At 46.6% G+C, this 72,089-nt stretch overlaps 1 pseudogene; it reads right to left on the bottom strand.

Moving 5' to 3' along the window:
- Positions 1–8,743: 8,743 nt before the first annotated feature.
- Positions 8,744–36,569, bottom strand: LOC144120328 (uncharacterized; annotated as a pseudogene).
- Positions 36,570–72,089: the final 35,520 nt, after the last annotated feature.

Below are 72,089 nucleotides of genomic sequence, written 5' to 3' on the forward strand. Positions count from 1 at the left end.
TGCTCGTTTCAAAAGAAAATTTATTAGTATGAATGTGTGAGTGAAAAATTTAACGCATGATCACTATTCATACTTTTATTGCTACAGCTATTGGCGACTTTTTTTGCTGTCGTTTCATTCAGACTTGTGTAATATGGATGTATGATGTATTACCGGGATCCTATCTGTGGAACACGACAGCAAAAATGAGGCTTCGCTTTTGAGGCACGAAACTTCGCTCTTAATGATACCACAAGATACCGCCAAATTTTTTCAATTTTTAAATAAATTGGTGAATTTAATTTTGTCCACTTCTGTCCTACGAAAAAGCGCTTTTACATGCACGTCATCAAGGATGCAGTTCATAACTGTATATATATTAATGGTAAATATGGTGGCTTTCGCATTTTGCGACGCTGCCAGTCGCTACGCTGTCAGTCGCTGGTACGCTGCTGCGTCGGCTGATTTTTAATTCTCCCGCACCTCCCAGAGTGGCATCGTAACTGGCCGCCAGGTACAAGAGGATTAACCACGGATTAACAAGGTTAGCCGCGATGTCATATCAATAGGCTGACGACACTGGCTTGAGCGCCTCCTTTGAGGAACGGTTGCATCTGTCCTGTGAAGCTGGGCTGTAATCACTTTAAGGAATTATTTTTTTATTTTGCCAGTATAAGAGATGAGTTGCGTTATCGCAAGCAGCTTGCTTTTAAGATTCATCTTATTCTTCAAAATGCTATGAAAACGTGTAAAAAATTGATTACCAGAAGCAAGATCAAAGGATGTTAACGGATATAAATTAGAGGGGGAAGAAAATTAAAGAACAAATAAGTGTCCTGCCCACGCCAGTACAAATACTACATTGATACTGTTAAAATAATGAAAACTAGAAGTGTTCCCCGTTAAGACGGGCAATAAAAATCAGTGAAACTCCCTCACATATACAGTCAAAGAGAGGGAGAGAGGCGGGGGGTGCGGGGGGGCAAAGTCTTGCGTAGAGTGCTGAGTGATGTAAGGCCGGCTCAGAATCCAGCTATGCCCACATTTCAGCGGACGCGAAATGCAGCAACGCCTCGGCTTTTTATCCCAGAGGGTCGAATTAGTTCGAAGCGCTCCAGTGCGCTGTCCCTCATAGCCCGTAATCGAACGAATTTGTATTTTTTCATTGTAGCTTTTCCCAGTTCTCTGGTTACTCTGGCTGCAGCACCTTTGATCTATGTGGTCGCGTGAAAAACTAATTTTACTGCACTGAACAATACTCTCACATACTTTGACAGCAGCAGCGTTTGGTCAATCAAAGCCAAGACAATTGTAATAGAGAGGTAGAGCGCAACGAAAAGAAATAGACGCTAAAAAGGATATATACCAATAAAAAGAGCCGCCAATAACATTACATGTTATAAAGTTAATGAGAATATCAAATAGGCAGGGAGGTCATTATAGCACGTTAAGGAAAGCACAATGTCAGCAAATTATCATGGATGAAGGGGGAGCCTTCGTAACGATGACACTCAAGTGAAGTGATCTGTTACGTTTACAGTAATATTCGAAGGACTGGAGATTATTTTTTCCCCCTTTACCCCTTCGAGGAGGGAATCGAACAAATGTAATAGGTCTATTTTCATGGCATCGCTGTCAACAAACTTGCACTCGTCACACTATCTGATAACTGATGCGGTAGGGGTTATAACTTCGCCGCAAAAGGGCAATGAGAAGGGCTATAGTGCCCATATAAAATGTTTTGTTATATATTTTTTATACAACAACTGGAAAGAAAATTTGTACAGTCAGAACCACATGGCGTCATTACCTTGTGTTCATGTTACATGTACAACCAGAACGATGCACCCCAAACGTCACGAATATGAATATAACTAAACACACTTCACAGCAAAATGGCATACAAAAGAAGGAAAAGTTTGCGAAAAGAAAAAAACAAGAAGGCATACTTTTAATTGGTTGGCAAAAAAAATCAGTCAGCAAAGACGGACGTACAAATGAACGTAAATGGTGGCACGGAATGTAGTACTGCTGTCGTCACTTTTATCGAGCCTGTTTATCAGATGAGTTTCACATGATTTACGCCCGATACGCCTAATCAGTGTTCTTAAATTCGGTGCAATAATTTTTCCTGCTGCACCGCAGAACTTAAAGGCCTATGTGCATGTTCATTTTCAAAGCCCCCCCCCCCCATCTAGTATTTTTTCTAGCTGTACTGATTGCGTTATGAATCGCTTCCCCATGCTTTGATTAGATAAAAGAATTTTTTTACGCAAAGAAAAGTTTAAAGACCATTTTAAAGGTAACGATGGCAATACTTACAAAACACACATATCATATTTATATTACACCAAAAATTGCTCAGCGCATATATCGCAGGTAAACACTCACATAATACAAATACACTATTTTTACTACATACCGGACACTCCTTCAGGGGCAGGTTACATAAAGAATCGGGAAGAGTACTCTTCATCTTCAAGCAGTGATGAACTTTCTAAACCAGAGGTACAACACAGAACTATAAATAGAGGATAAAACACGCAAAACTTAAAGGCATCTCTCAAAATATAACTTTTATCTCCTTCTATGGCTACAATTATTGCTTTTCTCTATCTTTCCTTACAAGGTTGCGCAGTTTTTCTATTGATTTGACTTTCGTCGACATTCCCATATCCGAAGCTTCGTGCGCAATCCTCCTGCATCCATATCGTCTACATTTTGTGGTGAGTTTCCTTCTCTCACTTTTTCTTCTGCACAGTGTGGCCTCTTCGCCCGTGTCTCTTGAATAAGCCCCTCAAACCAGTACTCTTGGCCCCGCTTTTTATATGCACAGCTGAGTCTGGCATTCTCACTCACTTCAAGCCTTTTCGCCAGCTTGAGGGTGTCAGCGGCTGCATTCCACTTGTTCGAGTTTCCATTGTGCAGATGCTTTAGCACGTCGTTTTTTCCCTCACCCTTGGCTTGAAAACCAACCAAGGCACTTGAACTTTTCGTGCTTTGCGGAAGCGTGGTGCGTGAGTATAAATATACGGCGTAGCTCTGTCGCCACCATAGCATTTGCAACCTTGTGCTCCTAATTCTGAGAACGTGTGAAAGAATTCTGAGGTTTCTCTATGCTGCCACCTTCAACATCATTTTCCAGGTGGCACAAAATTTGTCGCAGATGCTTCCAAAGGAGCAAAGTATTTTCCTCTGTTTGAGGGTGCAATGTTTCGGCCAGTTTTTCAGGAAAAGCCTTCAGCAGGCGCTCACAATTGAAGTTCTGAAAGGCGCAAAAGACACACACACAGGAAAAAAGGGGGATGACACAAAGAGCGTCTTTGCGCCTTTCAGAATTTCAATCATGAACCAACTAGCCCCAAAGCACGTTCTTCGGCTCACAATCGCCCCCCGATAGCGACGTGAATGTTTTTCCCTTTTTTTCTTCATTGGCTTTCCAGACTTGAAATTTAATCCCACAGTTATGGCGTCATCGATGTCCTGGACGTGTATGGTCATACTACGTGGGTTGCGGACATTTTCGCGGTAATCCCTGTGTTCTGCTTCTGAAAGCAATCCGTCTACAAGGCGGTCTACAACTTCATGTGCAATACATCAGGAATTATTAAATCAGAGTCGAAGTTGAACAAAGGCACGTTTTTCATTCTTTCTCCTCTGTGCAGCAATCAGCTTTCATGTTCTCAAGAGTGCGGATAAAAGGAGGTTCATTAAAGATCCTGTTACTTGTCAGAACTGAGCACCTTGTCTGTGGGTTCACTCGACAAGATGGACAAGGATATCGTGATGCAGCAGACTGCAGACCCTGAACAACAAGCAAACATTTCAAATCTTACCCTAGACAGATGCGAATCGGAATCTTTTGGTCCCCTACAGATAGGCTACCCTTTTGTGCGACAACATTAATTTCTTTTATCAAATCCCGAAAAGCTTTTCTTATTTCAAAATAATTCTCCGAAATCTCTGCCACACCGAGAAGACGATGGAGGTTATGGCTTTGTAGCTGCCGCGTTCTGCACATTATGAATGTTAATGTTGTCCAGGTCGTGCGTCTACTCACAACACAGCCATCACCCTCTATTTTTGCAAGGAGTGCTTCGGTGGAGATCTCTGTCATACTCATGCATACATCTTTAGATAGCTCTTGCGCAGCTAACACCAAGTCTTCTTAAAATGGAACCTGAGCGCCAGGTGAGGTACCTGGTGTCTTGAAGACCGTTCTTCTGCTATCTAGGTGCTCTCTGTAAGAATTTATTAGCCTTATGGTCGGAAGATTAGGGACGCTCGCGGAGAGGTGCTCCAAGAAAATGTTAATGACAAAATGTACGTCCAAGAGGACTGCAACTTCTCGCAAGCTTTTTCTGTATGGAGAAGAAAGGGCATTGTAGTTAACTTGACCATTGCTGCAGAAACCTTTTTTTACATCGCAATTACAAATGATTTCTCCATTTTCCTTGAATGTTACTTTATGCTGCAGGCCCTTTAGGTCAATTACGAGAAGCTGGCCTACATCTAGGCCGTAGTTCTCCAGTACAACTTCAAGTGCTTGCGTGATGGAATATCCAGCGGCATTCAGCTTCCTTCGGTCTGTTTTTTGCACCCCTTGCTGACCAATATGCCGTTGTTGAGTAGCATCGTGTCTTATCTTTACAGCGGTCTCATTGGTCAGCGTGACTGTGACACTGCAACTGTCAAAGATAGCAGACAACATTTCATCGTTGTCTGGCGTGGCCATTTCGTGAAACTATAAACACTAAAATAAATAAAAATGAGAAAATTTGACGAGAAGGAAGGCATATCAGTGGAATATTGACAGTAACACTCAGTGAGCTAAACAGGTCACACGTTGTAAAAAACAAATCAGAACAACGAGAAAACGAAACAAATAGAACAGAAATAAAACTTCACGGGAATAAAAATTTGTAATTCTATTACAATGTGCAGCGATGATCTTTGGCACGAAAAAAACCTGCAAGGTCTCACGAGGAAATCCGCAAGGAAACATCTTGCAGGACTTCTGAAGTGTTACACCACTCTTCATTCGGATTGGAAACTCAATCGCCACCGTTTTCCTAAGTTTCGTTTCCCGTATCGACCATGCATACGGAAGTTGGAGCCTGCAGAAGTCTTGATCCTCAAAGAGTAGCCATTTTCTTTTCTAATGGTAGGCCATTCCCGTGAAAAGCCCATCGATAAATCTCCTGGTCAAGGTTCACTTTCAGGAGGCCGCTTGGTCGACGGCAGTTGGACAGCTCTTGTTAAATTTCGTACAGGATCTCTTCAGACTGGAGGCGTCAATTCGATGGTTTCCTTGGGGATGTGAGCTCGTGCAGACAGGCCTCGTTGAGATTGCTTTTAGGCTCCATGGTACAATGCGATTTGGAGTACCCTTTCAATTGGATCAGGTATCCTTTGTGCTAAATTAAAGACAAATGGACACTTTTTGTAAATACTTTAGGAAACGATTTCTGAAAGTCTGAAAATAGAGGGAGGGGGGGAGTGAAATCAAAAGTACAGAAACTCTGAGTTTCGGGATTTCACTTGTTTTGAAATTTATTAGGTTTATAAGATCCACAAGCGCACCTAAGGTTATGCGCCTTATTACGAGGAAAATTTGCGTATTATCTCAATAAAGCAAAAAATAAATGCTGCTGCTAATATGAAGGCGGCACAGCGTCATCAAGACAAACGCTAATAGAAATCGTCCTTGGCAATCGCGAGAAAGGTTAATACTAAATTCTGTATACTAAGGTCGGTGCGACTTACTAGTATGAAATACTAAATTGCGCAAAACTATTTACAGGCACGCAATACTACGCGAAAATGTTGTGACCCATAACAGAAGCGCAACTAACATTTCAGTAATAACATTAAAGAAAACGATAAGTACTTGAACTTGTACATTTTTGTAAATGATACGATGTTGTCTTGCTCGGGACCTGGTCCAGCGCAAAGTGGAGCAAATGCATTTGAATATGTAAATGCAGTTTGCACCTCGTTTCTAAACAGGGTGAAAACAGTCGCAACTATTAGACTAAATGATGCGTTAGCGGAGTAAATATAAGTTATCCGCCATGTTGTTTTATTCCTTACCATACGCATACTCTCCCTAATAAATCTGTGTGTGCAGTGAGAGATGAATAAATGCGTAATTATTTCTTGTTCTTGCGTTGCCGTAATTTTAAATGGAGCGAGTTTTCCAGGGTACCTTTTTGACAAAGTCTGAAACACCCTTACTAATGTTTCAAACTTTGTGCTGGAGATAGAATAAACACACTTTCTTTTTGTGATGAAGTATATGGTATCACATACCAAAATCAAACCAGAGAAAATGACTAAGTGTACCCAGCAGTGCGTTAGAAATATCCAAAGGTTTTAATGTTACAACATTAAACCAAAAAAGTGAAAAAGTTACCGTTTTCGCGATGACTCTCTCGACCGAGTGGTACATCAGTTGCTTCTGGCAGAAAGGTGAGGCTGCAGTTGCTGGGTGTGGACGAATGGTGTTCAGCATCTCGATGCTGCTGAATTTATAGCATGCCAGCCAAATAGCACGCCAGCGAACAAGCTGGCATAAAGACAGCGTTAAGGATCCGGAATCACGTCCAACGCTCACGTTCTTTCCCTCTTGTCACAAGACGCCTCCCGGAAACTAGAAATCGTGACAGAATTGCTTTTTTTTAATCTTGCTTCACCTTGTGGTGAAACCGGTTGTGGTGAAACCTGCTGCCCATCCCTGTCAAAAGGCACATGCTTTGCGACCCAGACCAGAGACAGGTGCGCCGGTGACGTATGCAGGGAGAGGTCTATTGAACGTTGACGTTTCCCGGCTCTGAAATAATCTAAGAAGGTAACTACGGTTGGGTTTTCTATGGCGCAATTGTTACCTCACGGGGCGAACGGTTGCGGGAGGGATGGGAAGAGGCTCTTGAAGGTGCGTCTACACGGTAACCTTTGTAAAGGTGCACATTCTCACATTGAAGTATACCTATATTTTAAAGGTTACATGATGTAACCTTTCCACATTTAACCTTTGTAAAAGTTACAAATGGCAAAGGTTACTTCTTTTTATGCATAGGTTACGCAACTTTTTGGCGCTGTAACCTTTACAAAGGTTTACATCATTGAGTTAGGCATAGGTTACATGCTACCAAATTTGTAACTTTTGTGCGCCACAATGGCTGGCCTAAAAACTGCAAAAATATCCTTGCAACTTGCTGAAGGTGATGAAATACAGAACTCTGCTGGATTTCTCTTCATATGGAACAAAAATTGACCAAACAAGAGAATAGTTTAGAAAGGAGAAAATGACGAACATCGGTATATGACAGTCAAATTCTTCATTGACTCCAACATCTTCAAGACTAAAGGTTATACAAAACAACAAAACTTCCCAAATATTGTCTACATTATAGAAAAACTAAGGAATGTAACAGATGCAGGTATGTTCAAGGTACCATTTGTGCAAAGTTCTCGCAAAAAAAATATCGCAGCAAATGAGCATGCAAGGCACTGAAATCTGGGCCCATATTACACTATTACTGTTGGCATGCCAAGCAGAACCACGTTGAACAAGCAACTCAATTAATCAAGCTCAGATCAAGTCTCGCTTCGGAAAGAGCTTTTCAACAGCATATCACTCTTATTGCAATTTAAATTTAAAAAAATAGGCACTGAGATGGTAGTACAAAAACGAACCGAATAAAAGTCCAATTATTCAAGACCAGGTGCCAAGTCAACTTGACATTTTGTAAGGGATACAACAGACAAAATACAAGTGGTAAAAATATCAGAGAAGGCAATATTGTGATCACATATTTTATCACAATTCTTAAAAGAAAGATTAAAATGACTACAATAAGAAATCAAAAAAGGAGATAAAAGGAGTGTAGATAACATGAGTTTTTTTTAAAGCTTCCGGCTACATACAAACCAAAACAACAATCTATCGATTTAAACATCATTTTTAAACAGCACAGAGACATACCTGTACCTAAGAGCTTTCAGAGGTGCGTAACATCGGTGAATTCCTTCATGAATTCCTTCATGAAAACAAAATCCCTTCATGACACTTCCAGTCACTTTATTAACAAAGAAGAGCAATAACATGACGAATCACTCGTAACATTTTACAGTGATATAAGCCCGACAACACTCGCATAAGTACATGAACTTGTGTACTGCAGTTAAAAAAAAACTCGCTGAGTTTAGCTCTAGAAAACATACCTAAATATATTAGAAAGTGCACAATTGAAAAACATTTCTTTCCAGGAAATTAGAACAAATTATTCTTTTTCAAGAGAATAGAAAGGCTCTTAAGTCGGTTCGTCAACAGTCCACGTGGCACTACAGTGTCTGGGAAGGCAATCTTCTGCAGCAGGGCGGAAAATTACGGCGGATAGTCGAGCATTTATGTAATACGTCACCAGGCAGAAGATGAGGGCACGCTCTAGGTTGCCGCTGCTGATCGAGATCACTTCTTTACTACTTCCAGCGTAAACGCAAGTGTGTGTTCATTGATCGTACATGAGGTGCAGTCACTTGCAACTTCAGGCAGTGGGATCTGTGGAATGTTTAATTAGAGCCAGTGAGCAACCATTCATACTTAAAGCATGGCTGATAGTCTCACTAGACGGAAACATGGTACACAAAGAACACGAAATTTTTAAAGAGGATTTGATTATATTAAAAAAAGTTTTTCATCATGAGAAGTCAGGATGCCGAAGAAACTGTTAGATGAATGAGTAATAAATATTTCTCAAACCTAGTTGATGAGTGCGTGCTTGAAATGGCCTTGTAATTATATACTTTCCAACGGCAAGAAATGTGCATCTGTGTCTTTCTTAGGAAGAAAATACTTGATCTACTGCTTTGAGTTTTCTTTCTATATCCCCAATGCTCCGCTTAAATCGGGGTTCCACTTCAATGCACAGCTCGAAAAAAATTGTTAGGAGGAAGTGTAAATCACTCAATTAAAGCAAGCATTCTTGAAGTAAACAGCATACATTTGAAAGCAGTTGTCAGTATTTTAACAGAAATAAATTTTTTTTTCCTCATGCAAGTAAATCTGAGTGCAATTTATTTTGGTTTTCAATAAATTAATTAATGTTTTAACACATCACAAGACCTCATTTCTTCACCAATCGTAATTTTTTAACCAGCTGCCTGCTCTTTACTGCAGCAGGGTATATGGCAATGCTCAGTTATTATATTCTTGCGATGTTCACTTACAATTTTTTTAGCAAGAATTACTGGGGCAGGGGATCATCATGGCATTTACAACGGTACTCGTACGTTATTTCAAGCAGGCATCGTATTCTTTCTGCGTCGAGTGCCACTGTAGTCAGGTCAACAGATCTCAAGGCCTAAAACACGTCACGATAAGTCGCAAATATGAGGTGCATGTGCCTAATTATATGGCATCAGAATTTTGTATTAGAGCTAACCTCTAGCTCGACAACAGCATTCTCTTTTGTGACCGCTGAAGCAGGCATAGAATAAGTCGCAAGTGCTGCATTTTTCATCCTCCTGTGCTTTTGCACTTTCTCGGCTACTGACAGCTTCCTTATATTTAGGCTCTAAAAATTATATAGACACATTTTTCCTTATGCAGTGGTGTCGACAACCTTGACAGTCATGTATTTTAAACACCTGAATAAACTTGCAAGTAGACAATACATATCAGTATTGTTGACCATTGATGTTGATTGGCTAATGAAGGAAAGTTTTATGTGGTACTAACTGGTTGACAGCATATAAATGTTGGGACAAATATCATTAACTCTGTGTTGAATACAGGAGGATTAATATACGCAAGTAAATATAGAGCATAGCAGACAGCCTCATCAAAGACAGCACCTCCTTTGACATCAAGAGCCTTGTGAAGGCATATTAGCACATGAAATGGCAGTATAAACAGTGGATCTCTTTCAGAAGCAGCATCACCTTGCTTTACAAATCAGGTACGCCAAAGTGTACTTACATAAGCACTAGTTTTTGTATCCGAAAGTTGGCTGTCAGCTGTGCTTTTGCTCATAACACAAAAGAAGTGGATATTTTGAGGCAAGTGCATCACCAAGAGTTTTGTACATTAAGCGCCTTTCACCTTTGTTCCCGCTAGTAAGGAAATTATGTTCACTAGAATGAAAATAATGCGGCCGTTTTAAGCAACGAGACACTTCTTTCTAGCCTTTGCCGTAGGAAACAGCCAATGTTGCAATTATGCAATATCTGCAAAGGTCACTTAAATAAACAAATTTTGATTAAGATTTAGGCTCAGGTTAAATTATACCTGCTGACAAGATGGGTTTTCTTTTTCAGCATGAACTAGAGGGACCGCAAAAAGGGAAAAAGAAATATTGCATGATTGCTTTCCCAGTGCGATGTAACTGCTTAACTCAGCATTTTTAAACAAGTTGTGGATTCTAAATCGCTCACTTGCTCTGCAAATTTGCTACCATGTGTCCTAATTTGCGACTTCTTACAGAGCAGTAGTGCATTTTTAAGCCCTGTATTAAGTTTTGCGGTCCTCTTATAATTCAGGAAAATGTTTCAGCGACTACTTTTGAAAATTGCTAGAAATATTAGTCAAAAAAGAAAAACTATTTTAGGAACATATTCTGAGCCGAGGTGAGTACAACATACTGTAATCTTTCTTCAAAATATATTTATTTCCAGTTACTTCAAATTTACTAGTTAACTAATTAAGCAACCAAATAGGGTGGTTGGTGCCAATGGAGAGTTTGTACTATATAATGACCAAGGTGAAAAGAATTTTTAATACGCTATCGCAAAGTTACTTTTATGCACAAAACCTAAACTGAACGCGACAAATGTACGGAAAAATAGGTGGAAATGCAGTGTTTGCTGATGCCTGGTTGCAGTGACTACAGCACTAAATTTCATCTACTCAGTTGGATTATATCATGCATCTTCTTTTGCTGCTTCGCACAAAATTAACAGCCACGTAGTTAGCTATGAGTGTCGTATTATTTGCACTAAGTAGCAAACCCAAAGAATGCACATGACATTGCAAAATAGCAAATATTGTTAGGATAGATGGCATTGTTATTGCAACACGCAAAAAGGGGGTCACGTTCCCACCGAGCTTATTGCTCAATAAATTAGTGTTTCGTTGCTTCGAAAACTGATGTGACACCACCACTGATCCCTGCAATATAGGCTCATGAGTGAGACTCAGTTAATGCCTATGTGGCCAGAGGAACGTTTTGAGAATAAATTATACTCGCCAAGAGTGAGTTCGTACGGGAAATTAGGTTTGTTATTAAAGAAAATCTTCTTATCATTTACCCCAACACAACCATACGACTACAGCACAAAAACTCAGGTTTCTCGGAGACCTAGTCACTGAAGTAAAAAAAATGATTCCATTATTATAATTGCCTTCTACGGGTCGATTTGTCAATTGCCCTTATCTTTCAATACTTTTTTGTGTTCCAAATGTTTTTCAAGGATATATTGGAAGTGTTCGCTGAAACACTCGGTATATCAGCAAGGTGCACTACATTAAACGAAGAACAAACAAGAAAAACTTACTCCAGGGACAATGCCAGTTGCACCCGAAGCTGCCATGACAGCCTTTTTTGTGACCTGTCCGAAAGAGCATTCCCTCGCATGATTGGTTGAACACACTCAGAGAATTCTGGCATGCTTGCAAGGAGCCAGTCTACGAATTCCTAAAAGGAAACAAACTAAGGTTTATTCAATGAAAACCTGCAATAACACACTCAAGTTTTTTTTTTTATTTCAGTAAGCAAGATCAGGGATAAAACATTTCGAAACCACCGGCATTATAACAAAGGTGACTCATAATGACATTTTGTAATAGAATACAAATAGTCATCTCTTTCATAAGTATACAATGGCCAGGGATACAAAAGGAGTTCAGGTTTGATGACAACATTATGTTGTGTCTTCATAAGTACAAATGCATTCACTCGCTTTCAATAACTCACTTTAGCCAAGACTAGAAGAGTGATGAAAATCTTTCCTTCCGAAGGTAGAAATGTTTCAACTTCACCACACATTGGAAGGTAATTTTGTTACAACACAAGCACATCAGAGTTTGAGATTCTGACACCATAGTCAAAGGCTGAACGCTGTTTGGCCTACAACAGCTGTTTGGCCTACAGCAGCAGGATGCAGTCCACACGGCAAAAACGCAGAAAACACACAGGCCGACCACCTGTGATGGAACCGAGAGCGTTCGGAGTGTGCTCGTTCGAATTCTACCAGCTGATGCACCCCAATCCTCCCACAACCAATACGCTAATTCGCCGAAGAAAATGTAAGCGCTGCTGGCTGCGTTTCTGTGTTTCGCTTTTAGCACTTGTGTATTTGAACTGTTGAGTTAGAAATATACGCAGACGGATGGTGAAATGATACCAGCTTTCGAAGCGCTTCTCTACGGTTCGCAACGAGACTTCGAATGTCCACTAGCGCTCGGTAACGCGAGGCTGGACATCTGCGAAGCAGCTTCGGTTTAACTGACGGCGTGTACTCGCTGATAACTGATACTACATGGTTCGGCCCAAGCTTGCCACAGAGTAGACGCGCCTCTTTTAGAGGCCAAAGAAATACGAAGCTGGTTGTTTTCTGCTCATAGCTTTTCACTTTGCAGTTTTGTTTTAGGCACAAAGTAGAAAGATGGCGGGTTCCTTAGTAAACTGTCAACGTTCAATGAAACAATAAAAGCAGATCTCTCTGGGTCTTCAAACGTCTACAAGGTTTCAAGTGTCCAGGGGCGCGCGATAACACGAAGCCATACAGCTGTGTAGCACATTTGGTAAGGAACCGACGGCGTATATGTTCGCTGATAGTTGATACGAAAAAATATTTTCACCGCATATGCGTGCTTCTGCCAAAGAGGACAAAAGCATCTGTTCCGTATCGATTTTATATAAAGCTTTACCTTTTCTGTGTTTGACGTTTTGTTTTGACCACTATAATGCAGAAGTATGCCGGTTTCCTTTAACGATATCACGAGCCTGCTTAGTGTTTCTCTTTGCTTTTCTTACAATGAAAACAAGAACAGGTGACTAGAAATCTTCTGCTCAGTAAGTTCCAATTAAAACTCAGAACGTGCTTAGAGTGCATAACTTGAAATTGTGCCGAAACGTACGAGACGTGAGAGTTTGCCCACGTTGACAGCTCTGGAGACTCATCTATGTCTCTCGAACTCATCTGGATGCATGGTTCGTGAGCCAACAAGCCAACACTAGTGCTTTCAGTAAATGCTATTATATTGTAACGAAACGTTCGTCCATGATGGCACGGCGGCTCCGCCGCATCGAGGAAGGGGGCCGATGGACGGCATTAGTTAATTTATTAAAGATGAGGCCGAACGTTAGTTAAACCGAACGAACTGATATAGATCAAACAACAAAGCAGTCAGTCATAGTACGCAGCATCTTCTGAGCAAAGGCCCCGAGCAGCACCTCGGATGGTCGCCGTTCCTCTTGGACTTTGCACCAAAACCCCTCTGAAATACGACTGCCCAGGATTTCGGGCACCCTTTTGGTGACCAATCGGTAATGCGCTTGTAGAAGCCAATGAGAAGGATTTCTTTAAAAGCGAAGAACTAATTGCACGCCGGTGCCCACGAAATTCTTTACTCTCGAGCACCACGTAGATTCCAGGAAGACGTGACGCATTTTCACTTGATACACAAACACAAAAACGGCAACCGAAACCCAACGATAGCAAAGACAATCGGTAGAGCACGCAACGCTCCGTCCGTGCTCCCAGCCGTCGCCACCCGTTTAAGGGACATTCGGTCTGTCACGCGGTGCGTTGTCCGGAGCCATAAGTTAACGCGCCCGCAAACCCCCAAGTGACCGTGTATTAAAAGACTTTCGTTTGGCGGCTGGGACGAGAACTTCTGACTCGCTCCTGTGCAGCCAGTTAACCATATTTCTCGTAAACCTTGAATTGGCAGAGAGATGTGGAGTAATACGTTGATAACTCTGCTGCCGCCATCAATTAAACAGCCGCGCATGCGGTTTCGTATCGAATTGTAGTACCGAGATTTAAAGGCAGAGTGTGCGCAGGGTTAGGAAGAGACGTCCCTCATGCCTTTGACGGATCACCACTTATTTCGGGGTCGTTGCGAACTGTGCCTGGTGCAGTGTAGTTGAAAAAATTTTATTCTCGATAAGAGAAAGGGGAGGGGGGATAAGCAGGATGGAGGTGTCCTCACTGGAGGACCCCAGCGGCTCTAACGCATCTGTCAAGAACACTATCTCATGCACTGCATAAAACAGACTGCGCCTGCACATGTTCTGTCAACAGCCGCACAAATACTGCAACCCGAGGCGGAATGAAGCTTCAAGAGCGTGAAGCACCGTCATTAATAAACAAGTTCTATAGAAGTGCCGTTTAATATCGTACCGCAGCCCCACTCAGCAAGCGTCCATTTTCATGAATACAAAAAACATGCCTTATACAAAGCACAAGTGCACATAAAAGCCCGCATCGGCGAACAAGAAAAAACGTTCTCACAAAAAAACAACAAGAACTTGTGGGCAGAAATTACAAATATGTTTCTTGAGCCCACTAACCTTGGAAACCACTAGGCTGCAGAATATGCTGCGGCGCTTATGCAACTCCACTGTCTTGCTCTGGGCCACCTAGGTAAAATACGAAGTAAAACGCGCGACAGAATCATTTGGCAAAAAAAATAAAACGAAATTCACACCGTCTGTACCCCACTGAATCCTCAGCAGGACATGTTGCATAAATTTCTTTGGCGCCAAACTTTCAATATTACTTTTTATCGCCAGTTATATCACCAAAATCTTATGGTGGACCAATCAATCGATAATCAAATAAACGACGTGCAAGTTCCAGCATTCAGATTCAAAACAAAAGTAGCGCCGTGCATTTCAAGCGTTCTCTTTTCTAGGTATGCAATAATGCGCGCACGCATGCAAGCGATCAAGAATTAGCGCTGGATTACCCCCGTATTATCGCACCTAATGACCCCAAAGACATACTGCAACAATAGTCTAAAAATAATATTCTGGATTACCGAACTAATTGACAGGAAACCTCACGCAATAGGTGACTAAGGCATTCGAACTGCTGAACCAGATTTCGCTTCGAAGTGCACTCAACGAGCCTTACAAATGAAGCTGTTCTGGCAAACAAAGAAAATACGCGCTTTAACAAGCATGAAACAAATGACTTCGCAAGTCGTTATTGTGCACATGGTAAAAAGAAAGGCCACTCACCCAAGTCTGTTATTCTTCCATGAATCCCTGGAACGTGATTGAAGCAGACATAACGAATAGCGCAGCGTGCGGAGCCATATGCTGAGCACACGACGACGTAGCGTCTACAGACACAGTGAGGTTCGTTGAAGCTGCCGCGCAGTGTAAGTACCGCACAGGTCCGTGCTGCATAGCGGCATTATACTGACGCGGTGCGCCCCAAACAAACCACTTAAGAAACGACACCAAAAGACGGCGTGGTTCACGAACGGTTCCAAGTCTAGTTTGAAGAACAAAGCAGGCTCCGCAACGTTGCAACGTCCGCGCCTTCCCGTTGTCTAGACTTGGCGGCGTGCAACGATGCCAAGCGTGAAGCAGGAGCTCGCTTTTCATTGGCTGAAGCGCCGGCCGTCTGCGCATGCGCGTCTCACGCATACTGGAGCGGCCGTCGTGTAATATTATGAGTAGTTCTTTGCCAATTACTCGTTTCTTGGGGGCCGCCGTTCGTACCATGGGCGCATTACGTTTTGACTTGCGATATATATTTGCCACCTGAAATGATACATTGGAAGCGTATGTAGAGAGCCGCAAGAAGGGAAGTCGAATCGCGCACTCGGCAGCCCGCAAATGCGGTTACGTACGCTGTCGCCTTGCGCTGCCCTTCCATGTGTCTGCTTTTTGACCATTAATTGCGACCATTGTAATCGCGTATCAGTTCGAGGAAGATGAGAAAGAGGCTGTATCCCAGGCATCTAAAAATTACGTGTAATTGGAAATATTTCTTTATTAACGCTTATTCGTGCAATAAAACCGGAACAAAACATGCTTAGGGAAGTACACGTTGGGTTTATTTGCAAAACTCATGGATAAGAATCGAACATTTCAGATGTGTTCTCTCATATTCAGCAGCAAAATAGTGCATTTACATTGCATTCGCAGCCTCCTTTGGTAAAAGTGAAGACAGATATCTAATAACGCGCGATTCAATGTGACTGCGACCCAAAACAGTAGTATCGGCTTCATGCGATTGCTTACGTTGATGTCTCCGGCATATTAAAGCATCTACCTTGCGGTCGAAACCGCAGCCCCACTGCATCCGAAAAGCACATTCCCGCACATAAAGCAGCATACGTCTTCTATATATGTGCACATCTCCTGGCTTGTCGACGCATATGTTACCTTGCTGCTCAAAGGTTACTGCACGAAGGTTACTTGGTGAATTTTTCATCGTAACCTTTGAAACGGTTGACTTTTGGCCGTTGTAACCTTTGAGCACCACAAAAATAAAGAAAGCATAATGAACACATAAAAAACCTCAATTGTAACCTTTGTGACAAAAGTTGCTCACGTCCAAAAGTTACGTTATAGGTTACTGTGTTTAGAGTGATATAGGTGTGTATGTATTGTTTGAGATAATACGTGACAAAAAACCGGGACAGCTACGAGTTGAGGCCCGAAATATCACTCTGCCTTTAAGTCTGGCATGCACTGCATGCATATACGTGTGTCCTGCACTCACAACATTTCATTGTTATTTATGTTCACTGCTAAATTGAGTAAGCGTGTTGTTGTGTCTGTGTACAAAAACTAATCTTCGCCAACAATAATTAGAAAGCAATGCCGTAGAGTTTACTACGACAATTGCAATAAGTAGTTAGCAGAGAATAGACTCATAACAAAGAAAATTTGCAGGTCGCTTAATTGTGGTTACCCGAAGACATTGCGGTAGCATTGTGTCTTCTGTCTAATCTCCCACCATTTCGCGTGGTTCTGATGACGCCTCCACACGCACGGATGGAGAGGTGATCAACCCCGCTTTCAACCTGCAACGTGAGAGACTGGCAGTTTAACACGCGTTAACGCGGGTAGGTGAGAAAGACGAAGACATTGCAAGTGCAGCTCCATTGTGTGAGGTCCACAACAACAACAACAACAGCTCCAGAGCTTGGCAGTTCATACAGGCAGGATGTTTGGATTTCTCCCAACTGATCGTTCTTTTGAAGGAAGTGTATCAGCCGACTGACTTCAAATCGGAGTGCCATTCCCTCTTAGTGATGCGCTCAGCCTTACCTCGCATCTGGTCACATCTGCTGCTCAGCCTTATTGCGATATGTTTCGTGGCGTGTTTTAGAAGCTTTGTAAATAATTTAGTGGATTTAAATAGAATATATTGTCCATGTAAAAATACCATGCTTAAAAAATCTGTGGCGTTGGCGTAGTGGTTAGAAGCTGCAGCCAGCGGAACTGATTTTTTAGCGCCGCTGCGGGTTCGGATCTAGCTCCTCCAGATGTGAAGTTTTCTTATTTGTTTAGTGTCTTTCCCCAGTGCGATGCCGGCTTTCCGCTGCAGTAAGGCTCTTATGCTGTCGCTTAAAATAAAACATTATTCAGGCCACTTGAACATCAAACAGGAACGTTAAATGCAGCATTAGCGCTGAGTGATGGTAATCACTATCTCACCGAGTCTTGAGTGAACGGTTGCTTTGGTGGCCAATTTAGTACTCTAGCGCTTCCACCCGTGCAAAAGCTTTTGTCTGTCTGTCTAGCACGTGAGCCACCTTCCGCACGTGACGCTATGACGTTATCACTGCTGCCCATCGGATTGAGAGGAAACTGCCCACCGTGCCAGTTCAATTATAAATTAGTAGCGACGGCTTCCTCATGAAGAACATGGGTCTCATAAGCCCCACCGATTGTAGCACCTGTCATCGCAAGGCAGTGGCGCGTACCTTCACCGCTGTACCTCTGCTCCAGGAGCGGAATCAGGACACCCATGGACCTTTCAGTGCAGAGAATTGGCCAGTACAAGTACAGTATAAGTATAAAATGATGCAATATCACTCAAACTTACGTAATGCAATATATCAAACGAACTAAGCCTGTTCAGGTCAAGCAGAAGCATAGAAAGTAAAGTTAAACCATGTAAAACAAGTTTGAATAGTGCTAGCGCACGATAATCTGTGGTTAACCCAAAGCTAAATCGCACGTGATTTTTTCGCTTGAACGTCTACGAATTACCCAAAGGCTGAGTGTCAATTCCCTAGCGTGCCAGCACGAAATTTGGTTCATAAAATCAGGCGCGTGATTACGTCGTCACGCGACCGGGACAGAAATAAACCAAGAAATGTTCCTGTTATATGGAGAGTAGTACAAATTTCTCTTTTTCAGCACCACGTGCAATGCAAGGTGTATCTAGCAATGATTCAGACCAAGGAAATAAAGCTGGTGCTTTATTTCCGCGGTATGACTACGTGGTTGGCTTTGCTCACCACATTGTGGCACCGCTTTCCTATACCGCAATTATAGCAAAAATAGAAAGATACGATTGTTCTGAGCTACTCATAGTGGGAATGAAAACTTCCACACCAACGCCACCAACACGCTTTGATTTGACAGTGGAATTTCGTTGAACTATTTTTGCGGTGCAGCGAATTCTTTTAAACTTCAATAAGCTGAAATCCAACTTCGTTCCGGGAAACAAGGCTTAGAACTTGGAAGTTCAATAGCCTTACTAGGTATAATTTCTACATGCTTTACCCTGCACTCTGATCATCTGACAGACTCAGGGCTGATAATGAAAATTCTAACTGCGCTACCACGGTTCCCGTCGGACCTGCGGCCACCCGCACGGCCCGGCCAGTGCCTCATTGTTAGCGCACTATACAGGTTCTGTCACGTAAAAATTTACGCATTTTTTTAAATAGGCTTCTTTAGTTAATAATAATAATAATAATTGGTTTTTGGGGAAAGGAAATGGCGCAGTATCTGTCTCATATATCTTTGGACACCTGAACCGCGCCGTAGAGGAAGGGATAAAGGAGGGAGTGAAAGAAGAAAGGAAGAATAGGTGCCGTAGTGGAGGGCTCCGGAATAATTTCGACCACCTGGGGATCATTAACGTGCACTGACATCGCACAGCACACGGGCGCCTTAGCGTTTTTCCTCCATAAAAACGCAGCCGCCGCGGTCGGGTTTCTTTAGTTACAAGATGGGTTTTTTCGTCACAGCATTTTCGGCTGTGTAGTAGATCGTGGTGACAGAGAAGGTGTGCGGCTCCCCGCCTTTCGTGTTCGCCTCGTGTACCTCCAAACGGCAGAAACTACGTCTTCCCCGGGAACCCTCACCCTAAGGACAGACTCTCGAAAGCGGAAATTCATAACGGGCTGGTCAGAAAAAAGCGCTAGTCGAGTACGATTCAAGCCGTTTACCTCGACCTCAGGCCGTGCATCTTGCCCTCTCTCGCCCTCACCTGATCATGTCTTCCCCGTTTCGCACTCACTTCACCATGTCTTTCCTCTCTTTCCTCACGAATTTTCATGCGCCTATTCTCCCTCACCCTCATCTCACCGAAAGAAATCCGTATGAGGTGAGGGTGAGGGCGCCCTCATGAGGGTTGGCCCTCGTGAAGACGCCCATCTCTGCACACAACGCCGAGCCGAGCAGACGACAGGCACACATGCACACACGGGAAGCGCGGGACGCCTGGCACGAAGAGGTAACGAGTGCGGACCGCAGCGCCGCAGCGATCACTGCGGTGTTGGCATTAATAGTGGAAACAACCTGGGTCAGAGGGCGCTACGGATGGATAAATGGATGGAAGGTAGGAGCGTCCCCTTTGAAACGTGGTAATGGCAGTTGCCACCATGGTGAGCTTTTTTCTCTTTATTTTTGTTTAACTATGTTGCGTTATTAAAATCCGCCATTTTTTTTTAATGCGTCTTCCTACACTTTTATCTTGGTCACCTCTCTGCTTTTGAGCCACCAATCTTCCAATCGCTTTTTGCTAATTTCCACCGTTGTTTTATTTACATGACTATTGTTATCTCTGTACGCTAAGGCCTCAGGAACAGTGGCTGTGCCTGCATCGATATCGGGATGGAAACCTTCACTTTTTAGTATCAGGTGTTCTTTTGTTTCTACGGATTTATCACACGCAGCACATGTGTCATCTTCTTCGCTAAATTTCTTTTTATAGCTGCGCGTTCTAAGACGTCCTGAGCTAGTTTCAAAGAGTATGGCACTGTTTCTAGAGTTAAAATCAAACGCTTCCTTCCTGATCTGCCTTTTCCAGTATCGATATAGTTCTATACACTATGCTTCTTTTCCATTGAATCTATCCAATTTTTACCTTCCGCGTTTTTAGCCTCTCGTTTTATGCTCTTTCTTTAGCTATGCGTTTCAAATAGCACGAATGGTCCCCAATCATAGTTCTGGATAAAGTAGGCTAAAATAAAGTACTGGTCACGCCGGAAGAAGTCGCGACAACTAGCGACAAGCGCCGGTCGCACGCGATGTCAGCAGCCCGGCTGTCAAGTGTTTTTCAGGCGAGCGGTCGTTATCGGCGCTTCCCACAGATTGTCACGCTGCGTTAACAAGCACGGGCACAACCGGTACAAATAAAAAGAGATTATTTAATAGAACTAAAGCGCAGAATTCGTTTTATGTCATGCAAACGAGCCCTAGCTGTTCGTACGCAGCGATGTAAACAACAGTAGCTTGGTTTGGGCTAGTTGGTAACAGTTCTTAGAAAACATAGCGCAAAAAGGGCACGGACGACACAGAAGTGGACAGGACAGGCGCTAACTTGCAACTTTATATTTCGAAAAGCCACCACGTCTAATATATAGGAGCCGATCACCACCATCACCACCATATGAGTGCAACCAACCGTCCTCGTCGGCGCACTCTTGGGGAAATTTCATCCTCACGCGGTAAATGTTCATTGGTGTACTATTATCTGCAAGCACTTACTTAGACAGAAGAGGGGCAATTTCTAAACAAACAGCAAGAAAAAGCGAGCAGCGAGTATCGAGATGAACAGCCACAGAGCCGAAAGCAGTCGCGCGGCTTTGGGCGGGGCGAAGCGATGACGGCGGCGACGCCTGTTGGTCGGTTCGGGCTGTGTTCGCGTATCGAAGGAATTCCAAATTCTGGAATGTCTCCGCGGAGCACCGTCGACTCGAATGTCATCTGAGCCGAATGCCGTTGAAAAACTTCGTGTAGCAGCGGAAGTTCGGCAGTCGAGCCGAATGACATTCGGTTCGAAGGCATTCGAAACGCCCGTGTAGTAGGGGTATTACTCTTATCAAACTCGTGGACTTTATCGCGGAGGTGTTTCGAAGGAGGGAGGTTGGAGAACGATTTTGCATGTGAGCGGCAGTTATAAAACATGAAACGGAAGGAATTGTCTGTTTGGCCTATGTATCGCATTTGGCAGTCGCCACACTCCAGCATGCAGACAACGTTGCTGGAATCGCAGTTTAAATATTCCCGGATATAATGTTTGAAATTTCAGTGAGTGCTTTAGTCAGTGCTGTGGATTACATGTATTTGCAAACCTGGCAGCGGTTTTTTCCGCATGATGTACAACCCACAGCCCTCGGTTTATTAATTGTGGAATGGGCAACATGGTTTTGTAAATTTTTGATCTTATTTATGTATCTTCGGGGACCACTGACCATATTTTGGAAAGCCAGTCACTCTTTTCTATGATATTGAAGTGAATTCTTTGATTTTATTAATGTTCAGGAGGATGTTTGTGAAGGTTAGTATAAGATTAGAGCGCTGTGATGTTGGCTGGGATTCCTCAGAGACGTGATTATGATTACTTGCTTCCGCCCTTTTAATGGCATCGTTTATTATAAAGTGCGGGTAATATTTTCTTTAGAATGTCTATCATGCGATTAGCGTTTTCGTGAAAATATTTGGATCGTGAGAAAATTCTTTTGAGTGTGATGACCTGCGAATATGGCATTGAGTGTTGCAGTGGCATGAGTGGCAACTGTTGAAATGAAGATACTGTTGCCTGTTTACGGGTTTTTTGTAGCCGTTATTGATTAATTTACTTCCTTCAACTCGAACCGAAATATTCAGGAAGATAATTTTCTTGGTTCAGTAAGTGTGTGTTAAAGAGATATTTGGATGTATGTTGTTGAATGAGGTGATAAACTGGATGAGTTCGTCCTCGCTTTCTGTACAAGTTATGAACATGTCATCCAGAAAGCCTTTGTAAAAAGCTGGTTTGGTTGGATATGAGGAGAGAAAGTCTGATTGGAATTGTGCTCAAAATCAAACTGGCGTAATTTGGCGCCCATTTTTGTGCCCATAGCTGTACCGGTCGTTTGAAGGTAATATGAGGCGTTGAATTCATGTGTTAAGTTTAAGGACCGAATTGGCAAGTGTCTCGATTCAACTATAGGGGAGTCTAAAATTCTGTACTCTTTATATCCTGGGAACGTGGCCTGAATTCTGTCCATATGTGGAATGTTAGTGTAAAGTCCACGTCCACGTCCATAGTAACTAGGTTTTAATTTTGTGCAAAGAGCCTTTAATGAAAGGCACAGCACCCTCACCTCTATTCTGAAGTCACAGACCGACGAAAATACACAAAGCACCACTGACTGGGTCGAATGAAGTCATGCCCTGTTTGCATGCTCCATTAGGTACTTCCACTCCCGTGTCGCTCATCTTATGGTGTCCTAAGACCAGACAGCTTCTTTCTTTCTGTTTTTTCTTCTCCTTTATTTATCGTTTCTCTTTTATGGCTACTTCTTAAGCCGACGCCTTTTTACACTGGCAACATTCACTCGGGCACCTACCCTCCACCTGGTTTTCTTTCTCGCATAGTCCAGCCTCAACGGCTAAATCAGCGGCGCGTGCAATATTGCCGAATGCCGAGAAAAAAAATTGTTTAGGTTTCTTTGCTCTTTCTTCTGTTGCTATATACAACCTTTGTCCGTAAAGTTCCGATAATGAGTCCATTAAAAAAATACGTTTAATATTGAAATAATTTGTGCAGCACCGCTTCGAAATAGTCAGCTTGCAGACTATACGCAGCTTCCAACTATTCTTGAGGCCTTGGAAACAGTTGGAAAACGGTTCTTTTGGCAGGGCTGTCAGCTGCTTCATTGTGGCGTCTTGAATAGCCTCGTCGTTCACCATTTAGCGGCCTTTCACACGAGGAAACAGGAAAACATCGGATGGGGAGAGGTCAGGTGAGCATGGCTGATGGGGAAGTACAGTAATGCTGTGCTTGGCGAGAAATTTTGTTACGCTGAAATCAGTGTGCAGCTTTGCGTTATCGTGGAGAAGGCTCTATTGTCCAGATGCCCATAAGTCAGGGCGACAGCGTCGGAGTGCATCACGCATGTGTTGGAGCACGCGGATATAAAACTCCTGATTCACCGACGGCCATTTGGTGTCTGACACCTCTGGCATCTAAAAAAAATTATCAGCATCGTCTTTGTTTTGGCCTTCTGTCGCTGCACCTTTCTCGGCGCTGGAGAGCTTGTGAACCTCCATTCGGCGATCTGCCTCTTTTTTTGAGGATCGTATTGAAAAACTATGTTTCGTCTTTGCTATGATGCAGTCGACGAATGCAGCATCAATCTCTGTCTCGGAGATCAAATCAGCGCTCACTGACGCCCGAGTGTTCTTCTGGCCCTGTGTGAGGGAGTGCGACACAAGTCTGGCATTCAGCTTTCGTTTCCCAAAGCTCTCATGCAAAATTTGGTGGCGTGTGTTACTAATGTAGAGAGCATCTGATAGCATGCGGACTGTAATGGTGCGGTCCTGCGGTACGATTTCCCAGATCCGAGCCCCGTTGTTTTCATTCCGTGAGGTTGAAGGCGCCCCTGCCTTGTGTCGTCTTCCACCGACGTTCACCCCGAAACGAACCTCTTTTGTCACTCGAAAATTTGCGCCCGCGATAATGTCTCTTTGCCGTAAGCATCACGAAGGGGCTCATACGTCTTTCTGGCTGTCTTGCGAAGCTTCACGCAGAATTTTATGTTTACACGCTGTTCAAGGTGGACGTCCATCTCTCCACATTTATTCACAGTAGAATGCGCACACGAATACTGACAACGTGTGGATGGATGGATGGAAGGTAGGAGCGTCCCCTTTGAAACGGGGCAGTGTAGTTGCCACCGAGCTCAGTTTTTTTCCTTTATATTTGTTTAACTCTGCTGTCATTTGTTAATAAAATTCGCCATTTTCTTTAAAACACGTCTTCCTACTCTTTAAAACTGATGCCACCTCTCTGCTTTTGAGCCACCAATGCTCCAATCGCTTTTTGCTAATTCCCACCGCAGATTTACTTACATGACTATTGTTATCTCTAAACCCTAAGGCCTCAGGAAGAGTAACTGTGCCTGCATCGACATCGGGTTGGATACCATCACATTTTAGAATGAGGTGTTCTATTCATCCACAGATTAACCACACACAGCACATGTGTCATCTTCATGTGTCAGTCAGCGCTCTTTCCTGTCACTTCCTCGTTTCGCCTTCCGGCTTCTTCTTTAGCGCTGTTTTCACTATTGCAAATCTTCCTGGCTATCTGCTAACAGTACAATATCGTCCGCATACATTAAACCCTGTAGTCATTGCTCAACAACCTTTCCGCCTATTGTGTACGACAGATCATAACCTAGATTGCTTCCTTGTAGCCTTCTTTCCATACTTATCATATTGAGCATGATATTTTTTTATATGTAGTGCCATCTGGCGGGCCCCGCAGCAATTAACACAAATAGCTCAGGTGAGCCCGAAAATATTGCGCTACACATAAGAACCAAAATTTGTTTTGGGGAATAAATTCTAGAGAAGAAAATAAATCAGTCTCGCAACTTTATAGACAAAGGTTGCATACATAGTCTCGAGGAAGGACAGGCTCCGTCCGAAACGTCGACTCAAAATAAATCTGTCTAAATGAAGCGCTTCTCAACTTTGCATTCCATCCCTCTCTTTGTCAAAAAAAGAGCTGAGTTTACTGATTGCCGGTTATCGTTACAGCAGCCGTGTTACCGATCCTCTCATGATTTCTGTTTAAGCGTCTTCTCATCAGAATAACATTTCAGTTGTGAGTCATCGTTCGTGTGTGTCATACCTTCTTGTGTCTTTGTTTCATCGTTTCTGCCTTTAAGTTTCCTTACTGAGCACCGGCCAATCCCCCGTCGTGGGTATGTTCCGTGTCACTATGCGAACAAAAACAACAACAATCGCCACGGATGTCTCTCCGCAACCCGGCTGGCCTCGGCCTGTGTCTACTGCTGCTCCCGTTTCCCCTATTCCTTACAATAAGCCCCCGTCTTATAGTTGGTGGACGTGCCAGGTAACAGCCACGGAACTCCGCAGCCGTACTCTCTCGTCACCTGCGATGCCTGACGACGTTCAACTTAGAGCCGTGCAAGTGGGCCCTTCGGTTTTCTGTGCCGGCTCCCTTCGCCAACAGTACCCGGCCATCTTGAGCGGGAGCGATGAGCAGGGTGTCGAAGATTGGCTCACGTCTTACGAGTGGGTGAGCCTTTACAACATGGGACGATGTGGCAAAACTAATTAACATTGTTGTTTATCTCAGCGACGTGGCTAACCTGCGGCATCGGAACCATGAGGTGAACATTCGAACTTGGTCTGCTGTCAGGGCCACCTTTTCCGAAGTGTTCGGTCGTCCTGCTGTCCGGAAACTTCGCGCCTAGTAACGCTTGCGCGAACGGTCTCAGCCGGTTGGCGAAAGCTTCATAAGCTACATCGACGATGTCATTCTATGCAAACGTGTCAACCTGAACATGTCAGGAGTTGACAAGACTAAGCACATCTTGAAGGGTTTTGACGACGACACCTCTCAGTTGGTGTTAGCGCGCAACTTGCGCACCGTTGCTGAAGCCGTAACTCTGCCAAAGTTTCGAAGAGCTGCGCAAGCAGGGGATCCTGACTCGTCAGCACCCGCACCAGGTTGAGTCGTTTGCTGGGCTGACGTCAGCACCTAACACCTTTTCGCTGCTGCAACAAATCAAAGACTTCGTTCGGGAATGTTTGGCGCGTCAGCTTTATCTTCTGCCGAGCCCTACAGAGCGAGGTCCATATTTGGCTCCGGCTCTTCGACGCGCCATCCAAGAGCAGGTTGCCGATGCTCTACCGCCCCACCATCCGCCGTCATCTGTCGCCGCTCTACTGACATACGCCGACCTCGTCGCTATACCACCGCCCCAATGGCCGCTGCGCTGACATACGCAGACGTCGCCACCAGACCTCGATCGCGTACCTATCCTTCGCCTCCAGTGCCTGCGCTAGGGGCGGCTCCTTATCTTCGACCTGCTGCGCCACTGGCCAATCCCTGGCGCACCATCGACAACCGGCATATTTGTTACACTGGCAGCTTGCCTGATCATGTGGCTCTGCTATGTCGTCGTCGTCTCCCAGTCTGCGCGCCACCTTCTAAAGCTCCCGCGTACCGCCCTTCCAGAAGTCACTGCTCCGAGCCTGCTCAGCCGCCGTCTAGTCGTCATTGTTCACCAGAGCATTTGGCCCTTTCTAGGCACCGTTCACCTTCGCCGAGTGCTGCTCCATCTGTCCTATGCTACATCGCCCTAGCACTATACTCCGGAGGAAAACTAGGTGCCGCAGTTCCTGAGGCGAGAACTGCGTCCACGTCGAACTTTCCAAGGCCTCGCATATCACCTGCTAATCTGATCGAAGTTTCTGTCGAGGGTATTTCCGTCATGGCGCTTGTGAACACCGTTGCTGTGATTTCTGTTATGGGCGAAAAGTATTTTCGCTTGTTGAAGAAGGTGAAGACGCCAATTGCTGAACGCTGCGATTGTTGATACGCTGCGCACGGCCAGCACACGTCAAGCCGTCTGCAGTGTGTACCGCTCGAGTGGGGATACAGCGTGAAAGGGTGAAGTGAAGGGTGAAAGGGTGAAGAAGTGAGTAAGTGGCCATATTGCCCAACACTACCAGCAGTCTGGTCGGCTAAATAATGGCCAAATATTGCGGAATGACCACGCATACGAAGTAAAATAAATGGGGCAAGAGAAGACAAACGATATAGATCTTTTTTAATGGAAATAATTGTCAGGTTAAATGAAGTAACTTAAGACAGGGCATAAAGCAGAGATATAGAATCAGTGTATATAAATGAACGGGCATAGAAGCAGGGTTATTAATGCAAACGCAACAGCAGAATGGAATGCTACAAGCTCCGCGGCTTAGGCACTAGAGGGTGGTTCCAAGGATATAATAATAATAACTTGTTTATTTCCATCAGTGATGGGGGAGACTGCGGATAAAAGCCGCTTGACAACAAGCGACTTGACTGAAGCCCGCAGCCTCCCTACAAAGCAGGCAGCGATAGGACAACAACAACAAAAAAATAAAACAAAGAACTCGCAGAAAGCACAATATTCAAAATTAATGCACGCACACTTGATAGTCACAACAGGTAAACATAACAAAAGGCAAGATAACACTTTTAGTTGTTATTGTAAGCAAGGATTGTTAATGAAATGTTGGCGTAGGGTTCGTACACAAATCGTATGCAAATCTATACCTGATTTGTGAAATGAATTTAAAAGGGTTGGCAGTGTGTATGACACTTTTTGCCTGGAATAATTTACCCGCGCAGTGACCACTTTCCACGGTTCTGTGTAACGGGTGGTGTAGGAATGTGTGTTTTTATCGAGATCTGATAATTCATGAAAAAACTTGAGATTTTCTTTCACCTCCCGTTTGAAAGCCAGACTTAACTTATAGTTATAAAGATTAAACGCGCGTATTATGTTTGCTTTCGAAAATAGCTGTGAAGTATGGGAATGATACGGTACATTAAAAAGTGCTCGAACAATTTTTTTTTGAAGTATATGTATTCTTTCAAGATTTGTACGTGTCGTGGTACCCCATACCAATACACAATAATACAAAGAAGAAAAAAAGAGAGTATTGTAAATAAGAAGCTTTATATTGAAAGGTAATATAGCTCTGTGTCGCGCCGTCATACCAACAATACGAGATAGCTTCCCTGACACAGATTCAATGTGCGCATCCCAAAGCATATTTTGTGTGAAGATAACTCCAAGTATTTTAACACTACTATCTATTTCGATTTTTTCGTTCTCGTAAAGAAGGGTGATTAGACTGCTGTTTATTTGCTTCGATTTCGGTCTGAAAATTACGGCTTTTGTCTTTTTTGTATTAATTTGTAGACTGTTTGCTGCGGACCATTTATGAAGGGATCTTAGAGCAGAGTTGGCTTTATTCTGAAGGCTACTAGGTTCAGGTGATGAAAAAAATATACTAGCGTCATCAGCGTATAAAATATATTTTGCATCTCTGTAGATATGAACTAAGTCATTTATATAGACTATAAAAAGGAACGGGCCAAGAATACTGCCTTGAGGAACACCTCTGTTGATTTGTTTCAAATCTGAACGGCAGTTCTCTATTTGTACATATTGATGGCGATGATCTAGGTATGATTTTATGAGATTTTGACTGTGTCCTCGAACGCCGTAAGTCTCAAGCTTTTCAAGTAATATGGAATGATGGATGCAATCAAATGCTTTAGTGAAATCTATGTAAAGGCCGAGCACAAAATTCTTGTTGTCAAACTGCGACAGAATAAATTCTTTTTGCTCAAGTAGTGCTAATTCCGTCGATCCGCGTTTTTTAAATAAGATTATGCTTATCAAAAAAATTAGACATTTGCATATGTATTAGCTTCTCTAATCCCTTGGATAGCACCGGTAAAATGGAAATAGGCCTGTAATTTTTGATATCGTTTACGTCACCTTTCTTAAACAGGACCGAAACTCTTGCAATCTGCATCCTCCTCGGAAAGATAGCGCTCGCCAAAGACATATTAAAGATACAAGTGAGATATGGAGAAAGAATATCGAGCACATATTTGATTGGCCGGACCTGCATGCCTTCTACGTCGCAACTTGAGCTATTTTTGAGTGAAAGGAAAACTGACTGTACCTCAAGTTCCGTAAAAGGGCGAAAAAAAAGTGAAAATTGATTTCTATCAGGCAGTAATGTCGAAATATCAGTCGATGCACAACTATTGGAGTAGCCCACAAAATAATCGTTAAACGTGTTTGCTAGAGCAATTCCCGATATTTCTTTGCCACCAAGAAGTAGCTTTTCTACACGCGGAGATGACCTGCGACGATTCAAGAGGGTATTTAACTTCTGCCATAAAATATCAGGTTTATTCGAGCAGCTGTCAAATTCGGCATGAAAATAGAATTTCCTATGCACTTTTAGTTTTCTGTTCAGTTTGTTTCTAAATGATTTATATTCCTTTAATACGCATGGATCCTTGGTCTTAATAAACTTGTGGTAGAGTGCATTTTTACAATTTATTTGTTTTAACAATTCGGGAGTTATCCATGGCTTTCTTATCTTTTTACCCACTCTAAACTTCGGTTCTGGGAAATGGCGCTTATATATTCGAGAGATCTCATCAATAAGCTTGCTGTACGCGATGTCTACGTTATCTGTTTCCAGAATTTCCTTCATGTCGCAACACTGTAACTCAGCTCTGAAACTATCTAAACCAGTCTGTGTAATGGTCTGGAGGGAAACGTACTGATGCTTTTTGTTTGATATAAGATTATGTTTTCTTAACAGAAAAAATATTGGAAGGTGGTCACTTAGGTCGTATGATATTACACCACTAGCAGCGTTTGTAGAATCGGCATTTGTAATAAACATATCAAGGAGCGTTTCGCTTTCGGTTGTGATCCTAGTTGGCGCACGGATGACATTTTCATATCCGTTTGAGGTTAAAATGGTTAGCATGGCCTTTTGCGGTGCAGAGATGGTCAACATGTCAATATTGAAATCCCCGGCAGACACCAAGTAATTACCAGTTTCTGAAGTAAATGACAGCAGTTGCTCATAAAAAGAAAAGAAGCTAGAAAGGTTTCCATGTGGTGGTCTGTAGCAAACAGAAAACGTATAGTCATTCACGCAAGCTGTTATAATTTCAAAATCATCACAGCAGATACAAAAGTCGGAAAGCAACTCGCAGTTCACATGCTCTCTTAACAACAGCATTACACCACCGCCCCGACGATTTGTTCGATTCACACTGTACGACCGGTAGGACGGAAAATTGGGCAGCTCGCGGTCATCCCTGCACCAAGTTTCACTAAGCATGACTGCATCAAACAAAAAATTAAAACCAGTGATGAAGTCATATATGTCGGTTTCTTTGCTGTACAGCGAGCGAACGTTTAGGTGAAGGCATTTCAGTGAAACAGCATGGTGACTTGAGACAAAGGTGTTTAACTCATGCGGAAGAATTTGACTGTGACTAGCCATTTTTAACAAAAATTAATCTTGACACGGTCTATAGTCAGCAGGCTTAGGTGGGAAGGTCTGACCTGTGACGCACTACTACCACAGAGTCACCGTCGGCTTTGCGCAGCAAGATTTTTCCGTTCCTGTGCCACACGTACTTGCACTCGTTTTGTTTGGCCCAATCCTTAGCCTCTCGAAGCAGTTGCCGGCTTTGACTGGTCATGTTTTCTTGGATGAACAGGTTAGATTTCTCTTCTTTTAGTTTAAATCGGTTATTCAGCCATTGATCTCTGATAGATTGCCTGATATACCGAACGATTATACCTGGTATTTTTCCAGGTTTGCATGGGAGGCGGTGAATAGCGGCGACGTCTGTTTCAGCAAGTGCAGGAACCTCAATCAAACTGGCAACAGAGTTTACTTTTAGAAGCAAATTTTCATTCTCAGAAACACCAACACCGTGAATTTCTAAATTTAGCTTCCGGTTTCTCCACTCTAAGTCGTTCAAATCTGCCTCAAGTCTTCTAGTTGCATCGTCACAAGCGCGAGTGTTCTGTTCAAGGTGTTCTAGCCTTTTCCGTATTTCTTTTGATTCTTTTTCCTGTGCAGCTAGTCGCGTCAACATTTCGTCGTACTTGTCCGACATGAGCTGCACCGACCGTTCGATGCTTGGCACAGTTTCTTTGAGCGGCAACAACTCGTCCAACTTTTGGCTTATAACAGCTAGAATAGACCTGATATCAGTAAGTTCTTCAGCTGTCGGTCTCCCTTCTGTGCTTTCGGCATTTTTTCCATCATCTTTGCAGATAGAGCAGGTCCACTTTTGTTTGGCGGATTCAGATTTCTTTTTATACTGTTTTTCTGATATTCCGGCACATGCTCCAACATGGAAAAAGTGGCTACATTCACCACACGACAGAGACAGTTCATCCGGGCTAATAGGCTCGTTACACGCAGGACATACATTGTGCGCAGGCATAGAAGCAGAAAATGCAGCACAGAGAAACAAAAAAAATTCAATTTTACGTGGCAGCAGCGGAAGAATAGACAACACACTAAGAACGAGAGCAAATTTTTACAGGGCGTGGACTAACCTGCGTAGACAGGCGACAATCAACAGATGTGCCGTGTGCGCTACCGCTGCTGCCAAAAGGTTGCTGTCCTCAGGGGTCGACGGCTTTATAGCGAAGACTGGTGATGGTAGTGGCACCCAGCGGTGAAAATCGTTGGTTTCCTCAGCTGGAGATAGCAGCACAGTCGAGCAATCACCACGTGCAGGTGACACACGGCGCGATGCAGCACGATAGCCGGGAGATGGGCGTCACGTAGGCTACAGCCAGGAAGACAGCGGCCGATGAAGAATCTGCGTAGACAGGCGACAATCAACAGATGTGCCGTGTGCGCTACCGCTGCTGCCAAAAGGTTGCTGTCCTCAGGGGTCGACGGCTTTATAGCGAAGACTGGTGATGGTAGTGGCACCCAGCGGTGAAAATCGTTGGTTTCCTCAGCTGGAGATAGCAGCACAGTCGAGCAATCACCACGTGCAGGTGACACACGGCGCGATGCAGCACGACAGCCGGGAGATGGGCGTCACGTAGGCTACAGCCAGGAAGACAGCGGCCGATGAAGAATCTGCGTAGACAGGCGACAATCAACAGATGTGCCGTGTGCGCTACCGCTGCTGCCATATGCGATGAATATATAAAATATTTTGTGTGGAGGCAAGAACAACAAAAGCAGCACCAGCAGAGTGATTAATGAAAGACCCGTCAGTGTAAATATGCAGTTGGCGTTGACAAGAAAAGGCCAAGGCGCTCCATCGACGCCGATGTTCCTACGCAGCATAGAAAATAGCTTTTATTTATTTACTTTATTTATTGCAAGAACCTGCAGCGCCCATGAGGCATTATTTTAAGGGGGATATAGCTACATACAATAACGCATGCAAAGAAGATATTGGGAAACATGTCAGCAAGGTAACATAACATACTAAAAGAAGAAAAAAGAAGTCACAAGTAGTATGAGTGATACATAACATACATCGACATAGCGCTGGTAAACGCACGAGACCTGGAAGAAATACTTCAGATCATCATTTCAACAGCACTTTGGAAATCAGGCGCACAGACCACATCATTCAGAAGTTATTCTAGTCCAGAATTGTGTTAGAGAAAAACGAATAATTAAATACATTAATGCGGCATTGATAACTCTTAATCATCTTCGTGTTGTCTAGTCTATCCGAAATATAAGCTGGCTGCTTTAGATAAGTGTTTTTATTAATACCGGTACAATCGTTGTAAATGCTGTGCAAGAACTTCAGCCTGCAGATTTAATGTTTCTTTTAGTACCTGGGGAGAGCTTTTGAAATTTCGTTGGAAAAAATACAAAACACGAGAAGCTTTGGCAGCTTTCATGTCAACGTGGGCTGTCCAGTCTAGGGATGCTGTGAGTATAACCCCAAGATATTTAACCTTATCTATAGTGTGGATAGTGTCATGGTTTAAGAGGTACGATCCAAAAATTTCCTTTTTTTGTTTGTAAATTGCACATCGAAACACTTAGATACATTCATTGCCATGCACCACTTCAATCACCAGTCACAATTTCTGTCAAGGTCAGCCTGTAACAAGCACATATCATCAAGGCACGTGACAAGGGAATACAAAACGCAATCGTCAGCATATAGTCTGACAGTGGATCTGAAGCCGACAGGTACGTCACTGATGAATATCAGAAGTAACGGTCCGAGCACAGAACCCTGTGGCACTCCAGATAAAACATCAACACGCGAGGATGACGCACCATTGATTACCACCTGCTGCTGGCGTGCGCTTAAGTAATCTTTTAGCCAACCGATCAGGTAGTAAAGAAGACCAAGGCATGATATTTTTTGTAGAAGAAGGTGGTGCGGCACAACATAAAAAGCCTTCTTAAAATTTAGAAAAATAGCGTCTACCTGAAAACAGTTGTTTATCCTGGATGCAATGTCATGAATGAACTCAGCTGCGTTGCACATGACAGCCCTGAGCGAAAACCGTGCTGCGCTGATGTGAAAAAAACTGTTACTTTGAAGGTGTTTTGCAAGTCAAGAATATATTATGTGCTCCAGGGTTTTGCAGCATTCAAGGTGTTTTGCAAGTCAATAATAGATTATGTGCTCCAGGGTTTTGCAGCAAACAGCTGTCAAAGATATGGGGCGGTAATTGGAGACCTGGTTGCGAACACCTTTTTTCGTGAACTGGTGTGACATTGGCTATTATCCAATCTTTAGGTAGTTTCGCGCTCTGCAGTGCCTTGTTGAATAAAGTATCCAAAAATGGACTACTATGCTCTGCGCAGTACTGTAGAATATAGTTAAGAATGCCGTCAGGACCAGTTGCGGACTGCGCATTTAGGTTTTGTAGCAATGATTCGACACCTTGTTCGGTTAAAACCTTATTTGTCATTGCATTCAGCTGTTCCTGCTGTTCCGTAATTGCGTCTGAGCACCAAACTGAGAAGACGGAATGAAAATATACATTGAAACATTCGGCTCGTGCTCTGTCATCTTTCAATAAATTGTCGCCATCCTTAATGGCCGGAATACCAACAACATTCTTTTTGTTGCATTTGATAAAGCGCCACACTTCTTTCGGGTTCGTTTTTAGTTGGTCTGCCTATGAGGAGAGGTACAATTGCTTTGCTGCCTTTAGAAGCTGTTATATACATTGATGCCACTGCGCTATTTTTTACAGGAGATACATTAGAGGATCTGGAGGGCAAAATTAACGAAGAACTTAGTAAAATTTCCCAGTGGTTCGTAAACAATCGGCTGACACTTAACACCGAGAAAACAGAGTATACTTTATTTCACTCAAGGAAAAAGAATATTAGCTGTGATAACTTATTTCTAACCTTAAACGGTACGTATTTGCTTAATGTCTCCCAAACCAAGTACCTGGGCGTAGTTTTTGAATCGGACATGCATTGGAAGCAGCAAATTAAGAATGTTTGCTCTAAGTTAGCTTATGGCTGTCATATTTTATTAAGGGCGAGGGAATGTTTTCGTTCACCGATTTTACGCATATTGTACTTCGCGTTTGTCCATAGTCACTTATGTTACTACCTAGAGACATGGGGCGGTGCTGTTCGTACCATAACCTTTGCAAAGACAATTGACCCTAGCCGACAACTCTTTCAAGAACTGCGAATATTACCGGTATCAGTTGCATACAAACTAAATATAGCTCAAATAATAAACACAGTAATAAGAACTAATGTTTCAATTCCTCTTAGACTGTATAGATCGCCGCTGAGACAAAAAAGAGCCGCCACTAATAATAAATTTAACCTACCGCCTTGTCATAACACTTACGGTCAAAGGTTATTAGAGTACAATGGTGCCCAGATATGAAATGAGATTCCCGATGACATCACACTCGAACATAATTTTTCGGCCTTATTGAAAAAATTTTGTCTGCCCAGAACTGTGGGACTCAATGCGTTTGTGCTTAGTTTTGTACATTTAAAAACCATTTTTTGTTGTTTTTCAGAATATGTATAAGATTAACATATTTGCAATGCCGCTATTGTAGCATCTCACGTCGTTTTGTACATGCATTTTGAATGTCTGCCATTCTTTAGTTAATATTATGTATTTGGACCTTTCACTAGCCGAGCTGGCTATGTATCCAATTAAGTTTTGATGTATTGATTTTATAAAATAAAATGATGATGATGATGAAAAAAAATTAACTCTTAATGTTTCCCGTCAGAATTTTCAGTCGTGCGTAAACAGATGAGTTCTTTGTTTTAAAAAAAAAAAAACTTTTATAAATCTGAGCTTTCTTTCTAGTTGATGCACGCATTCTTTTATTGATCCATGGTTTATCCGCTCGTTTATTAGGTGACATCAGCCTTCCGGGAATAAACTGAACAACGAGAGACAGCCGCTTATTCTTGAATGTTGTCCACAGTTCGTCTACATCACAGGATATAGAACTGTCTATGAAAACCATAAAAAATGATTAAAGTTTCCTAATTATGGCTTCATAGGAACCTGTTTCATACATATAAATTTTCTATGACATTGCTCCGGCATTCCTACTCGTTTGCATACGGCTGTAGCCGCCACCACTTCATGATCGCTAATTCCAAGTGTGGCTACTACGTCTTTTACCAGATCTCTTAGTAGAAAAGAGCAAATCTAAAGTATTGCCACCCTTCGATAAAACACGCGCAGGAAAGTCCACAAATTGACGCATCCCATAAACAGTTACAATTTCATATAGTGCGCAGTGATGTTCCGAACGACTCCCTTCAGGATATTGGTTGTTCCATGTGATGTCTGGCAAGTTAAAGTCGGTCCCTAGCAGGTTAGGTTCAGAAGCTACAATGGACAGCGAGCGGGAGAGGCTAAGTAAATGATCATTACTAGTGGAAGTAGGCGGCCTGTAGAAGGAGCCCCCGGTAAGACTGTTTCCGACCGAAAGGATTAATTTGCACCAAACAGATTCTGAGCGGTCATCACCACAGTCCAGAGGCACACTCTGTATTCGGTTATGCACGCGAACAAAGACGCCCCCGCCATGTGCATTACGGTCCTTGCGATAAGCTGTGTACCCAGACGGGAAAACTTCAGTGCTTGAAATATCGGAGTTGAGCCACGACTCCGTGCCAAGGACAGCATCAGGCTGCGAAATGTGAACTAGGCAGGAGAATTTCACAGTCTTATTCTTTTTACTTCTGCAGTTAACAATAATGACGGACAGTTGATCATAAGTAACTGAGCAATGACTTGGAGCGGCATGGTTTTGTTGCTATTGCACAAGTTCCCGAATTGAACCAGTAGTATCAGCATACACATAGGTTTTCCCTGCATTGTTAATCGGTCGAGCTTAAGAGTGTATTTGAAATCGTGCTCCTTTGCATAGGCAATTAGCTTCACCCTCCTTTCTTCGATTCCGCTCTTCCTTCGGCGCTCACCAATGTTCCTTGGGCCGAACTTCCACCGCCACCCATTGTATCCACACTGCTGCCCACGCGCCGCAGCGGCAGCGCCCCTACACATGTATCGAGACGGCGGGCCACGGATTGGTCCGTGCATTGGTCACGGGTGGTCGACTGCACGTGGCCCGGCCCGGGCCTGGCCGGCGACAGCATCCACACGACGGACCAAAATCGTAGGCGACAAGGCGGGCCAAAGCTCTGTGATCCGCTTGCAGCAGCACTCTTCTCACCGTTCGCCATTCGGCGCCGAGACCAAGCGGAATCCGCAGCCGTAGCAGACATTCCGCCAAAATACCCAGCGGAAATCTTGATCGGTCCGGGACAGATTTCTGCCGCGACGAGGAGAAAGTTGCATTCCCACGACGACAAACATGGCTGCGCGTTTCGAAGCAGGACCACTCGCTTCGGGCTCAATTGGTCGTTGCTACTGCCTTTTTTGCTGCGTTCACTGGCTATAAATGGGGCACCCATCTTTCGCTTGGTAACACCTCGCCTATAAGAATACATATGAGTGAAATATTTTCTTTATTTTTATTTAGAGCCACAATTCTGCCCCTTCTAGGCTTAAGAAAAGAAATAGTTCCTGTCTTAACAACCATATGGCACCACTAGGCTGGCATTACCGTCGCCTCTGTGTTAGCATACGATGAGAAAAAAAGAGCGAAATGTGAGAAATGCTGTAACGTCCCGAAAAATACCAGCGTTTAGCGTAAATAAGCGGGCATATGCTTATGGTACTTAGACACCGTAAATGTGTTCTTTTCGAACCGCATCTCTGTACGCTGCGCGTGCCGACGTTGCGACGAATTTCGTTCGCTCTCGCCGCCGAATGCCCAAATGTAAACGAGCCATAAGGCTGTGCTAAGGCTAAAAAGGAAAACGCAGCGTTGTCCAACCACGTAGACATGTTAACAGTGGACGCAAAATTACTTTCGCTGGTGTCATCTTAACTGCTGCGAGCACCGTAGCCGGGAAAGACCAGTGTGGTGTAGTTGCCATACTTAATGTGGGCGAGTAGGCTCAAAAGTCTGTGGTTTGCCGCCAGAAAAAGAATGTCCTCGCATTTCTTGCGCGATTTGGTCCGCGGACTGTGCACGGACCGCGTAAACCGGAAGCGAAACAGCACGCGACCGCTAGTCTGCGGCCCAAAACTTTTCCGTCGTCTCGATGCACCTCATCGTGTGACTGCAACCGAGCGCCAGGCTATTGAAGAACAACTCGACCAAATGCTTCAAAACGGTTTCATTCAGCCCTCAAGGAGCCCTAGTTTAGCTTAGTTTATAGGGCTTTAACGTCCCAAGGCGACTGAGGCTATGCGGGACGCCGTAGTGAAGGGCTCCGGAAATTTCGACCACCTGGGGTTCTTTAACGTGCACTGACATCGCACAGTATACGGGCCTCTGGAATTTCGCCTCCATCGAAATTCGACTGCCGCGGCCGGGATCGAACCCGCGTTTTTCGGGCCAGCAGCCGAGCGCCGTAACCACTCAGCCACCGCGGCGGCTCACTAAGGAGCCCTAGGGCATCGCCTATTTTCCTTTTAAAAAAGAAAGATGGCTTCGTACGCTTCTGTCTGGATTACCGCCGCCTTAAGAACTTTATGCGCAAGGACGAATATCCTCTCCCACACAAGGACGACGCTCTAGATGACTTTCAAGGAACGGAGCTCTTTTCGTCCCTCAATTTACATTCTGGGTACTGGCAGCTGGTCCCCATGGAAGCGGCCGACCGCCCCAAAATGGCTTTTGTGAGCGCCGACGGATTCTATGAATTTGCTCTGATCCCATTCAGCCTTTTTAATGCCCCTGAAACCTCCGAAAGGATGATGGACACCATTTTGCTTGAACTCAAGTGGAAGATGTGCCTATGCTACCTCGACGACATTGTCGTCTTTTCGCCCGACTTTGACACCCATCCATCCCGCCTTAAGCACATTTTGACCTGCCTCTCTGGCGCCGGCCTGGAGCTCAACTTGAAGAAATGCCGTTTTTCTGCACGTCAACTGACTATTTAAGGCCATTTTGTCCCCAAAGAAGCGTTTGTCCCGACCCGGCGAAACTTTTTGCTGTAGCTGCCTCCCCCAAGCCAACTCTCATCAAAGACCTGCGCAGCTTCCTAGGTTAGTGCTCTTACTTTCGCCGGTTTATTCTCAGCTTTGCTTCGATTACTCAGCCTTTAACACAACCGTCCAGCAGTCCCGGTTTATCGCTGTGGTCACCGGTGTGCGACTTTGATTATAACGCTTTGCGGCGCCTCCTCAGAGGGCCGCCCATACTGCGCCATTTCGACTCGACCGCTCCGACTGAGGTCCCCACGGACGCCAGGGGTGTTGGCCTCGGCGCCGTACTCGCCTAGCGCATCTCTGCTTTCGATCAATACGCCGTTGTCCATGCAGGCCGCACACTTATGAACGCTGAATCCAATTACTTCGTCAGCGAAAAAGAGATTTTGGTCATCAAACGGGTAATTGCCAAATTCCGCCCTTGCCTTAATGGCGCTCTTTTGAACTTGTGCTTTTGACCTCGATCACTTCTATTTTCGACTTCCTCTCCAACCCCATGGATCCTTCTCCGTCACGTGCTCTCCGCCGCAAGGCTTCCCACTTCGCGATTCGTGATAATCTCCCATACAGCCAGAACTACAGCTCTGACGGCCGCAAGTGGTTGCTCGTTATTCCTCGCCACTTGCACACGCAAATATCCACCCATTTCCACTCTAACGCACAATGTGGTCACGCGGGAGTTTTCAAGATATGCATCCTCGGGGACATGCTCTCTATGTACTACGTCGCCTCCATCCACTGGAATTGGAATCTCGCCCTTCCTTATGTGACTATATATACAATATCGCTCAGCAGTCCCCTACCAGCTTCTCTCCTTTCTTTCTTCTTTGCGGCCGTCATTCGTCTGCTACAATAGACACCATTCTGCCTTGCCAACCTGACGCCTCCGAATATACCCCGTTTTGCGAATCCGCCGAACACGCAAAACATTGTCTCCAAATCGCCCGCTCATTCACGACTGACACCCAGTATAGCCAGAAATTCCGCCACGACAACGCTCACACCACATCGTACTTCTCGGCTGGCACCCTTGGGTGGCTATGGATGGCGTCCAGTACTCCTGGACTCTCCTCGAAATTTGTCGCTAAGTATCACGGCGCCTACCGCGTCCTGGAGCGCACATCTCCTGTTATTTACACCGCCGAACCCCTCACGTCGTCTCCCGATCTTCGCCACAGCGGCTGCGAGACAGCTCACACTCATTTCTGGAGGCTGTGCGCTAAAAAAAAACGTTCATAGGAAAAAGGAGACAACAGGAAAGAAGCGCAACGTTCAACTTTAATGACGACAAAAGAAGCCAGGCGCGCTTATATATCACCTGTTATCCAGAGATAAGCTGCATGAGAGAGCGTCAACCTAATCACCAAACACGAGAAAGAGCAAAGGAGCAAAGGGGCATTTTTCAGTGGAATTAAAAACCTATTAAGGTGAACATATAAACACGTGCTGAAGTATGGGCTAATAACAATGCATTACAACATGAGAATACAAATCTGCATGAAAGATGTTAATGAAAAAGAAGAAGTGCGTAACAACATGAATATATGAAATAACAAAAAATTCTGACAAACAAAGGAAACAAGGGAGACGGGGAAAAAATCCGTGGAAAGGGCGGCAGAAAAAGTTAAAGGCACTTTAAACATTCTAAAACCAACTAAAATACATAGGAGCGAATTGTTTTGAGAGATTAGATATACCCATCCAAATAGGATAGTTCATTCCTAGAAAGGTTAATAGATGGACTGCTAGCGCACTTGTCTTTTCATAGGTCAATGAAAAAAGCCTCAATTACTTCTCTCTCAGTCTTGTCTGTGGCCTTAGCTAGAAACTTTGTTTCATTAAACTTGGGGTGGCAGTTTTTGCAATTGTTACAGTGTAACGAAAGGTTATCTCCAGATCTGTTCTTCAGGGTGACGTTGTGCTTGCGGGCGCGCTCATTAAAACATTTCCCGGTTTGCCCCACATACACTTTGCCGCACGTCAGGGGGATCTCGTACACAACACTGGCAGTGCATTGGGTGTATACAGTTTGATGTTTGATATTAGAGACCTTCTTAACAAGCTTCTTGGTCACCATCGGACATAATTTTGCAAGATTGCAGGGAGCCGAAAAAACCAACTTAACCCCGTGACGAGACGCAACCTTCTTCAAATTGTGCGAGAGACTGTGCAGGTAAGGCATTACCTGCACATGTTTCTGTTCTGTGTCGTGTTCAACTTGGTCTGAATTTTTTATCTTTTTGAAAACATTTTCAGACATGCCGGAGACCAGGTGGGCTGGATAACCGGCAGGTAAAATCCGGTTAATCTGGGACTGGAAGCTTTCCCCTGTATTGTGGGCGCATGATTTTTCTAATGCGGATTTCATGCAAAGGGATACTATGCCACGCTTGACCAGCTTGGAGTGGGCACTATCATAATTCAAAAATGGTTTCTTTGAGCGCGGCTGATAAACCCAACACATATGCGCATTTGTAAATATAAGTTGAAGGTCCAGAAACTAGAGTCGATTACTTTCTGCCCGTTCATGCGTGAATTTTAGGCCCCTCGATAAAGAACCAAACGCCGTCAGAGTTTGATTTATAAGTGTATCTGCGGCCCAGTGTGTAGGCACAATAAGAAGGTTAAGATAGTCGTCGACGTATCGGAAAATACGTGCTATCCCTGTTTCCTTCAAACTGGCTTCAATGCGACGGTCAAATGACGCCAGAAAGATTTCACATAGGACCGGAGCAACTGACGAACCTATACATATTCCCGCCTTTTGTAAGGAAAACTCTTCCCGGAAGCAAATAACAGTAGAATCGAAATAAAACTCTAGGAGGTCCAGAAATTTATCAGTTGTGACACCAGTGGAATTCTGAAACCTGACTTCGCCATATTCTTCCAAACGTTCTCGGACAGCATCAAACAAAGCGTCGTGAGGAACAGAGTAAAATAAGTCCTCAACGTCAATAGAAAAACCGGTGGAGGCTGACAACTTGCCTCCTTCTAGGACCTGCACGACTTCCGTTGAGCTTCGAACGCGGTAAGGGTCACCACCAGCTATCCTGTCCAGCTGGCGCCGAAGGAATTCGCTCACCACTTTTTGCCACATATCCTTTTCAGACACAATGGCACGAAGTGGGCATGCAGGCTGTGCGTTTTTCCTGAGAAAAAAATTTCGAGGTATCCGGTCTCAGCTGCTTTGACTGCCTTTCGTATTGATTCCAGGTTCATTCCTGCAAGCAGTTTTAGTGCGGACCGTTTTTGTCTGGAAGGGTTAAAGTCGACTGGTCTAAAGTTCTTCTCGATGGCTTCAGTGGCTTTTTTGTTGAAGGTATCATTCGGCATGACAACAAAACCACCTTCTTTGTCTGCCTCCAGAACAGCGAGGTCAGACGACTTCATGAATTTGGCAAGGCTATTGAGAGGAGGGTTCTTGCTCGGATGCGATTTAATGAGGCATGCGACACCTTCCCCGATGATCCGGTCTCTATCTTTGTCATTGACTTTGCAGCCGATTTTTCGTACCATCGCTACCAGAGCCGGGCGGGTCGTCTGAGGCTCAAAACAGTACTTGGGTCCATTTTGCAAGATGTTCTTGACTCCGCATGGAAGATCGACGTCACCGAGGGTGGTAGCGGTGTTGGCACACTCACTTGGTCAGGCTTTTGGTGGCAGTGATAGCCTCGTTGTCTGCCACAGAAACGCGATGGATCCGGCTGCCAGCTTCCTGTATCCACTGAAGAGGGAGTTGGCCAGCAAAGGATCAGTTCCTTCATAGAGAAGAATGCGGAGCCAGTCATAGTAGTAACGCACCTGTCGCCAGGGTTCGGATTTCAGAACCTTGCAAATCCTTCGGGAATGGCCCCACGAGGGTTCCAGGCCACCGAAGAGTAATCGAATTTCCCAGGGCACGCACAATTCTCCGCTTCATGCGGTAGGAAAAAAACCGAGAGCGGCAAGTTGCGACGGCGATTAGGTTCCCACACAGAGCAGCAGCAGCTTGCCTGGGCTGGTGACAGAGTAAAGTGCCCGTAGTAGGGGAAATGTTATTTCGTAAGACTTTCTGACGAGCTAGTTGGTCCATATTCATTTCTGATGGCTGTGCACAGCCTCTAGAAATGAAAAAGTACCAACTAGCCCGTCAGAAAGTCTTACTAAATAACTCACATTCAACGCCGGAAGAGCTAAGAACCCCGTCATCTTACCGTCGCCGTAAGTCCCCGCGATGGCCCCTCTTCTACCTTGGGGCGATTGTAAAGAAGATGGCGCAAACACGTGATAATGACTAAGATGGCCCTACGCTTCAGCCGTATTGCTATCGCCACGGGTGTATGTGCTCAACCCGGCTGACCTCGGAATGTTCGCCGCTGCTCCCATCTTCCCTGTTCCTTTCAACAAACCCTCATCTCACAATATAGACATATAGTTGGCGAGAACACGACGTGTCTCACTGCTTAAAAGAGTATATATAGCGAAGTATACGGTTCGTTAAAGAAAACACTTTGATTTGTCTCATCTATCTATCTATCTATCTATCTATCTATCTATCTATCTATCTATCTATCTATCTATCTATCTATCTATCTATCTATCTATCTATCTATCTATCTATCTATCTATCTATCTATCTATCTATCTATCTATCTATCTATCTATCTATCTATCTATCTATCTATCTATCTATCTATCTATCTATCTATCTATCTATCTATCTATCTATCTATCTATCTATCTATCTATCTATCTATCTATCTATCTATCTATCTATCTATCTATCTATCTATCTATCTATCTATCTATCTATCTATCTATCTATCTATCTATCTATCTATCTATCTATCTATCTATCTATCTATCTATCTATCTATCTATCTATCTATCTATCTATCTATCTATCTATCTATCTATCTATCTATCTATCTATCTATCTATCTATCTATCTATCTATCTATCTATCTATCTATCTATCTATCTATCTATCTATCTATCTATCTATCTATCTATCTATCTATCTATCTATCTATCTATCTATCTATCTATCTATCTATCTATCTATCTATCTATCTATCTATCTATCTATCTATCTATCTATCTATCTATCTATCTATCTATCTATCTATCTACCTATCTATCTATCTATCTATCTATCTATCTATCTATCTATCTATCTATCTATCTATCTATCTATCTATCTATCTATCTATCTATCTATCTATCTATCTATCTATCTATCTATCTATCTATCTATCTATCTATCTATCTATCTATCTATCTATCTATCTATCTGCCGCCCGCCCGCCCGCTTGCCTGCCTGTCTGTCTGTCTGTCTGTCATCACGAAGTGGTGACAGCAGTCTGGAGAGCAGAAAGGCTGCGAAAATGGTGTCTAAAAAAACTCTATTTGGGCTGACTTGCGCCCACCATGGAGTGAACACTCGGTGGCGGCGTAGCAACAGGCGTGCTCGACCCTCGTCGAACGGAATGCCCGCCGCTGTCGGCCGTGTTAAATTTAAAGCTGATAGCGAACTTTCGAGATAAAGAGTGAAAAGTTTTAGAACATTCTGGAACAACGTAGAATCAGCTCTGCCAGGATGCGATCAATCGAGATAAATCTGGTTGCGTCTTGCATCGCAAACAACGCGATAAAGCGGCGTGCCGGCAGCTTTGAAGAATGACCAAAAACTGCAAAGATTCGCCCCTTTACTCCCCTCTCAAAGAAGCATCGACTCGATGCATTAAAACAAATAAGGCGACTATCAACAAATAAAAAAATCGCGCAAAAAGAAACACAGAGTGTGGAAACAGAGCGTCCTTTAGCGCGCATAATAGGGCTTTAGACGGACGACATGGACAACTTTTGGTCGTACGCGGCGTCGCTGGGATGCAGTCGTTGCGTCAGGGATGACTTGAGAACCCAGTTCACCCAGCCGAGGAAGAACCTTGTACGGGCCGAAATTGCGGTGCAAAAGCTTTTCACTCAATTCAGGGCGGCGAATGGGCGCCCAAAAACAGACTTGGTCTCCTCGCTTGTATTCCGCGTTTCGCCTTCGTAGGTTATCGGGTGTTGCAAAAGGGTTGCAAGCCCCAAGGGTAGCGTTGGCCTGGCGGCCTGGGGCACAGCTGGAAACATCCGAAGGTCCCGGCAAAGGATGAGTCGACTGGCAACAGAACAACTTATTTATTCTGGCATAGCAAAAGAGCAGCCGGTCAGGGCGACCACGTTACTCGAAGGAAGAAATGAAGTCCCTCGTTGGCGTCCGGGGCAGCTCCCTTTATACCCACGGAGTCGAGGGCAAGAAGGAACGGCTTGGGAAGAGGCGTCCGATACGGCGACGCTTGAACATGTTCAGGCGTGACGTGCGCGTCCGCCGGGCCGGCGCCGGTCAGACCTCCTCGCCTCCCAGTTGGGGAGCTCCTCTCCCCGGCTGCCGCGCTTTGACAAGTGTGGGCACCAACATGCACACACACACACACGCACACACGCACACACGACGACACGTGGCATTGAAACCTGCCTGGACGCGCTTGGCGGGAGGCGTTACGGCAGCACTGAACGGGTCCAAATGACCGCCGCTTTGAACGAAGCCGCGGCGTCCGTTGCATCCGCGCCGGCTATACCGCGCGTCGTAGGCGAGACGTAACAGACCGCCCCGCCGGGAGAAGGAGATCCCGATGGTCAGGGGACTGCATCCGCTGTCCAGAGGGATGTCGCTCGATGATGCTCGTAATAGAAACCGGTCGTCCCTCGACGTTGCTTGAGCGCAGCGCACAGAGAAGGCCTCGTTCTCGGGTTCAGGATCACATAGGACACTGCAAAGTCACTTCGGGAGAGTTGCCATTTTTGTGCTCGTTCCCAGCAAGCGTTAGAACTACGCCGAAACGCAACCGCTCAGTCAGCAAGCACGAGACAACCCTCACTAAGCTCTGCCAGGCTCTTTCCCCTTTTATACTACTGCCTAGTTCCTTACAGTAGTCAAGCAGCACTCAGAACGCGTCCACAAATTGGAAAATTGCACTAGAAAGCACATAATCACTTTGAAACACTAAACAAAAGCAATATGTTAAAAATCCTGCCTCAGGAAGAAAACATCAGTAACAAACAACTTTGAGGCGGATTCCTACGTTAGGGGCTTCGACTTAAGCCATCGGCGTTACCGTTGAGACTCCCCTTTTTGTAACGCACCTCAAAGGAATATTGTTGCAAAGCGAGGCTCCAGCGCAGGAGGCGGCCATTTTTGGGAGATATGGTCTGCAGCAATTGGAGAGGGCAGTGATCCGTCTCAATGATAAACCTCGAGCCGGCTAGGTAGCATGACAATTTCTGAACGGCCCACACGAGACACGCACACTCTTTCTCAGTGGCGCTGTACGCCTGCTCACGACAGGTCAGCTTACGACTAGCATACAGGACGGGGTGTTCCACTTCTCCATTGTCCCTTTGGCACAGTACAACGCCCATGCCTCGCTCACTAGCATCGCACTGAACAACGAACCCTTTTGTGTAGTCTGGCGATCGTAGCACAGGCTGGCTTGTTAGGGCGCTCTTTAGGGCGCTAAAAGCTCTTTCCTTTGTCTCGCCCCAGACGACTGTTTGGGGCTCTGTTTTACTTAGAGCATCCGTCAGGGGAGCCGCGATATCGGAGTACCTGGGGATGTACCTCTGATAGTAGCCGGCGACACCTAAGAACGACCGAATATCGGTCTTCGTGCGCGGTTGCGGGAAGTCTCGCACAGCGGCCACCTTTATTTCAGAGGGGCGGCGACGACCCTGTCCAATCACGTGACCGAGGTAGACAACCTCGGCCTGTGCTAATTGGCACTTGGGAGCCTTGACTGTCAAGCCCGCTTCGCGCAGGCGGGTTAGCACTGCCCGCAAGTGTGCCATATGCTCAGACCAGGATGCGGAGAATATCGCTACGTCGTCTAAATACGGTAAAGCGAATTCTTCCTGTCCCCGCAACACTTTGTCCATGAGGCTTGAAAAGCAGTATGGCGCGTTCTTCAAACCAAAACTCAAAACTTTAGGACGGAATGTTCCCATTGGTGAAATGAACGCCGCATACCTACTAGCCTCTTCTGTAAGTGGAACCTGCCAATAACCCCTGCCAAGATCTAGGGTGGAAATAAACTGAGCGCTACTAACTTTCTCAAGGCGCTCCTTGATGTTAGGGATCGGATAAATTTGATCCTTAGTGATGGAATTAAGCCTGCGGTAGTCGACGCAAGGACGAGGTTCCTTGCCCGGTACCTCAACTAAAATCAAAGGGGAGGTATAATCACTCTCACCCGCCTCAATAACACCGAGCTGTAGCATTTTCTTTACCTCGGCCTCCATAATATCGCGCTGGCGGGGTGACACCCGGTACGCCTTGGATCGTACTGGCTCTGGGGAGGTAAGTTCTATATCATGAGTAAGGACAGAAGTCCTACCAGGCCTCTCAGAGAACTGACCTTGAAACTCTTGTAAGAGTTGGTGTAGTTCGGTTTTCTGCTCAGCCGACAGCGGTGCTTTAATGATTAAGTCACTAATGACCTGATCAGTGTCTTCCCTGTTCGTCACTGAGCTTAGTCCCGGAAGCTCGACCGGAAGCTCTTCGGGAACATTTACCATCATACACACCACTGCTTCCCGTTGTCTATAGGGTTTGAGCAGATTACAGTGGTAAACTTGCTGTGCTTTCCGCTTTCCTGGCAGACTCACCACGTAGTTAACATCCGACAGTTTTTGAACAATCCGTGCTGGGCCCTCCCACTGCACGTCGAGTTTGTTTTTTAGCGATGTGCGCAATACCATTACCTGATCGCCCACCTCAAAACGACGGGCCCTGGCTGTCCGATCATAATAAACCTTGGCCCTCTGCTGGGCCTTTGCCATTGCTTCACCTGACAACTCCTGTGCCCTTCTTAAGCGTTCGAGGAGACTAAGCACGTACTCGACCACGACTGGGTCGTCGCCCCTGCCTTCCCACGAGTCTCGAAGCATGCGAAGCGGAGACCGCAGCGAGCGACCGTACACCAGCTCAGCTGGCGAAAACCCCGTAGCCGCATGCGGCGCGGTCCTTAATGCAAACATCACCCCAGGCAGACACAGCTCCCAATCACTTTGTTGCTCAAAACACAATGCTCTCAACACGCGCTTCATGACGGAGTGGAGCTTCTCAACGGAATTCGACTGTGGGTGGTACACTGAGCTGTGTAACAACTTTACCCCACACCTTTCGAGAAAGGCTGTCGTCAAAGCGCTAGTAAACACTGTGCCCTGATCTGACTGGATTTCCGCAGGAAAACCAACTCGCGCAAATATGGACAGTAGTGCATTGACTATCTCAACTGAGCTGAGTTCTTTAAGCGGCACTGCTTCAGGGAACTTTGTCGCTGGGCAGATCACAGTCAAAATGTGTCTGTACCCCGTGGCTGTTACCGGCAGAGGTCCCACTGTATCAATAACGAGCCGTCTAAAAGGCTCCGTAATGATAGGTACCAACTTCAACGGCGCCCTCGATTTGTCCCCTGGTTTGCCAACCCGCTGACAGGTGTCACATGTCCTCACAAAGTGTTCTACGTCACGAAAACACCCTGGCCAATAGTACTCTTGCAAGAGACGGTCCTTAGTCTTCTTAACTCCTAGGTGTCCGGACCACGAACCGCCATGCGACAAGCGCAACAGATCCTGACGGTAGCACTGATGCACGATCAGCTGATCGAACTCGACTCCTCTGCGGTCTAGATACTTCCGGTACAGGACCCCACCTCTTTCCACAAAACGAGCATTTTTCTTGGCGATACCTTCTTTGACATTGCAGCGCATGTTTTCTAGGCTGCCATCCTTTTTTTGCTCGGCTATCAAAGCCGACCGGCTGACTTTTAGCAACCTATTAGGTCCATCGGACGTAGGCGCGATGAGCAAATCTGCAGATAGCTCTTCTAACTTTCCCGTGTCGGGCATTTCCTCTCCAGTACCTGGTGCCTTCAACGCTACAGGCTCAATTTTATTCAGTTCGGACGTGCTCTGAGTATCAGCTTGCTGCGCCTCCGACCCTTTCTCATTGTTCGACAACGTCGGCCCCGCAACTACCGCCTTTGCAGCGAGCTCCCGAACTCTCGATCTGGTTAAGGCCTGAACGCTAGCCTCACCAAACAAAAGCCCCTTCTCGCGCAGGAGGTGATCGGACCTGTTCGAAAATAGGTACGGGTACTGGGGGGGCAGCATAGATGACACTGCGGCCTCCGTCTCAATTGCTCCGAAAGGTCCTTCAATAAGCACTTTTGCTACGGGCAGACACACGCTGTGAGCTTCCACGGCTTGCTTGATCCATGCGCACTCGCCCGTGAACATATCGGGTTCTACGTAAGAGGGGTGAACTACATCCATTGTAGCTGCGGAGTCACGAAGCACTCGGCACTCTTTCCCGTTCACGAGGAAGTCTCGCATGTAAGGCTCGAGAAGCTTCATGTTCTCGTCAGTGCTACATAATGACAAACACACGACTTCTCTTTTTGTTTCTGGACACTGCGCCGAAAAGTGACCCGGCTTCTGGCACGTATAACACACGCGCGCTTGCCTCCTCTCGAACCGCGTTCTGCGTTCGGCTTCGGCTGCCGCCGTCTCCTTACGTTCGGTCGGACTGCTTTCACTCGCATCCGCACTACGTGTGTCCCCCCTTGCTCTCATGGGTGTGAACTTCGGCCTCTCAGACTTGGAGCCAAATTCACCCTTTTGACCGTCCTTAGCTCCGCGAGCCCGACGCGTCACAAACTCCTCGGCTAGCTCGGCGGCTTTAGCCACTGTACTAACGTCTGGCCTATCCAAGACCCAGTACCGCACGTTCTCAGGTAACCGACTATAAAACTGTTCCAGCCCGAAACATTGCAGAATTTTCTCGTGGTCACCAAACGCTTTCTCTTCTTTGAGCCACTCCTGCATGTTTGACATAAGCCTGTAGGCAAACTCTGTATATGACTCACTTCTGCCTTTTTCATTATCCCGAAATTTCCGACGGAACGCCTCCGCTGACAGCCTGTATTTTTTTAGCAGACTCGATTTCACTTGGTCGAAATCCTCTGCCTCCTCTCTCTTCAAGCGAGCGACTACGTCGGCCGCCTCGCCGGGTAACAAAGTGAGCAAGCGCTGTGGCCACGTTTCCCGAGAGAACCCCTGCTTCTCGCACGTTCGCTCAAAGTTAACCAGGAACAAACCAATGTCCTCTCCAAGCTTAAACGGCCGCATCAGGTCAGTCATTTTGAACGATACCCGTTCTCCTGCACCGTGTGCCTGACTTCCAATACGAGCGCGTTCCATCTACCTCGAGACGCTTCATTTCCAAAACGTGTTGACGGTCGCGCTCTTCTTTTTCTTTTTGTTCTTTACGTTCGCGCTCGTCTTTCTCTTTTTGTTCTTTACGGTCGCGCTCGTCTTTCTCTTTTTCTTTTTGTTCCCTCTCATCAATGGTCTCAAGGCATTCCGACAGCTCGTCATCCTCAGCCTCCAACTCAAGAATCGCCCTTCGCAGTTCTGGTTTTCTGAGTTTGTCTGAGACATCCAGACCCAGCTCTCTTGCAAGCTCCAGCAATTTCGGTTTGCGCAACGACTTCAAATCCATGGCTGCTCCGAATGCTGCTTTCTCTACTGCCTACTATTGTCTTGCCGCAAACTAACCCGGCAGCAACGACAACCACAATTACCAGCTCTGTTTCTGACACTAACAAAAGCCTGGCAAAACACAGAAGAAGAAAGTCCCGCACTCACCAAACCTCGCAGCCAAGAATTCAGCGCAGTCGTTCCGCTGCAGGCAACCAGTCATCACACAGGGCTCGTTGCACTGCTCCCGGATGGTCGTTGTGCTGCTCAGCATACAGTTGACCGCATATCTTCGCTGCTGGCCTCCGTTGTCGCGATCTCACCGCTGGCAACCAGTTGTTGCAAAAGGGTTGCAAGCCCCAAGGGTAGCGTTGGCCTGGCGGCCTGGGGCACAGCTGGAAACATCCGAAGGTCCCGGCAAAGGATGAGTCGACTGGCAACAGAACAACTTATTTATTCTGGCATAGCAAAAGAGCAGCCGGTCAGGGAGACCACGTTACTCGAAGGAAGAAATGAAGTCCCTCGTTGGCGTCCGGGGCAGCTCCCTTTATACCCACGGAGTCGAGGGCAAGAAGGAACGGCTTGGGAAGAGGCGTCCGATACGGCGACGCTTGAACATGTTCAGGCGTGACGTGCGCGTCCGCCGGGCCGGCGCCGGTCAGACCTCCTCGCCTCCCAGTTGGGGAGCTCCTCTCCCCGGCTGCGCGCTTTGACAAGCGTGGGCACCAACACGCACACACACACACACGCACACACGACGACACGTGGCATTGAAACCTGCCTGGACGCGCTTGGCGGGAGGCGTTACGGCAGCACTGAACGGGTCCAAATGACCGCCGCTTTGAACGAAGCCGCGGCGTCCGTTGCATCCGCGCCGGCTATACCGCGCGTCGTAGGCGAGACGTAACACGGGCAAGTCTTCGGGCTTCTTCTGCGCATTGAAGGTAGGCGGGCGACGTCGACGTTCTCTTCTTCGGTAACGTGGGGCAGCGTGGCGTCTAGCGTTGTCGTGGCCTCCCTGCCATGGACGAGCCTGAAAGGCGTCATCTGAGTGGTCTCCTGCACTGCGGTGTTGTAGGCGAAGACGACGTAAGGCAGGATGACATCCAAGGTTTTGTGTTCGGCATCGACATACATGGCGAGCATATCGGCGATGGTTTTTTCAGGCGCTCGGTCAGTCGGTTGGTCTGCGGATGGTATGCAGTTTTCCTCCGGTGGCTGGTTTGGCTGTAACGCAGGATGGCTTGCGTTAGTTCCGCCATGATGTTCCTCTGTCTGTGATGGGCACATCGGGGGAGCCGTGTCGCAGAAGAATGCACTCCACGAAAAAAATGGTGACTCCTGCTGCGGTTTCTTTCGGTAGGGCTTTTGCATGGGCGTAGCGGGTCAGGTTCTCGGTCGCTATGGTGATCAACATATTTCCAGACGTTGACTTTGGGAAAGGGCTCAGCAAGTCTATGCCGATCTGCTGAAAGGGCCTTGAGGGTGTTCACTGGTGTTCGGAAATCCTGCTGGTCTGCTGGGAGGGGTGTTTCTTCACGGACAATATCGGCAGGTTTTCCCATAATGTGCGACATCGGCAGACAGTCGCGGCCAATAATACTTGTCTTGAAAGGGACGGAGGGTACGAGTAAACCCGAGATGTCCACCTCTCGGCTCGTCGTGTGAAGCCTGTAGTACTTCTTCGCGGAGACAAGCAGGCAGAACAAGAAGGTAGGCTGTTTTATTCGCTGCGAAGTTCTTCACGAGGACCTCAGTCTGTACACAAAAAGAAGTCACTCCTCGCTTGAATGAGGCGGGGGAGGGGAGAGAAACCTTTTTTTTTTGAAGCGATGTTTATTGCCTCAGGGCATAAAAACTATGAAGTGAAAGATGAGTAAGATGCTTAAATAAATGAAAAACGTTGAGCTGATCTGATGAAATCAAGAAGTGAACGATGATATGAACCCTGTGTCCATGCAATATATAAATCGGGATTGTCCGGTGAGAGTCCCACTGACGCCAGGTGCCGAATTCTCGTCGGCTTCAGCGCCTGGCAGTCCCACAACATGTGGTGGATATCCGCCTCACAGCCTCTGTTCTTGCAGAGTGGACACTCGGGGCGGGGATATAAATCTTTGAAATGCGGCCACTTGCGTGTGACAGCTGGAGTTAGGGCAACCCCGACCCGTATCCACCGAAGCGCAACCTCCTCTGCACGGGTAAGACCACGGGGGAGGGTTAGCGCACACGGAGGGATTAGAGCACGTGTGCGGCGCCGGAGGTGTTCCTTTATTGTTAAAAGGAGGGTGCTGTCATCTAGAGTGAGGACTCGAGGCAAAGACGAGTTTGGGGTCGAAAGGCGGGTCGCAGAATATGCGCGGCTTTATGCGCTCAGGAGGTCACGCGGGGCCCACTCAATACGGCTTTGTTGCGGGATGCGTGCCGCTAGACGATGGATGTCTTGGCAGATTTCTGGAGTGCGACTCACTAGTCGTAGTAGGCGTGTGACGTGAAATGCGTCGGTGCGAATGACAATGCGGGCCGTGGGTAGCATGGGAACGGCGGCCACAGAGCAAAGTGCCTCTTGAACCGCAAGCATCTCCGCACAGAAGGAGGAAGAAAGTTCTGAGAGGCGAAACCTGGACGTTTTGTTCAGAGCAGGCTTGCCTGGACAGTAAACTGCTGTTGGCGTTTCGCAGGCCTGAATGCTTGCGTCAACTTACATAGCGATGGAGACGTGCGGCAGATTGGCGTCTTGCTCTATAATTCGGTCGCGAAACGACGATGCCGCGCGAGTAGATGGTGGCCGACGTAGATCAGTTGGCTTGTTGTCGCTTAGCTGCACAAAACGCCAGGGACGATGAACTGGCGGGGGCGGCTGTAGAATGGAGTGCGATGAAGCATATGCCCTGAGTGCACACGTGATGTGTTTAAGGCTTGACTTTAGGCGGCGAGCATCGCGTCGTTGCTGCACCAGCTCATCCAGTGTATTCAGCTGCCCATGTTCATGGAGCGCCACGATCGGAGTAATGCGGGGAAGGCAAGTGATGGCCCTCATTGCCTCTCAATTAACAGCTTCTGGACGATCCCATTGAGCCCTCGTCAAATGCTGGAATTGGGCTTGGTAAACGAGGCGCGGTTGCACAACCGCCCGCACCAACTGTCGTGCAACATGAGAGCCGGCTCCGCCTGTTTTAGGAGCAATGCGTCTAATCAGACTCAACGCCAGAGTTGCTTGCTTTTTAGCCCGAGAAAGCCAAGCAGTACCTGTTCCTGACTCGTGTACTGTCAAGCCCAATATTTTTACGGTCGAACTTTCTTGAATTAGAGTTCCGGATAGATGGAGACGACTTGGTGTTGCAGCCAGTTTACGGCGCCCCCAGCGGTTGGCGAACGAACGTGGTTTTGCTCACTGAAAGCTGCAAACCAATGGAAGAAGCAAAAGTCGACGTAATATCTATGGCTGATTGTAGGCCTGCTGCTTGAGTCATCAGGTCGTTGTGAGTGCTCCACACCTTTGTCATCAGCATACAATAAGAACTTAATCTCGGAGACATCATGCAAGCGCCAAGCAAGGGGGATAAAAGCAATATTAAATAATGTTGGTGATAACACCGATCCCTGAGGAACGCCGCGAAGAGGCACAAATGATCCGATGGCCTCACCACTGAGGCGTATGGCAAAGTGTCGGCCTTCAAGGAAGGCTTTAACAAAATTGCGCACTCTAACGGGGAAATGCAGCATGTCAAGCGATTCCAGGATGGCAGCATGACTATTATTGTACGCCTTTTCAACGTCCATGGCCAGTACAGTACGTACATTGTGGCTTTGAGTTGAGGCCAGAGGTGCTGATGCCAAGACAGCCAGTCCATCTTCTCTACATTTGTACGTACGAAAACCAATTTGGGCGTGATGGCAGAAACCATGGTGCTCAAGCCACCACGACAGTCGTGTGGCAAGCATTTTTTCGGAAAGCTTGCATAATGTTGGCGTAAGCGATATAGGCCGGAAATTTTCGATGTCTGTCGGCGGCTTCCCCGGCTTTGGTATGGGGATCACAATAGCCGATTTCCAAGTTTCTGGTACGACACCTTCTATCCATACCTTGTTAATGGTGGCGAGGAGTTGAGGCAGTACAGCGGAACTTAAGTTCTTGTAAACCTCGTACGAAATGGAGTCCACACCGGGCACAGTCTTCGACGGGCCTCGTCTATTGCTGCAAGCAACTCTGGCATTGCAAATGGGCTTTCAATTCCCTCGGCGTCGGCTGTAGATGGGAGCATATCGACACATGCTTGAATGGCAGCCAAGGGGTCTCCTATGACCCTTGGAGAGAACACATCATACTTGGGGAAAAACTTCCGCGCTGCCTCTCTGGCGAAATCATCCGGAGCTAAGTTAGCTGCGAAGAATGCTGTGGCCGCTGCGTCGGGACGACGGGAACCATGTTTCATTGCACAAAACGTTCGCCAGAGAGCAGCATTCGATGACTGTCGAGAACTGCTCACACCACGCATGCCACTGCAGTCGTTAGAGATCGCGTTCATATCTGCGAGCCTTGGCAGTAAGGTAATTCAGCCTTGTCCGTGCTTGCGCAGAAGTCGGGTCTCGGGAAGCTGCCATCTCCACTTGTCGGCGAGCAGCCCCCAGGTTAAGAGACCAACATCCGGCACCGGTGATTCACGTCCGTCCAGGTGACAGTAGTAGCCTTGTTCAGCGCAGTTTGTAAGCAGTCCACAAGTAGTGTAGAAGATTGCAGAGAGAGATCTTCGACGGTGGTGCGAAACGTGTCCCAATTGACCACAGAACACATACGGCGTTATCGGCGGACCCTTGATGGATGAAGACCGATGATGATAGGATGGTGGTCACTACCCCAGCAGTCTGGCTCCAGGTGCCACGATAGAGTCCCGGGTCCTGACCGCCACATAAGGTCCGGAGGATATGTTGGACTGCGAACATGGAGCACAGTCCGCGTTGCTTAATCTGGATGGTTGAGTAAAACAAACAGCGCATCTGCGAATGCGTCCCGCACGCGCTTACCACGGGGGCTTGAAGTGGGGTGCCCCCAGTCCATATGAGGGGCGTTAAAGTCACCACCGACTAAAACAGGCCACGCTGGGTGCTGTCGTCGTAGAGTTAATAACCACCCCAGATTATTGCTGGAGGGAGCTCCGCCGGCGGGTCTTACATAGTATGACACGACCACGACAGTTGCTTTGGGAAGCTTCTCAGCCAGTGCGACTAACTCTTGATATGAGGTTCACCAGTTTTCTAGAGAGAGGTGAACTTGAGGAAAACGCGCATCAACGTACACCGCCGCCTTTCCCGGAGAGGCAACAGTGTGCACACGACGGTCGTTCATTGAAGGTGACATGTATCCATTACACCCCTGAATTGATGGCAAGGCATTGGTCTCCTGCAGTAGCAGGGCCGAGACCTGGAGCTTGTTCATGCGAAGTCGAGATTTGAGCCCTCCCAGCTTTGTGGAGAGGACTCTGCAGTTCCATTGGAGCACACCACAACAACGTGTACTCGCCATTTTCAATTAGGCTTCCAAGCGTTGTAATAGAACTGATGTCAAGTTAGAAAACTGGTTTACCATAAATCGGAGGATGGATGTTGTTGAGTTATCCTGCAGTGCTGCAGAAGACCTGGTAGAGTCTGCGAAAAACGTATGAGGGCTGGACGTAGTCGAAGGCGCTGCAGCATTGATTGGCGTGGAGTAGGATTCCGCTGGTTGTCTACGGCGAGCAAGCAGTTCACGGCGTTGTCGTAGCTTAGAGACCTCGGCTAAAAGGCGTTCAATTTGGTCGTCAACTGCTGCCATGTCCTCACGCAGAGGTTCCAGTATGCTGTGATTTTGTGTATCTTGAAGGCGACGGCTATCCTTGCGAACTTTATCGCTGTACGACGGTTGGGCAGGGGCTGCAGGTGGATTGGGTACAGAAAGCTCCGGCCAGTCGTCTTCATCCCACTTAAGAGCCGCAAACCTGTTGGATGTCTGTATCGGTGCTCTGTTTTCAATCGAAGGCACTTGCTTACGGATTCCACGCAGAACCTTCTCAGTTGCTTTCTGTTTTGTTGGGCAAGTTGGAGAGGTGATCTTGTGGTCGTCAGTCTTGCAAAGTCCGCACCTGTAAGACGGCGTGCCTTGTGGCCGAACCTCATCTTGCGTTGCAAAAGGGCATGATCGGCGCATGTGGCCAGGTCTGAAACAGCTATAGCAAAGACAGCACTAGGTTTGTAAGGGCGAGGCCGCAGAATACAGCCATAGCAGTAAAGTCGTTCTGGGAGAGTTGGTGGGCCCTGTAGTGGGACGATGCACGAGCGCCACTTTCTCATATACCGCGCTTGGATGACACGGTGGGTTGGACAGTACAGCTCACGCTGGAGGGTCATCTGGTCTTCGGCAACGTCGACGTTGTAAACAACACAGCCTTGTAGGTCCGAACCTTCTACTAGGTACACCTGGATTGGCACTGAGACCTCGCTTATAATCGATATGCACTTGAGCGTTTGCAGACGCTCGACAGCAGCCAAAGTCGGGAGCCATACAGCGATGGTATTAGATTTTGTTCTAGACGTGAAGCCACGAAAACCTTTGGTCCCAAGACACTCGTCCAGGTTCGCCTGAAAAATCCTGTTCGGAATGTCTGTCAGGCTTTTGGCTGCCAGAGTTTTAATGGCCACTTTATACGATACCGATCCCGATGTCGGCATAGCCACCTGGTTGGCATACGCTGGGCAGGAACGCTTGCCTTGTGAGCTGGAGTTGGCAGAAGACGAATCCTACGCGGTGTCTCCTGATGGGCGCTTTTGAGAACTGCGGGAAGCCGGTGGCACGAATGGAGGTGCTGAAGACAGGTCCATTGGAGAGCTCTCCTCCTCACGCTGCACGGTTGAAGCCCCATCCAGCAGTGGAGGCTGGGAAGCCATTGCCGAGTTCCGCCCAGAGGGCAGATCGCTCACGGCTGAGGTGCATTTGAAGAAGGCGGGATGTGCGCTGCCGCTGATGGACCGGGAGTAGGGACCGACGCCAGCGAAGCCACCTCTGCCAGCGCGTCACCAGCGGCTCTAGGCCTAGCCTCGGAGCCCAGTCCAGCTGCCGGGATGACTGAAGAAAATTTGCTTACTGCCACCCAGTCAGACAGCGCATGAGCTTCGGGAGCTTCTGCAGATGGTGCGGAGTCAGTTCTCTTGATATAAGGAACGTATTTATGCGGATGGCGAGATTTTTCACAGGAGCGATGTGCAGCAACCTTAGCAGGGACACTTCGTCTTAGGGAGAAACCTTTTCTTCCAAGTACTCGATGAGACATCACATTAAACACCAGCGCTAAAAAACACACGCACACAGAGGACGAGACGAGACACACGAAGGCGCTGAACTTAGCTGTGGTCCAAAAGTAGGGAAGTTGGCGGTTATCCGTACATCCACGCCCTGTCTCACCGGCTTAAATGAGTAGGAGCCCGATATGGTGTAAGCATGGTTTTTTCTGCTCCCAATAAACTGGGGAAAGTAGGGGCTGTAGTACAGAGGAAATGTGAGGGGAAGGTTAGTAGGAAACAATGCAATATCAAGCATGGGAACAAGTTTTTTGCCTGTAAGAAGGGCGTGGTTTATCTTATTCTTTTGGGCGTATATACATCGGCCAGACCGGGTGGTGTATCAATGTTCGCCTCACAGAGCATGCTAATTCCGTCAGCAGGAAAGAAAATAGAAGTGTATCACAACACTGCATTGCGTGTAATTGTACTCCTTTTTTTTGTGGATACGACCGTACTGTTCGTACATGATGACCAATGCACAAGAGATATAGCTGAGGCATTCCACATTCTCAGAAAGGGCGATGAATGTGTGAGCAAAACATCGATTAGCTAGTCAAGCAGGGAAATGAGCTTGCTTCATTGTGGGTAGCGGGGTTGATAGCGCACGTGCCTTGGAAATTTGTTTAATGTGTTTTTTTTTCGGAGGGGGGGGGGGGTTTCGCATGCGGGTGATTACAGTGCATCTGTGTTTGACTGGACAACCTTACACGTCTGTGCGTATTGTATAAATTGACTTCTTACTATTGAATAAAATTCAGTTGTAAAAAATCAGCGCCATCCTGTGTCTCGTCTCGTCCTCTGTGTGTGTGTTTTTTAGCACTGGTTCTTAATGTGATGAATCACAACCAACTCGCCAAATCCTCACTTCTTCTCGATGAGACGTTTTAGGCCAGGGTCCGAGCGCTGCTACTGTGCAAAAGAGCTGGGGCTGATGCACCCTTGGAAGGCTTCCTCATCGTCGTCCGGCGGCGGTTCATCTACAGGGCCTCGAGCGAGGCAATCGGCGTCAGAGTGCTTGCGTCTGGACTTGTAAACGACGGTGACGTCAAACTCCTGAAGGCGCAGATTTCATCGAGCGAGGCGGCCCGAGGGGTCCTTCAAATCGGCAAGCCAGCACAACGCGTGCTGATCCCCGACCACCTTGAACGGTCGTCCGTACAGGTAGGGAGGTATTTCGATGTAGCCAAGATTTTGGCGGGGGAACGGCTAGCGTATACGCTGAATTTCTCCAAGCCGTCGTTTTCTTGAATGAGGGCGGCACCTAGGCCCACTCTGCTTTCGTCGATATGAACTTCAGTACCGGCGTTTTTATCAAAATGCGCGAGAATCGGTGGGGACTGTGAACGACACTGAAGTTATTTGAAGGCTTCTGCTTGCGGCGCTTCCCATTTAAGTGGCACGTCTACCTTCGTCAGTTGGGTCAGGGGCTCGGCGATGCGTGAAAACGTTTTTGTAAATCGTCGTTAATACGCGCACACTCCGAGGAATCTGCGCACAGCTTTCTTATTGACCGGCGTTGGAAACAGTGCGATAGCAGGTGTTTTCTGCGGGTCTAGGCATACTTCCTCCTTGCTAACGATGTGGCCTAGAAACAGCACCTCTTCATAGGCAAAGTGGCACTTCTTTGCTGTCTAGTAATCTTCGAAGTCTTCTCAAGTGCTCTTCAAAGTTCGAGGCGAGGACAACGACGTCATCTAAATATACCAGACAAAGTTGCCTCTACTTCCTCCTTGCTAACGATGTGGCCTAGAAACAGCACCTCTTCATAGGCAAAGTGGCACTTCTTTGCTGTCTAGTAATCTTCGAAGTCTTCTCAAGTGCTCTTCAAAGTTCGAGGCGAGGACAACGACGTCATCTAAATATACCAGACAAAGTTGCCTCTTCAGGCCTGCCAGCACTGTACCCATTACTCGCTGAAATGTCGATGGTGCGGAACAGAGACAAAATGGCATCACCTTGAATTCAAAGAACCCATTCGTAGCGATGAATGCGGTCTTTTTACCTCCTCCCGAAAATTCCCAAACCAAACCGTCTCAGCCGTCCCATTGTCTCAAGTAATGGCACTCTCACCAAAAAAAATTCTGGCGTTCTCGACTTTCTATTCAAGGACATTACACCATCCGCGCCTACGTTCAAGACACTAATCACTTCCTCAAAGTGGTGTCTAACATTGAAATTCCCGATGAGAGCTTATTAGTCACAATGGACGTGACGTCTTTTATTAACAAATATCCCCCAATCAGACGGCATACGCGCGGCGGTGGATGCATACCTGTGGACGGATCCTCCAGTTCTCCTGTATGGAGAAACTCTCGCAACTTTTCTGGGTTTAGTACTCAATTACAACCGCTTTCAATTTGAGGGAAGGCACTTTCTTCAGGTGGAGGGTACGGCGATGGGGACCAAGAGGGCACCTGCCTATGCCAATGTATTCATGTCGGCACTCGAAACAATTTCTGGACCCTCAGCCTTCGAAGCCACTCCTCTACAGACGCTTTCTGGACGATATCTTTCTCATCTGGCTTCACGACGAAGCTAGCCTATTAACATTTAGAGGAAACTTTAACTAATATCACCCATCGATATCGTTCACCCATAGCATGTCCAAAACATCTATAAACTTCTTGGACGTAACAATACAGAAAAAAAGTAAACTTAAGCCACGCTCTAAAAAAACCCACCGACCGCCCGCAGTATCTAAATTTTAAGAGCAGCCACCCACACCACTGCAAGACGAGCATACGTTACTCTCAGGCTCATAGATAATGACGAATATGCTCTGAGCTCGATGACATTGACCGCCATGCTGAACAACTAAAGACCAATCTTTTCCTGAAAGAATATCCCGCTTCCAACGTGGAAGACGCTATTCTGAAAGCTCGCGGTCTAGACAGAAATAAAATACTGAGTCCCCAAAACTTCCAGCAAGGTGAAAGGGAAACCAACCTCGTTCTCACACATTCATCAAACGTACCACGCGGGAACAATATTCGCTCAAAACATTTTAACATTATCCAGCAAAGCAGTCGCCTGTCCCGCATTTTTAAGCAGCCACCAAGAGCGGTATATACCGGCGCAGCAGGAACCTCAAGGATATTTTAGTTAATCCCAGAACATCGCCAAATGCTAACCCGAACCCCGAATGTCAACCCTGCCGAAAACCACGCTGCAAGGCTTGCTGTCACATGCTGACAACAAACATTGCAAAAGGTACCTTTTCTGACTTTACTTTCAGAATCATAGAAACTCTAAATTGCGAGAGTGCAAATGTGGTCTACATGCTTCACTGCGGTGCGTGCGGCATGCAATACATCGGCCAGACAGAAACTCCGCACTGTTTGTGATTCAACAACCTCAAGGCCCACATTCACACGCTGCCAAACCTACCCTTTTCTAAGCACATATGTCTGCCACAACATACATTCGAAAGCATCCGGGTCAACTTCCTACAGTCGGGTTTTCAAACAGGCCGCCAAAAAGAACAAAGGGAATCGTATTTCATACACAAATTTCGGACATTAACCCACGGCATCTATGAGAACTTCGGCAATTTTGCCTTCCTCAAAAACCATTCCAACTGAGCAAGAAGCTCCCGTTTGTTGTTTTCCATTTGTTTTCCTTTTATCCGGCTCACCATGCGCCCCCCTCCATTTTCTCCTTTTCTCCATGCCGGTTCTCCTTTTTACTCCTTGTCCTCGTAGCCCCCTTCTCGGGATTGTTAGCGGTGGGACGCGCGGCGCAGGCGTCCTCTGACGAACGACCAGTGGTTGCTGTCTGCAGCGCCTGGTTACGGGATCGGGTTTCCGCACGGCGTCTGGACGACCGCTTCTCCGCCGCTGAGGCGACACGCCGCCGTCGTAACGGTCACTGGTTTCTCTTGTGCAGGGCGAAATAACGCCTTTTTGACAGCTAACCGTAAATTACATTCCAAGAGTCCTTAACACCTGCACCGCCGGGGAGCGAGTCATGCAGTGTGCGCTGTTCTGTCTTGTTTCAGTCTGTTCTGGTGTTTTCTTCTTTTTGTTCTTCTCTTGTTTTTCCGTGTTTTCGCATTTTTAACTCTCGTTCTCGAACTTCTCGCTTCCGCAGAAGAAACCTTTCTTGCTTAAGTCTTCTCGGCGAAAATACAACCCTCTCCGCCTCGGCTACATGTCTGCCACCTCTGTATTTTAACTTGTTTCTTTAACGTGCTTCACAACCCTGCACCTTTCCCCTTAGTGAATGCCGACACTCTTGTCTTGTACTCCGTGATGTGTGTGTATGTTTTCTCCTCAATGAAAAGAAAGACAGAGAGTGTTCCTCCTCTTCCTCTGCATTTATGTCCGTAAATACGCACATCTCTATTCAGTCAACTTAAAACCCTCAGTCAACTTAATTCAGTCAACTTAAAACTAAGATAATCGTACCAGATGTGACCTTTTCATTGATATGTATATATATATATATATATATATATATATATATATATATATATATATATATATATATATATATATATATATATATATTAAGGAAGCCAACAGTCAACGAAACCAAGGTGCATAGGGGAATGTTTTCTATTTTATTATTAATTTTAATGCCAATCAATTGGTTTTTTTTAAAGAAAATTACTTATAAACCAGCAGAAAAAACAACCATGCCGCCGGTGGGATCCGAACCCACGACCTCCGAATATCGCGTCCGGTGCTCTTACCAACTAAGCTACGGCGACGGCTGTCCAATCTGCTGCTTTCGTGGGTATTTATGTTTTGCGTGTAAGCGAACCTTGAGAGTGTTCACCAGCGCCACCCTCGTCCATAGCGGTGGACGTAGCACGTCCTGTAATACCACAACTGTGACGTAGAACGTCATCTAACGGTGAGGGCGGAAACTGTGCGAGAGCCCTCTTATACTACCTATGGCATCAAGACTGCCAGAACCGAGACCCCCGTTAAGCTATTAGCAGACAAGGCAAGTGAAATAAGGGGCTCGCTTATCAAACATATTAAGGAAGCCAACAGTCAACGAAACCAAGGTGCATAGGGGAATGTTTTCTATTTTATTATTAATTTTAATGCCAGTCAATTGTTGTTTTTTTTTAAGAAAATTACTTATAAACCAGCAGAAAAAACAACCATGCCGCCGGTGGGATCCGAACCCACGACCTCCGAATATCGCGTCCGGTGCTCTTACCAACTGAGCTACGGCGACGGCTGTCCAATCTGCTGCTTTCGTGGGTATTTATGTTTTGCGTGTAAGCGAACCTTGAGAGTGTTCACCAGCGCCACCCTCGTCCATAGCGGTGGACGTAGCACGTCCTGTAATACCGCAACTGTGACGTAGAACGTCATCTAACGGTGAGGGCGGAAACTGTGCGAGAGCCCTCTTATACTACCTATGGCATCAAGACTGCCAGAACCGAGACCCCCGTTAAGCTATTAGCAGACAAGGCAAGTGAAATAAGGGGCTCGTTTATCAAACATATTAAGGAAGCCAACAGTCAACGAAACCAAGGTGCATAGGGGAATGTTTTCTATTTTATTATTAATTTTAATGCCAATCAATTGGTTTTTTTTAAGAAAATTACTTATAAACCAGCAGAAAAAACAACCATGCCGCAGGTGGGATCCGAACCCACGACCTCCGAATATCGCGTCCGGTGCTCTTACCAACTGAGCTACGGCGACGGCTGTCCAATCTGCTGCTTTCGTGGGTATTTATGTTTTGCGTGTAAGCGAACCTTGAGAGTGTTCACCAGCGCCACCCTCGTCCATAGCGGTGGACGTAGCACGTCCATAGGTAGTATAAGAGGGCTCTCGCACAGTTTCCGCCCTCACCGTTAGATGACGTTCTACGTCACAGTTGCGGTATTACAGGACGTGCTACGTCCACCGCTATGGACGAGGGTGGCGCTGGTGAACACTCTCAAGGTTCGCTTACACGCAAAACATAATTATCCACGAAAGCAGCAGATTGGACAGCCGTCGCCGTAGCTCAGTTGGTAAGAGCACCGGACGCGATATTCGGAGGTCGTGGGTTCGGATCCCACCGGCGGCATGGTTGTTTTTTCTGCTGGTTTATAAGTAATTTTCTTAAAAAAAAACAATTGATTGGCAATAAAATTAATAATAAAATAGAAAACATTCCCCTATGCACCTTGGTTTCGTTGACTGTTGGCTTCCTTAATATGTTTGATAAACGAGCCCCTTATTTCACTTGCCTTGTCTGCTAATAGCTTAAAGGGGGTCTCGGTTCTGGCAGTCTTGATGCCATAGGTAGTATAAGAGGGCTCTCGCACAGTTTCCGCCCTCACCGTTAGATGACGTTCTACGTCACAGTTGCGGTATTACAGGACGTGCTACGTCCACCGCTATGGACGAGGGTGGCGCTGGTGAACACTCTCAAGGTTCGCTTACACGCAAAACATAAATACCCACGAAAGCAGCAGATTGGACAGCCGTCGCCGCAGCTCAGTTGGTAAGAGCACCGGACGCGATATTCGGAGGTCGTGGGTTCGGATCCCACCGGCGGCATGGTTGTTTTTTTCTGCTGGTTTATAAGTAATTTAAAAAAAAAACCAATTGATTGGCATTAAAATTAATAATAAAATAGAAAACATTCCCCTATGCACCTTGGTTTCGTTGACTGTTGGCTTCCTTAATATGTTTGATAAACGAGCCCCTTATTTCACTTGCCTTGTCTGCTAATAGCTTAACGGGGGTCTCGGTTCTGGCAGTCTTGATGCCATAGGTAGTATAAGAGGGCTCTCGCACAGTTTCCGCCCTCACCGTTAGATGACGTTCTACGTCACAGTTGCGGTATTACAGGACGTGCTACGTCCACCGCTATGGACGAGGGTGGCGCTGGTGAACACTCTCAAGGTTCGCTTACACGCAAAACATAAATACCCACGAAAGCAGCAGATTGGACAGCCGTCGCCGTAGCTCAGTTGATAAGAGCACCGGACGCGATATTCGGAGGTCGTGGGTTCGGATCCCACCGGCGGCATGGTTGTTTTTTCTGCTGGTTTAGAAGTAATTTTCTTAAAAAAAACCAATTGATTGGCATTAAAATTAATAATAAATTAGAAAACATTCCCCTATGCACCTTGGTTTCGTTGACTGTTGGCTTCCTTAATATGTTTGATAAACGAGCCCCTTATTTCACTTGCCTTGTTTGCTAATATATATATATATATATATATATATATATATATATATATATATATATAGATATAATAGGGAATGTTTTTTTAATTTATAGTGTGGATTAGTGGGAGAAAAATACTTCAATTAAGCTTTTATTTTAAAGAAAACTACTTACAAAGCAGCAGAAAAAACTACCATGCCGCCGGCGGGATCCGAACCCACGACCTCCGAATATCGCGTCCGGTGCTCTTACCAACTGAGCTACTGCGACGGCTGTCCAATCTGCTGCTCTCGTGTGTATTTATGTTTATTGCGTGTAAGCGAACCTTTGAGAGTGTTCACCAGCGCCACCCTCGTCCATAGCGGCGGACGTAGCACGTCCTGTTATACCGCGAGTGTGACGTAGAACGTCATCTAACGGCGAGGGCGGACACTGTGCGAGAGCCCTCTTATGCTACCTAGGGCATCAAGACTGCCAGAACCGAGACCCTCGTTAAGCTATTAGCAGACAAGTTAAGGGAAATGAGGGGCTCGTTTGACAAATACATGAAGGAAGCCAAGTCACCGAAACCAAGGTGCAATGGGGAATGTTTTCTCTTGTTTTTTTTAATTTATAGTGTGGATTAGTGGGAGAAAAATACTTAAATTAAGCTTTGATTTTAAAGAAAACTACTTATAAAGCAGCAGAAAAACAACCCTGCCGCCGGTGGGATCCGAACCCACGACCTCCGAATATCGCGTCCGGTGCTCTTACCAACTGAGCTACGGCGATGGCTGTCCAATCTGCTGCTCTCGTGTGAATTTTTGTTTATTGCGTGTAAGCGAACCTTTGAGAGTGTTCGCCAGCGCCACCCTCGTCCATAGCGGTGGACGTACCACGTCCTGTTATACCGCTAGTGTGACGTAGAACGTCATCTAACGGCGAGGGAGGACACTGTGCGAGAGCCCTCTTATGCTACCTATGGCATCAAGACCGCCAGAACCGAGACCCTCGTTAAGCTATTAGCAGACAAGTTAAGGCAAATGAGGGGCTCGTTTGACAAATACATGAAGGAAGCCAACAGTCACCGAAACCAAGGTGCTATGGGATATGTTTTTTTTTAATTTACAGTGTGGATTAGAGGGAGAAAAATACTTCAATTAAGCTTCGATTTTAAAGAAAACTACTTATAAAGCAGCAGAAAAAACAACCATGCCGCCGGTGGGATCCGAACCCACGACCTCCGAATATCGCTTCCGGTGCTCTTACCAACTAAGCTACGGCGATGGCTGTCCAATCTGCTGCTCTCGTGTGTATTTATGTTTATTGCGTGTAAGCGAACCATTGAGAGTGTTCACCAGCGCCACCTTCGTCCATAGCGGCGGACGTAGCACGTCCTGTTATACCGCGAGTGTGACGTAGAACGTCACCTAATGGCGACGGCGGACAGTGTGCGCGAGCCTTCTTAGCTACCTATGGCATCAAGACTGCTAGAGCCGAGACCCTCGTTAAGCTATTAGCAGACAAGTTAAGGAAAATGAGGGGCTCGTTTGACAAATACGTGAAGGAAGACAGCAGTGACCGGAACCAAGGTGCAATGGTGAATGTTTTCTGTTTTTTTTTTAATTTATGGTGTGGATTAGTGGGAGAAAAATACTTCAACTAAGCTTTGATTTTAAGGATAACTACTTATAAAGCAGCAGAAAAAACAACCATGCCGCCGGTGTGATCCGAACCCACGACCTCCGAATATCGCGTCCGGTGCTCTTACCAACTGAGCTACGGCGACGGCTGTCCAATCTGCTGCTCTCGTGTGTATTTATGTTTATTGCGTGTAAGCGAACCTTTGAGAGTGTTCACCAGCGCCACCCTCGTCCATAGCGGCGGACGTAGCACATCCTGTTATACCGCGAGTGTGACGTAGAGCGTCATCTAACGGTGAGGGCGGACACTATGCGAGAGCCCTCTTATGTTACCTATGGCATCAAGACTACCAGAACCGAGACCCTCGTTAAGCTATTAGCAGACAAGTTAAGGGAAATGAGGGGCTCGTTTGACAAATACATGAAGGAAGCCAAGTCACCGAAACCAAGGTGCAATGGGGAATGTTTTCTCTTGTTTTTTTAATTTATAGTGTGGGTTAGTCGGAGAAAAATACTTGAATTAAGCTTTGATTTTAAAGAAAACTACTTATAAAGCAGCAGAAAAACAACCCTGCCGCCGGTGGGATCCGAACCCACGACCTCCGAATATCGCGTCCGGTGCTCTTAACAACTGAGCTACGGCGATGGCGGTCCAATCTGCTGCTCTCGTGTGTATTTATGTTTATTGCGTGTAAGCGAACCTTTGAGAGTGTTCACCAGCGCCACCCTCGTCCATAACGGCGGACGTAGCACGCCCTGTTATACCGCTAGTGTGACGTAGAACGTCATCTAACGGCGAGGGCGGACACTGCGAGAGCTCTGTTATGCTATCTATGGCATCAAGACTGCCAGAACCGAGACCCTCGTTGAGCTATTAGCAGATAAGTTAAGGGAAATGAGGGGCTCGTTTCACAAATACATGAAGGAAGCCAACAGTCACCGAAACCAAGGTGCAATGGGATATGTTTTTTTTTCAATTTACAGTGTGGATTAGAGGGAGAAAAATACTTCAATTAAGCTTCGATTTTAAAGAAAACTACTTATAAAGCAGCAGAAAAAACAACCATGCCGGCGGTGTGATCCGAACCCACGACCTCCGAATATCGCGTCCGGTGCTCTTACCAAGTGAGCTACGGCGACGGCTGTCCAATCTGCTGCTCTCGTGTGTATTTATATTTATTGCGTGTAAGCGAACCTTTGAGAGTGTTCACCAGCGCCACCCTCGTCTATAGCGGCGGATATAGCACGTCCTGGTATACCGCCAGTGTGACGTAGAACGTCATCTAACGGCGGGGGCGGAAACTGCGAGGACGCTCTTATGCTATCTATGGCATCAAGACTGCCAGAACCGAGACCCCCGTTAAGCTATTAGCAGAGAAGGTATATGAAATGAGGGGCTCATTTGACAAACATATTAAGGAAGCCAACAGTCACCGAAAAAAAAGGTGCCTAGGGGATTGTTTCTAATTTGTCTAATTTCAAATATATATATATACATATAATGTAAGGGAAGACTTCAAGGGAGTCGTTTATTCCAGCCCGCTGGCAAAGACGTGCTCCCACCAGCGAACAGCACCAAGCGATGACGATGGGAATGTACAGTGCATGAAAAGAGAAAGTCGCAGCCAGAGAGGCGACGACGACGAAAGCGAATAAAGTGTGCACACTAACTACCCGCGCGTCCAGAAGCGGCCAGCCTGGCCGCGATTAGTCCGATGCAAAGCGCCGAATGAAAGGCTTCATGCGGGAAGCGTGGACAATTTCAGTCCCGCGGTATTGGCGGTCCGGGGGAGGATCAACAGGGGTGACGCGGTAGTTCACTGGTGAAGTTTGGTTGAGCACCAAGTAGGGACCAATGAAACGAGGCTGAAACTTGTCACAAAGGCCAGGCGTCCGAAGAGGGGTAGAAAGCAAGAATTCGTCTCCAGGGTTAAACGACCCAACGCGGTGCGTCATGTCGTAGTGACTCTTGCGATCCTCCTGGCAGGCGTGAGTGTTCAGGCGAGCAAGGTGGCGGCATCGGGCCACGCGGGAGAGAAATTGTTCGGGGAGAGACGGTGATGAGCTCGCAGGCGTCGAGAAGAAAGAGGCGTCGAGAAGGGTAGAGGGAGAACGGCCGTACACGAGGAAAAACGGGGAGTAACCAGTAGTTCGTTGCAACGCGGAATTGTAGGCAAAAGTGACGAAAGGAAGGACTGCGTCCCAATTCAAGTGGTCAGGTTCGACGTACATACCAATCATATCTGAGAGGGTGCGATGGAACCGCTCTGTAAGACCATTGGTCTGGGGTTGGGGTCTGACGTCAGAGGTCTGTGACGACCGTGAGGTGGCGACCGTATAGGTAGGGGCAAAATTTATGCACTGCCCAAACGACGGCATGACATTCCTGCTCAATGATAGTGTAGTTACGTTAGGCAGGTGTCAGAGTGCGGCTGGCGAACGCAATAACTCTTTCGCGAGAAGTAGTATCACGCTGCAGAAGAACCGCACCAAGGCCGTGGCCGCTAGAGTCAGTGTGTAGAATGGTTGGAGCAGCATCGTCGAAATGGCTAAGGACAGGGTCGGATGTGAGAGCTTGCTTTAAGGCTTGAAAAGCACTTTCGCATTGCTCAGTACAAACGAAAGCACTGTGAGCAGTGAGGAGCTGATGCAATGGCGCGGCAATGGTCGCAAAATTTCGTATTAAGCGCCGAAAATAAGAGGGCAGATCGAGGCAACTACGCAGTTCTTTAGTGTGCTGGGGACGGGCAAAGTTCAGGACAGTGGCAAGCTTGTCAGGGTCGGGTCGAATGCCGTCCCGGCTGACGAGGTGGCCTAAAATTGTGATTTCCTTCCTGGCGAAATGGCACTTTTTCGTATTTAGCTGAAGGCCAGCAGAAGCGAGGCAAGTGAGCACTTCATCGAGGCGGCCTAAGTGTTCACGAAAAGTTGAAGAGAAGATAATATCGTCCAGATATCATAAGCAGGTTTTCCATTTCAGGCCGCGAAGGACTGTATCAATCATGCGTTCAAAAGTAGCAGGAGCGTTTAACAGTCCAAAAGGCATAACATTAAATTCGTAAAGGCCGTCAGGAGTAGCGAACGTGGTTTCTTCCTTGTCGCCTTCATGCATGGGGATCTGCCAATAACCAGAACGGAGATCTAGGGTCGAAAAGTATTCAGCTCCTTGAAGAGAGTCGAGGGAGTCATCAATCCGGGGCATAGGGTAAACTTCTTTACGAGTGATTTTGTTGAGGGCACGGTTATCAGCACAAAAGCGCACCGACCCATCCTTCTACTTCACCAAAACCACCGGGGAAGACCAGCGACTGGCGGAAGGGCGAATAATGTCTCGGCGGAGCATATCACTCACATTGTCCTCGATGAATTTGCGTTCAGATAAGGAAACGCGGTACGGTCGGCGGCGAACAACCGAGGTACCCTCGGTCACGATGCGGTGCTCAGCCACAGAAGTCTTGCCCAGGGTAGAGGAAGCCACATCAAAAGATCCCTGGTGCTTGAGAAGCAAGTCTAGTAACTCTTGCCGTTGCGACGCTGGGAGATCTGGATTGATGGTGGCAGAGAGGACGGAGAGAGAAACATCCGCGGAAGGAGGCGACGAGGAGGAGGGTGCAGTAAGCACGACGAGGGAAACTGGGTGCAAGTCCAATGTGCAGGAAAAAGAAGTGCCTTTGGGTAATACTAGAGGTCCACGAGAAGTGTTCAAGGCAGCGACGACGGCTGACCCATTTTCAAACCGAATAAGGCTAGGCGGCAAGGCAAGGCCCCTGATCAGATGTCGAGCAGAAGGCGCGATGAAGACATCCCCATGGACGATGGTATCAGAAGTAAGTCGTACAAGATCTTGACCCCCGGCGGGCGAAACCGTATCAGCAGCGGCAATGAGGCGATGACAGGGCTCGAGGACTTCAGATGATGGGTCGCTCTCGGTCATATGCATGATGCGGTCACGGCATGAAATAAAAGCACTGACAGAAGACAAGAAATCCCCAACCAAAAATTATAAGGTAAGCGCACGGAGAAAGCACAGCAAATTGTACGTGGTGACGGACACCGTCAATATAAGCCCGAACAGTGCACTTAGCAGATGGGCGAATGATGACGTCGTTAGCGCCACGCAGGGAAGGCCCATCGTACGGCGTTTTCACCTTCCTTAAGCTAGAACAAAAGTCTGCGTGAATAACAGAAACTGCAGCATCCGTGTCAATCAATGCCTCTATCTGTAAACCTTCAACCCATACTGAAACCATATTGGACGGGCGCTCCGGAGGTATTTGTCGGTGTCCGAAGCATGCAGCTTTCCCTCCAAAAACTGGAGCTGCTTGTTTTCCGAGCGCAGGTCAGGCGCCGCAGAAGCCGGCCGAAGCCGAGAAGAAGAGCGGCGGAACGGCGAAGGGGATCGAGCTCTGGTGGGCCGATAACCACGAGGGCGAGCAGAGGTGGGGGGAGGTGAAGAAGAACGTCCCAAAGAGTCAGGGAAGGCATGGCGTTGAGGAGAGGGCGCACGAGTAGAGTAGTCGCTTTCGAAGGCCGCAAACCCGCGACGTTCGTCTTGAAGGCGCCGGCGGCAGAAGCGGGAAATATGGCCCCGGAAGCCGCAATAATAACAAATCGGGCGGCTGGGGCGCCAGGGCGAGGAGAGCGCTGGCGGTGAGGCTTGATGTGCTAAAGCGGTGACATAGTCGCGGGGCGGCGCTGGCATTAGAGGCGGACCAAAGACAGGTGACATGGCAGCGACCTGAGCGTACGTGGGTGGAGGGCGAACAGCAGCGGTGCCAGAGAGGAGGCTACTGAGGCCAACTCTTCTTTGATGATGCTGCGAAGGCCAGCACCAATAGAGGACGGAGCAAGAGGCGCAGGTACGGTGAGGCACGGAGAACCGTGAGCGAGAAGCTCCTAACGAATGAGCGCACTAATGAGGGCACGCAGGTCGGAGTCGGCCGGCACAAAGGAGGCAGCCGGGTCAGGTTGTAATCGGATAGATTGCAGCTGATCGAGGCGTTGACAGGTCGCGATGACAGCATCGACGGTAGTAGGGTTTTGGACGGGAAGGGCATTGAACGCCAGAGAGCAGATACCCTTCAGGGCTTGGCGAACACGGTCAGCCTCGGTCATGGTGTCATTGACACGGCGGCAGAGAGCAAGTACATCCTCAATATAGGAAATGTACGGCTCGGCAGGGCGCTGGATGCGGTCAGCAAGCTTCTTCTTAGCGACTTCAGATCGAACAGCCGGAGAGCCAAAAATCTGTCGCAACTGCTGCTTGAAACTTGTACAGTCGGGAATATCCGTCTCATGATTTAAGAACCATGTCCGTGCAACGCCAGTAAAATAAAAGGAAACATTCAGGAGTTTAAGGGAAACGTCCCAGCGGCTGAACGAACTCACGCGGTCGTAGTGGTCAAGCCAGTCATCCACGTCGTCGCCGCGGAGGCCGGCAAACATCTGCGGGTCGCGTTGACGGCTGCTCACGGTCCAAGTTGCGGGGGCAGCAGAGGGCGAGCAGGAGGAACCCGGGCCGTCGGCGTTCTCCTCTTGAGACACGACGGCGAGAGTACACAAGCGGCGACCGGAACGCAGCTCCAGCGAGAAGCGGGGAAAGAGGATTCGGGGGATCCAAGGAGCACCTCCACCACGTGTAAGGGAAGACTTGAAGGGAGACGTTTATTCCAGCCCGCTGGCAAAGACGTGCTCCCAGCGAACAGGACCAAGCGAGGACGATGGGAATGAACAGTGCATGAAAAGAGGATGAAGTCGCAGCCAGAGAGGCGACGACGACGAAAGCGAATAAAGTGCGCACAATATTATATATATATATATACACGCACGAAGGCCAGTCCCCGGCCGAAACGTCAGGAAAAGTACAGTGTTTCTTTACTATGTTTTCTTTTAAGTGTATTGCCATCCAATGCTTATGCCTACGGCGCTGCAACTGATAGCGTCTGCGAATTTTATCCTACTGCTGATGTACCAGCGGCCGATACAGGGTCTGCAGTCACCCAGTAGAACAATTCTTCATAGCTATCGGCCGCGCGCCGAAGAGATCAGAACTTGTCAGTACTTTTCACTAACGCCGGAAATGTACTACACAAGCCCGTGTTCGTCGTCAGC

This window comes from Amblyomma americanum, chromosome 2 (assembly GCF_052857255.1).
Source record: "Amblyomma americanum isolate KBUSLIRL-KWMA chromosome 2, ASM5285725v1, whole genome shotgun sequence".
Lineage (NCBI taxonomy): Eukaryota > Metazoa > Arthropoda > Arachnida > Ixodida > Ixodidae > Amblyomma > Amblyomma americanum.